Raw genomic sequence first — 72089 nt, 5'->3', positions numbered from 1 at the left:
CTTGGTACACATCCGGTGGATAGAGAGCCGTTTATTATGTTCAACATAGGAGGGCCAAGCACAGGAAGCAGCTCTTTCAGTAGTTTAGTTGGAATAGGGTCCAGTATGCAGCTTGAGGGTTTGGAGGCCATGATTATTTTCATCATTGCGTCAAGGGATATAGTACTAAAACACTTTAGTATCTCCCTTGATCCTAGGTCCTGGCAGAGTTGTGCCACACGAGGAAGCCACACGGCCAAAATCAACGAAACAAACCAACCTAGAAAAAAGAACATAGAACGCCCACCCAATGTAACACCCTGGCCTAAGCAAAATAACGAACAAAAAAAAACCTTTCTATGGCCAGGGCGTTACACTAATAGAAATCCTCATGATTTTGTTTAATGATTTTGAATTTGAGCATCATTATATCTATAGCCTTCACTTTCTCGTTCTGAACTTGTAACACGAGTAGGACGGGTGTAGCTTCATGACAATAATCAAGAGCTGCTGATTACTGATTTGACAGATCCAACTCAGTTACCCCTCAGACACCACCAAAACATCAGCTATGCGGCTGTTGGCTCTCGCCGGTTAACACTTGATCTGATTGGATCTAGGCCTTACACTCATTCAGTCTGTTTATTTGTATGATTATTGTCAGTTAAGAAAATTGTGCCTCTCTCTTTTAGATCTGCCACCCCCAGCATTTCAGCTGCAGGCACAGCAGTCCTCTGCTGTGGTATTTAATTTACCGGCTGCACCAGTTCCTACTACACTGGCGTGAACGGAGAAACTTTTGAGGATTCCCAGATGGATACAGGTAATTCAGAATTATATTACATACGCTCACTCACTCACTCACTCACTCTCACCAACAGATGTACACACACAAACATGTTGTTGAGCTGTATAGTTACTGCCACTATGTGCATCACTCCTTCAGATCTGCCATGCACTCCACCATTGCCCAACAGCCTCACCCAGAAGTGCATACACTGGGCCTATCAAGACTGATAAAGCAGAGATGGTTGGCTGACAAGGAAAAATTAAACACAACATGCACACGCTCTCTCTCTGTCGCACACACACACATTATCCCCCAATGTAAAGAAATTGTAATTACTTGTTTATTTTATGTATGCTCGAGTTTATTTTAGGATATCTATGCCTATCTATCCATTGTCAATATTTACATAGTTACTCTAAATATCTATCAAATCAAAATGTGATTTATAATATGTACAGTTTGAGGAAATTCTGTGTGCTTTTCTCGGAGTTGAAAAACATGCCTCACTCTTACACACACACACACACACACACACACACACACACACACACACACACACACACACACACACACAATTATACCCAATGTAAATACATTGATTATTTTATTTATGCTCCATTTAATTTGAGGATTGTGTGCAATGAAGTACATTGACAGTTAAAACAGTTCGGTTTATAGGATATTTCTCTAATTAAAATGAATGACTGCAGACCTGCAACCCGCTTGTGTCATCTGGAGCTGAAACGGCCCCAAACGCCCTCACATATGTACATGGTTCCCGGAAGTTGTGCTGCAAAAATATTTTTTATGTACCAAGGCAACCCACCCTGGCTACCCATCCACATCGCTCTGGCCAAACGGATGTTTGTTCTCCACAATGAATGAATGTAGTGCTTAAAAACCAGGCAACCAAGGCCAAGGAATGGAGAGAGCGATGACCTGGAGGGAGTTCCAGACCTCAGCTTTTTATAAAGCAGAAAAGCAAAGATGGTTGGCTGACAAAGAAAAATTAAGACAACATGCATATACACATTCTCCCCGTTCTCTCTCCTGGGTCTCGACCCCGCCCTGTGCAACTGGGTCCTGGACTTCCTGACGGGCCGCCCCCAGGTGGTGAGGGTAGGAAACAACATCTCCACCCCGCTGATCCTCAACACTGGGTCCCCACAAGGGTGCGTTCTCAGCCCTCTCCTGTACTCCCTGTTCACCCACAACTGCGTGGCCATCCACGCCTCCAACTCAATCATCAAGTTTGCGGACGACACTACAGTGGTAGGCTTGATTACCAACAATGACGAGACGGCCTACAGGGAGGAGGTGAGGGCCCTCGGAGTGTGGTGTCAGGAAAATAACCTCACACTCAATATCAACAAAACAAAGGAGATTATCGTGGACTTCAGGAAACAGCAGAGGGAGCAGCCCCTATCCACATCGATGGGACAGTAGTGGAGAGGGTGGAAAGTTTTAAGTTCCTCGGCGTACACATCATGGACAAACTGAAAAGGTCCACACACACAGACAGCGTGGTGAAGAAGGCGCAATAGCGCCTCTTCAACCTCAGGAGGCTGAAGAAATTCGGCTTGTCACCAAAAACACTCACAAACTTTTACAGATGCACAATCGAGAGCATCCTGTCGGGCTGTATCACCGCCTGGTACGGCAGCTGCTCCGCCCATAACCGTAAGGCTCTCCAGAGGGTAGTGAGGTCTGCACAACGCATCACCGGGTGCAAACTACCTGCCCTCCAGGACACCTACACCATGCGATGTCACAGGAAGGCCAAAAAGATCATCAAGGACAACAACCACCTGAGCCACTGCCTGTTCACCCCGCTATCATCCAGAAGGCGAGGTCAGTACAGGTGCATCAAAGCTGGGACCGAGAGACTGAAAAACAGCTTCTATCTCAAGGCCATCAGACTGTTAAACAGCCATCACTAACATTGAGTGGCTGCTGCCAACATACTGACTCAACTCTAGCCATTTTAATAATGGAAAAATTTATGTAATCAATTTATCACTAGCCACTTTATATAATGCTTACATACCCTACATTACTCCTCTCATATGTATATACTGTACGCAATACCATCTACTGCATCTTGCCATCTTGATGTAATTAAATGTATCACTAGCCACTTTAAACAATGTCACTTTATGTAATGTTTTCATACCCTACTTTACTCATCTCATATGTATATACTGTACTCTACACCATCTACTGCATCTTGCCTATGCCGTTCGGGCATCACTTATTCATATATTTTTATGTACATATTCGTATTCATTCCTTTACACTTGTGTGTATAAGGTGTTGTGAAATTGTTAGGTTAAATTACTTGTTAGCTATTACTGCATGGTCGGAACTAGAAGCACAAGCATTTCGCTACACTCGCATTAACATCTGCTAACCATGTGTATGTGACAAATAAATTTGATTTGATAATAGTTACTGTATTGTGATTGTTAAGTGTTTTAATTACTCAACAAGTAGTGCCCCAAGGTGGGATTGAACCGTGTCTCAAAAGCAGCAGAAAAGGTCAAATAAGGTAACAAAAATGTCCGTTACGGCTATACACGTCACGTCTGGCCCAGCACGGATAGCTGCAAAGAAAAAATGCTAAACTAGTTGAAATTAGCTAACATTAGCTGGTTAGCTGGCTAGCTAGTAGAGGTAGCTAGCTAAATGCCACAGGGTTCAATTCTTGGGCCGACTCTTTTCTCTGTATACATCAATGATGTCGCTCTTGCTGCTGGTGAGTCTCTGATCCACCTCTACGCAGACGACACCATTCTGTATACTTCTGGCCCTTCTTTGGACATTGTGTTAACTACCCTCCAGAGGAGCTTCAATGCCATACAACTCTCCTTCCGTGGCCTCCGACTGCTCTTAAATACAAGTAAAACTAAATGCATGCTCTTCAACCGATCGCTGCCTGCACCTGTCCGCCCATCCAGCATCACTACTCTGGACGGTTCTGACTTAGAATATGTGGACAACTACAAATACCGAGGTGTCTGGTTAGACTGTAAACTCTCCTTCCAGACTCACATCAAACATCTCCAATCCAAAGTTAAATCTAGAATTGGCTTCCTATTTCGCAACAAAGCATCTTTCACTCATGCTGCTAAACATACCCTCGTAAAACTGACCATCCTACCGATCCCCGACTTCGGCGATGTCATTTACAAAATAGCCTCCAATACCCTACTCAATAAATTGGATGCAGTCTATCACAGTGCCATGCGTTTTGTCACCAAAGCCCCATATAGTACCCACCACTGCGACCTGTACGCTCTCGTTGGCTGGCCCTCGCTTCATACTCGTCGTCAAACCCACTGGCTTCAGGTCATCTACAAGACCCTGCTAGGTAAAGTTCCCCCTTATCTCAGCTCGCTGGTCACCATAGCAGCACCCACCTATAGCACGCACTCCAGCCGGTATATCTCTCTGGTCACCCCCAAAGCCAATTCCTCCTTCGGCCGCCTCTCCTTCCAGTTCTCTGCTGCCAATGACTGGAACGAACTACAAAAATCTCTAAAACCGGAAACACTTATCTCCCTTACTAGCTTTAAGCACCAGCTGTCAGACCAGCTCATAGATTACTGCACCTGTACATAGCCCATCTATAATTTAGCCCAAACAACTACCTCTTCCCCTACTGTATTTATTTATTTATTTTGCTCCTTTGCACCCCATTATTTCTATTTCTACTTTGCACTTTCTTCCACTGCCAATCTACCATTCCAGTGTTTTACTTGCTATATTGTATTTACTTCACCACCATGGCCTTTTTTGCCTTTATCTCCCTAATCTCACCTCATTTCTCACTTTGTATATAGACTTATTTTTCTACTATATTATTGACTGTATGTTTGTTTTAATCCATGTGTAACTCTGTGTTGTTGTATGTGTCAAACTGCTTGCTTTATCTTGGCCAGGTCGCAGTTGTAAATGAGAACTTGTTCTCAACTTGCCTACCTGGTTAAATAAAGGTGAAATAATTATTTTTTTGAAATGCTTGCACAATCGCTGGCTAGCTAACTATCAACGTTGTTGGATAGCTGAAAAAAACATGCTAAACTAAGCGACATTATGCAACAGAATATTTACACATTAACTCAATTTAAAACTGCTTATAACTCACCTGAGCGCTGTTGACACTTATCTAGGCAGACAGGTCAGGACAGGTGTCTGTTTTCTCTTTAAAAAATGTTGCTTGCTTTACAACAGCACACAGAACCAAGTATTGCGTGAGCGTTGGCCAGCTACTTAATCGATTTCCATAGACAGAGTAGAGTCAACAACTCACTACGAAATGGTACACATGTTTGCATTTCTGATTAAATTGCAAAGAGGTGGGACGGACAGTAGGTGAAAGTTATGATAAAAGTCTAGCTCCTTTTCTTATTATAAAGTCATAATTGTAGGCCAGGCCCTCATGCAGTCTTTATTTATTTTAATTTCAAAAAGCCCAAGAGCAATACAAATTCGAATAATAGAATATGCAGCAGGAAATATTACACACTGAGAGAAAATAATTCCTTCCTTCCTGATAAACTTGACCCAAATTCGTGAGCTCTTGACCATAATATAATTGTCTTAAGATAAATAATCAAAATACATGCTGTAGGACTATGGCATTCAGGTTTCTTCATATATTATACTGTAATCAGACACTGAAACACACTGGGCAAGAAAAGCATACAGAGCAGCTTATTTAGACCGTACCGTTAAGGTTGTCATGTTCCTTTTCTTGGACTTGTGATGCAAACTGCCAGTATCATCCCCACCAGACCCAGTCCAACTGCAGCTCAAATCAAAATCAAATCAAATTGTATTGGTCACATACACATGGTTAGTAGATGTTAATGCGAGTGTAGCGAAATGCTTGTGCTTCTAGTTCCGACAGTGCAGCAATATCTAACAAGTAATCTAACAATTCCACAACAACTACCTAATACACAAAAATCTAAAGGGATGGAATAAGAATATGTACATATAAATATATGGATGAGCGATGACCAAGCGGCATAGGCAAGATGCAATAGATGGTATAAAATACAGTATATAGATATGAGATGAGTAATGTAAGATATGTAATCATTATTAAAGTGGCATTATTTCAATCAATCAAATCAAATCAATCAAATTTATTTTTATATAGCCCTTCGTACATCAGCTGATATTCTCAAAATGCTGTACAGAAACCCAGCCTAAAACCCCAAACAGCAAGCAAAGCATGTGAAAGAAGCACGGTGGCTAGGAAAAACTCCCTAGGAAAAACTCCCTAGAAAGGCCAAAAACCTAGGAAGAAACCTAGAGAGGAACCAGGCTATGAGGGGTGGCCAGTCCTCTTCTGGCTGTGCAGGGTGGATATTATAACAGAACATGGTCAAAATGTTAAAATGTTAAAGTGTTCATAAATGACCAGCATGGTCAAATAATAATAATCATAGTAGTTGTCGAGGGTGCAACAAGCACGTCCGGTGAACAGGTCAGGGTTCCATAGCTGCAGGCAGAACAGTTGAAACTGGAGCAGCAGCACGGCCAGGTGGACTGGGGACAGCAAGGAGTCATCATACCAGGTAGTCCTGAGGCATGGTCCTAGGGCTCAGGTCCTCCGAGAGAAAGACAGAAAGAGAGAATTAGAGAGAGCATATTTAAATACACACAGGACACCGGATAAGACAAGAGAAATACTCCAGATGTAACAGACTGACCCTAGCCCCCCGACACATAAACTACTGCAGCATAAATACTGGAGGCTGAGACAGGAGGGATCAGAAGACACTGTGGCCCCATCCGATGATATCCCCGGACAGGGCCAAACAGGCAGGATATAACCCCACCCACTTTGCCAAAGCACAGCTCCCACACCACTAGAGGGATGTCTCCAACCACCAACTTACCGTCCTAAGACAAGGCCGAGTATAGCCCACAACGATCTCCGCCATGGCACAACCCAAGGGGGGGCGCCAACCCAGACAGGAAGACCACGTCAGTGACTCAACCCACTCAAGTGACGCACCCCTCCCATGGACGGCATGGAAGAACACCAGTAGGCCAGTGACTCAGCCCCTGTAAAAGGGTTAGAGGCAGAGAATCCCAGTGGAAAGAGGGGAACCGGCAAGGCAGAGACAGCAAGGGCGGTTCGTTGCTCCAGCCTTTCCGTTCCTCTTCACACTCCTGGGCCAGACTATACTTAATCATAGGACCTACTGAAGAGATAAGTCTTCAGTAAAGACTTAAAGGTTGAGACTGAGTCTGCGTCTCTCACATTGGTAGGCAGACCATTCCATAAAAATGGAGCTCTATAGGAGAAAGCCCTACCTCCAGCCGTTTGCTTAGAAATTCTAGGGACAATTAGGAGGCCTGCGTCTTGTGACCGTAGCGTACGTGTAGGTATGTACGGCAGGACCAAATCGGAAAGATAGGTAGGAGCAAGCCCATGTAATGCTTTGTAGGTTAGCAGTAAAACCTTGAAATCAGCCCTTGCCTTAACAGGAAGCCAGTGTAGGGAGGCTAGCACTGGAGTAATATGATCAAATTTTTTGGTTCTAGTCAGGATTCTAGCAGCCGTATTTAGCACTAACTGAAGTTTATTTAGTGCTTTATCCGGGTAGCCGGAAAGTAGAGCATTGCAGTAGTCCAGCCTAGAAGTAACAAAAGCATGGATTAATTTTTCTGCGTCATTTTTGGACAGAAAATTTCTGATTTTTGCAATGTTACGTAGATGGAAAAAAGCTGTCCTTGAAACAGTCTTGATATGTTCTTCAAAAGAGAGATCAGGGTCCAGAGTAACGCCGAGGTCCTTCACAGTTTTATTTGAGACGACTGTACAACCATCCAGATTAATTGTCAGATTCAACAGAAGATCTCTTTGTTTCTTGGGACCTAGAACAAGCATCTCTGTTTTGTCCGAGTTTAAAAGTAGAAAGTTTGCAGCCATCCACTTCTTTATGTCTGAAACACAGGCTTCTAGCGAGGGCAATTTTGGGGCTTCACCATGTTTCATTGAAATGTACAGCTGTGTGTCGTCCGCATAGCAGTGAAATTTAACATTATGTTTTCGAATGACATCCCCAAGAGGTAAAATATATAGTGAAAACAATAGTGGTCCTAAAACGGAACCTTGAGGAACACCGAAATTTACAATTGATTTGTCAGAGGACAAACCATTCACAGAGACAAACTGATATCTTTCCGACAGATAAGATCTAAACCAGGCAAGAACTTGTCCATGTAGACCAATTTGGGTTTCCAATCTCTCCAAAAGAATGTGGTGATCGATGGTATCAAAAGCGGCACTAAGATCTAGGAGCACGAGGACAGATGCAGAGCCTCGGTCTGACGTCATTAAAAGGTCATTTACCACCTTCACAAGTGCAGTCTCAGTGCTATGATGGGGTCTAAAACCAGACTGAAGCGTTTTGTATACATTGTTTGTCTTCAGGAAGGCAGTGAGTTGCTGTGCAACAGCTTTTTCTAAAAAAAAATTTGAGAGGAATGGAAGATTCGATATAGGCCGATAGTTTTTTATAATTTCTGGATCAAGATTCGGCTTTTTCAAGAGAGGCTTTATTACTGCCACTTTTAGTGAGCTTGGTACACATCCGGTGGATAGAGAGCCGTTTATTATGTTCAACATAGGAGGGCCAAGCACAGGAAGCAGCTCTTTCAGTAGTTTAGTTGGAATAGGGTCCAGTATGCAGCTTGAGGGTTTGGAGGCCATGATTATTTTCATCATTGCGTCAAGGGATATAGTACTAAAACACTTTAGTATCTCCCTTGATCCTAGGTCCTGGCAGAGTTGTGCAGACTCAGGACAATGGAGCTTTGGAGGAATACCCAGATTTAAAGAGGAGTCTGTAATTTGCTTTCTAATGATCATGATCTTTTCCTCAAAGAAGTTCATAAATTTATTACTGCTGAAGTGAAAGCCATCCTCCATTTGCGAAGGCTGCTTTTTAGTTAGCTTTGCGACAGTATCAAAAAGAAATTTCGGATTGTTCTTATTTTCCTCAATTAAGTTGGAAAAATAGGATGATCGAGCAGCAGTAAGGGCTCTTCGATACTGCACGGTACTGTCTTTCCAAGCTAGTCGGAAGACTTCCAGTTTGGTGTGGCGCCATTTCCGTTCCAATTTTCTGGAAGTTTGCTTCAGAGCTCGTGTATTTTCTGTATACCAGGGAGCTAGTTTCTTATGAAAGATGTTTTTAGTTTTTAGGGGTGCAACTGCATCTAGGGTATTGCGCAAGGTTAAATTGAGTTCCTCGGTTAGGTGGTTAACTGATTTTTGTCCTCTGACGTCCTTGGGTAGGCAGAGGCAGTCTGAAAGGGCATCAAGGAATCTTTGGGTTGTCTGAGAATTTATAGCACGACTTTTAATGCTCCTTGGTTGGGGTCTGAGCAGATTATTTGTTGCAATTGCAAACGTAATAAAATGGTGGTCCGATAGTCCAGGATTATGAGGAAAAACATTTAGATCCACAACATTTATTCCATGGGACAAAACTAGGTCCAGAGTATGACTGTGGCAGTGAGTAGGTCCAGAGACATGTTGGACAAAACCCACTGAGTCGATGATGGCTCCGAAAGCCTTTTGGAGTGGGTCTGTGGACTTTTCCATGTGAATGTTAAAGTCACCAAAAATTAGAATATTATCTGCTATGACTACAAGATCCGATAGGAATTCAGGGAACTCAGTGAGGAACACTGCATATGGCCCAGGAGGCCTATAAACAGTAGCTATAAAAAGTGAGTGAGTAGGCTGCATAGATTTCATGACTAGAAGCTCAAAAGACGAAAACGTCATTGTTGGGTTTTTTTTTGTAAATTGAAATTTGCTATCGAAAATGTTAGCAACACCTCCGCCTTTGCCGGATGCACGGGGGGTATGGTCACTAATGTAACCAGGGGGTGAGGCCTCATTTAACACAGTAAATTCATCAGGCTTAAGCCATGTTTCAGTCAGGCCAATCACATCAAGATTATTATCAGTGATTAGTTCATTGACTATAACTGCCTTGGAAGTGAGGGATCTAACATTAAGTAACCCAATTTTGAGATGTGAGGTATCACAATCTCTTTCAATAATGGCAGGAATGGAGGAGGTCTTTATTCCAGTGAGATTGTTAAAGCGAACACCGCCATGTTTAGTTTTGCTCAACCTAGATCGAGGCACAGACACGGTCTCAATGGGGAAAGCTGAGCTGACTACGCTGACTGTGCTAGTGGCAGACTCCACTAAGCTGGCAGGCTGGCTAACAGCCTGCTGCCTGGCCTGCACCCTATTTCATTGTGGAGCTAGAGGAGTTAGAGCCCTGTCTATGTTCGTAGATAAGATGAGAGCACCCCTCCAGCTAGGATGGAGTCCGTCACTCCTCAACAGGCCAGGCTTGGTCCTGTTTGTGGGTGAGTCCCAGAAAGAGGGCCAATTATCTACAAATTCTATCTTTTGGGAGGGGCAGAAAACAGTTTTCAACCAGCGATTGAGTTGTGAGACTCTGCTGTAGAGCTCATCACTCCCCCTAACTGGGAGGGGGCCAGAGACAATTAATCGATGCCGACACATCTTTCTAGCTGATTTACACGCTGAAGCTATGTTGCGCTTGGTGACCTCTGACTGTTTCATCCTAACATCGTTGGTGCCGACGTGGATAACAATATCTCTATACTCTCTACACTCGCCAGTTTTAGCTTTAGCCAGCACCGTCTTTAGATTAGCCTTAACGTCGGTAGCCCTGCCCCCTGGTAAACAGTGTATGATCGCTGGATGATTAGTTTTAAGTCTAATACTGCGGGTAATGGAGTCGCCAATGACTAGGGTTTTCAATTTGTCAGAGCTAATGGTGGGAGCCGTCGGCGTCTCAGACCCCACAGCGGGAGGAGTAGAGACCAGAGAAGTCTCGGCCTCCGACTCCGACTCGCTTAATGGGGAGAACCGGTTGAAAGTTTCTGTCGGCTGAATAAGCGACACCGGTTGAGCATTCCTACAGCGTTTCCCTCCAGAAGCCATGAGAAAGTTGTCCGGCTGCGGGGACCGTGCGAGGGGGTTTATACTAACGTTACTATCTGTACTTACTGGTGGCACAGACGCTGTTTCATCCTTTCCTACACTGAAATTACCCTTGCCTAACGATCACGTCTGAAGCTGGGCTTGCAGCACAGCTATCCTTGCCGTAAGGCGATCGTTCTCCTGTATATTATAAGTACAACGACTGCAATTAGAAGGCATCATGTTAATGTTACTTAGCTTCGGCTGTTTGAAGTCCTGACGAACCATGTCCAGATAAAACCTCCGGGGTGAAAAAGTTGAATGAAAAAAGTTGAGTGAGGGAAAAAGTAAAAATATACGGTAATGAAAAAGTAAAAAACCGTCAGGTATCAAAGTAAGATCGGCAACAAAAAAACGCACAGCAGCGTAAACAAGTCTGCAAGTTGTGACCGGAAACAGGAAACAGGAGGTAGTCACCTGGAATTGTGATTGTGACAAGTGATCCATGTATTAAAGTGGCCAATGATTTGAGTCTGTATGTTGGCAGCAGCCTCTCTATGTTAGTGATGGCTGTTTAACAGTCTGATGGCCTTGAGATAGAAGCTGTTTTTCAGTCTCTCGGTCCCAGCTTTGATGCACCTGTACTGACCTCGCCTTCTGGATGATAGCGGGGTGAACATGCAGTGGCTCAGGTGGTTGTTGTCCTTGATGATCTTTTTGGCCTTCATGTGACATCGGGCGCTATAGGTGTCCTGGAGGGCAGGTAGTTTGCCCCCGGTGATGCGTTGTGCAGACCTCACTACCCTCTGGAGAGCCTTGCGTTTGAGGGTGGTGCAGTTGCCATACCAGGCGGTGATACAGCCCGACAGGATGCTCTCAATTGTGCATCTGTTAAGGTTGTGAGGGTTTTTGGTGCCAAGCCAAATTTTTTCAGCCTCCTGAGGTTGAAGAGGCGCTGTTGCGCCTTCTTCACCACACTGTCTGTGTGGGTGGACCATTTCAGTATGTCCGTGATCTGTACGCCGAGGAACTTAACTTAAAAACTGCATGCAGATGAAAGAAGGAGAGACCGTTAGTACCAATAGACATTGCAGGTGAAGCTAAAAGGAGAAGTATAGGAGGGAGGCGGGGTTAGCTTTACCTGCTGAAATTATGCTACATTAGGAAAATTGCATGGCTCATTTTTGTTTGTGTTAAATGCAGTATGACATAGTATTTAAGCTGTAATATAATTTAGTATATATATTTATGTTACCTTGTACACAAGTGGTAGATGATTCATTTATAGTTCATTTTTACATTTTAGTCATTTAGCAGACGCTTTTATCCAGAGCAACTTACAGTAGTGAATGCATACATTTCATACATTTTTTTTTTTTTCTTCTCCCCATACTAGTCCCCCATGGGAATCGAACCCACAACCCTGGCGTTGCAAACACCATGCTCTACCAACTGAGCCACACGGGACCAGGCCCGAGTGGGCCTCTGAGGCAGAACGTAAAGCCTCTGAGGCAGAACGTTTTAGATGTGAGAATAACATTCCTAGGCCAGACACTGAACAATAGTGACATAAATTACTAATGAGATCGGTTGATGATTAGGTGTACCACCAGTGATGATAAATAGGTTTGTAAAGGTCACAGTTGGAGAGACTGAACATAAAGCCTCTGAGGCAGAACGTTTTAGATGTGAGAATAACATTTTGTGACAGATTTAACAATTAAAATGGAATGTTCTAAATTGAGGAGCATGGTATTTTGTGAAAAATACACATATGTTTTTGATGATCAAAAATCTCCTCTTACCATGAAGTCTGCTTTCTCCCCCAAGCATCATCATTTTTCCAACCTTTCCAATTCAGTAATACAATCCAAGATCTACATCCTCAACAGTCTTGATTTTCAATGCCAATGACCTGTTGGCAATCTGTGCCTCGAAACAAAGATTGTGTTGGTGCCCATAGATTACAGTTCCATCATTTAGACTCACAAACAGCAAAACGGCAGGAGTCTGCTCAGGATTGTGCTTCAACCAGGTTATCTCGTAATGGTAAGAGATATCGCAGGGACAAATGACGATATCTCCAAGCTGGACCTCTCAAAACACAGACTCCTCCACAGACTGCCGTGGCCTGACGATGAACACGGTTTGATAGATAGACACATTAGTCAATTTTTTATTACAATCAAATAAAAAAACATGTGTATAATCAAATCAGGCTATTCATCAAGAAGACCCTCTGAAAATCCAATACATTGTACTCACAAATCATCAAGATAAACCAAAGAGATGACATTCTCTGTGTGCTGTTACTAGCAGAATTACAGGTCACAGGTTACAAGTTACAGTCTGACAATGGACAGTTTCATGTTCACTGGTAAAACCTCTAGTTCCGTGAAAGTTCCACTTCCTTTCAGATGTAGACCACTTTTATGAAAAAAAAGTGTTATCAACTACACTTAGGTTTACCATTTGCAAACCTTCAGTGTCATACTTTAAAACATGATTTGTATTTAATAAATGCCTCTAAGCCTCCTAAAATACAACAAAAAGCTTTGTCATACGTGGTAGCATGCATAGTGTGATGGTTTGGTGTTGGTTAGGTGTTGTACTCTCATTGGTGAAACAACAGTTGCTTCTGAGCTGGTGTGTTACGGACTGGTCTTGCAGGAAGTTGCAGCCACAGAGGTGTGTAGGTTGTAGGCCTAAGTGACCTTTCTCTCTCTCACTTCTGTTAACCCTGGAAACAAAACCACCAAAAGAGATACTGCCTTTGATTGAAACAGACAAAGCCAGAGACAACGACGAAATCAAAGATTGCTTGTAACTTTCCAAATAGGCTAGGTAACGCATCTGTTGGAGTGTTTTTTTCTCTCTTAGGGTTTGTTGCTTTTTTATCAGTTTGATAAAACAGTTGAATTGTCTCCAAAGTCTCAATAGATGTAAATATCATTGTCATCCTTATAATAACAAAAACCTGGCATTCTATTCCCTGTATAGTGCACTCCTTTTGACCAGAGCCCTATGGGGAGCTCTACAATAGGGTGTCAGGGCCGCATACACAATGTCCATAACCTCGTTACTGAAACTGGGATAAAGCCAGTTGGTGGAGAGACCACAATGTCCCTGACCCCTGAACAGCTTATGTAGAGCTGGAATGCAATTTTTTCCCCAATGGGAATTGCCTTTCTGACACATGTCTGCACTTGTCAAAATGCCCATGTCCACTTTTATATAAACTTTTTTTCATGTATGTCTCTTGCTGTATTTGTGATTTTACATTGTATATTGTTTGTTCTGTTCTGTTTTTGTTTATAAGAACATTTAAAAAAGCACTGCCATAAATTGATCTACCGCCATAAAATAAAATAGCAGCCAATCGCATGTCTTTTACTGATGACGTAGCTAAAAAAGGTCAAAGTTCAATCACACTTGCCAAGAGAAACAAACAACGGAACATCAACAAAGACCAGAGCGGGGTGACAGAAAATCCAAATTCTTATTTACGACTACAGTTTAGGTCCAACACAGCAAGAAAAGTGGAATCAGCCACTTATAAGCTCACTGACTCAGTGGTTACGACGAATGCAGCTGAGAGTGAAGGTATGAGGCGAGGTGAAATGCTTTGGGTAGCTAACGAACGGTAACTTATCACCTGCGAGTCATCGTAATCAGCTAACTAGCTAGCTAACGTTAGTTGTCAAACCAGCTCTCAAACAGATGGGATCACGAACCGTTCGTTATATATTACATTGATACAGTCAGTTCAGTCATTTAACTAGCATAAGTGACACAACAAACTTAATTCTCTCTTTTTTCTTTCAACATTCCCAGAGTCTGAGTTTAGTTTCACATGAGCTGGCTAGCTTTCTGACTCTGGTTCTCTCGAATCTAGCCGATATAACTCAACTCTTGAGATTTAAGATGGAGGTGTGCGGCGACTCGTGTGGCCGTGGGCGGACTGGAGCCCAGACATCACATAAAATTAAGTTTATTTTTTATCAACAACTACTGCTTTCAGTAGGACTATTCTTTACCAGGGTGCGGAAATCAGTAGCTAGTTTTTGATAACGTCGTTGTATGTGACGTCGGCGCTCCAGTCACCGCTCAACTCTATCGTAAATCGTTGAGTTTAGTCGGCTATCTCCAACCATGCCTGTTGACGACGCTAGCTAGCATACATTGCCTTCCCTGCCAGCAGGCCCAGTAAGAAATGTTCCTTTTTACGTAAACTTCACCCATGAGTCCGATTAGCCTGCCTAGATCCCATCTAGGTTAACGTTAGATAACGCCAGCTTCTTGTCCAGCTTTGACACTGTAACTTAGCTGCTTGGTATTTGCACCTGTCAGTGGTAGCTAACTAGATAGTAACAACAATAAATGCGTGTTTCACATTGCTAGCTCTCGGGCCGTTGTGTTTTTAATTACATCACACATAACTAAGCTGTAACTGTAATTTCTTCAGCAGGATGGCAGGTGTTTTCGATATTGACCTGGAGTCGGACGACCTTAGCGATGCAGAGGTGGGGTTTGAGGACACTTTTTTGGGGGGGTTAAATTAGGGTACCTAACTAACTTATTGTTAGTGTCAGATCAAGGCTGTGTTCAATGTAGTGAAGAAAAAGCCCAGACAATTGCAGCTAGTATAAACACAGCATATAAACTACAAAGAATGTTCCCCAAAATAAAAGATGAATGCATGTTCTGTGATATTAAATAATGCCATCTTCAGTCTATCAGCAGTGACCCTTCTTCACGTGTCTACGGTGCATTAACTTTGACATCCTCTCTTCTATCCCTCTTGTGCTCTGTAGGATGACATTTGTGACTTCACCGTAGCAGAGACAGACCTGTAAGTGGAACAATGAACTTAGTCACTTGTCCAGCATTCTTGCTTGAGCCTATATTTTTTACTGAATCATATAAACTCACCCTCACTCATTCCCCTCTTCCTAACTCTCTCTTATCCCCTCTCTTAGTGTTCAGACAGAAGAGATAGAGCTGACCAGTGCCATTGTCAACAGAGACAGTGAGAGGATTGGACCAGACAGCTTTGAGCTGCTAAGTGTGCTGGGCAAGGGGGGCTATGGCAAGGTGTGTGTGTGTGTGTGTGTGTGTGTGTGTGTGTGTGTGTGTGTGTGTGTGTGTGTGTGTGTGTGTGTGTGTGTGTGTGGGGTGTTTTGTTTTTCGTGCGCGTCAGTCAATCAGTGCGTTTCTAAGAATTTCAGTTCCACAATGTACTTGGATATACACCAAGCTCTTGATCAGAAACTCAATCCATTTGTCATCAATCCTATTTAACAATTGTATTTCTACTTGCAGGTTTTCCAGGTACGGAAAGTGCAGGGTACACAGACGGGGAAGATATTCGCCATGAAGGTTTTAAAGAAGGTACGTACGATTCCTCTTAATAATTTTTCGCAACCAAAAGTATGTTCTAAACATTGCCACGGTACCAGGGCAAAATGTAATATATCTAAATACACAACTTTCTCCACCTCCTTCCACCCATCCTTCCTTTCACTCATCCCTCTCTTTTTCTCCCTGCCAGGCGAAGATAGTGTGTAACGCCAAGGACACAGCCCACACGCGTGCAGAGCGGGAGATTCTAGAGACGGTGCGGCACCCCTTCATTGTGGACCTGCTGTACGCCTTCCAGACCGGGGGTAAACTCTACCTCATCCTGGAGTGTCTCAGTGGTGAGAGAGGGATGGGAGGGAGGGAGGGGGACCTGTTGTACGCTTTCGACCTCATCCTGGAGGGAGGGGATCTGGGTAGGACAACCGTGTCTCTCTCTGAACCCTTGCACTTCAACTTCGACACTTCTATCGCGTTATCTCCCTAATCTTGTTGTTTTTGTTTCTTTATCAGGTGGAGAACTGTTCATGCAGCTGGAGAAAGAAGGAATCTTCATGGAGGACACTGCCTGGTAAGAGGGAGAGATGCTCAGCTTCAGGTTATCATTGGGAAAGGATACAAGTGTGAGGCTGATGCCATAAACAGCAGTTAATTTCCATGTGAACATTTGTAGAAGAGGAGGAGAAGATGAGAATAATAGCTTGACCGTATGTCTTGTGCATGCTTACGAGGAGGAGTGTTAATACATGTTTTTCCTTCTTTGACAAATAGTTTTTATCTGGGTGAGATTGTGCTTGCTTTGGGACACCTCCACTCAAACGGAATCATCTACCGAGACCTGAAACCAGAGAATATCATGCTGAACCACCAAGGTGTGTCTGTCTGTTACATAAACTCAGCAAAAAAAGAAACGTCCTCTCACTGTCAACTGCATTTATTTTCAGCAAACTTAACATCTGTAAATATTTGTATGAACTTAACAAGATTCAACAACTGAAACATACACTGAACAAGTTCCACAGACATGTGACTAACAGAAATGGACTAATGTGTCCCTGAACAAAGGGGGGGGTCAAAATCAAAAGTAACAGTCTGTATCTGGTGTGGCCACCAGCACTGCAGTACTTAATGCAGCATCTCCTCATGGACTGCACCAGATTTGCCAGTTATTGCTGTGAGATGTTACCCCACTCTTCCACCAAAGCACCTGCAAGTTCCCGGACATTTCTGGGGGGGAATGGCCCTAGCCCTCACCCTCCGATCCAACAGGTCCCAGACGTGCTCAATGGGATTGAGATTCGGGCTCTTCGCTGGCCCTGGCAGAACACTGACATTCCTGTCTTGCAGGAAATCATGCACAGAACGAGCAGTATGGCTGGTGTCATTGTCATGCTGGAGGGTCATGTCAGGATGAGCCTGCAGGAAGGGTACCATATGAGGGAGGAGGATGTCTTCCTTGTAACGCACAGCGTTGAGATTGCCTGCAATGACAACAAGCTCAGTCTGATGATGCTGTGACACACCGCCCCAGACCATGATGGACCCTACGCCTCCAAATCGATCCCACTCCAGAGTACAGGCCTCGGTGTAACACTCATTCCTTCGATGATAATCGGGAATCCGACCATCACCCCTGTTGAGACAAAACCGTTACTTGTCAGTGAAGAGCACTTTTTGCCAGTCCTGTCTGGTCCAGCGACGGTGAGTTTGTGCCCATAGGCGACGTTGTTGCTGGTGATGTTTGGTAAGGACCTGCCCTACAACATGCTTATAAGCCCTCAGTCCAGCCCCTCTCAGTCTATTGCGGACAGTCAGAGCACTGATGGAGGGATTGTGCGTTCCTGGTGTAACTCGGGCAGTTGTTGTTGCCATCCTGTACCTGTCCCGCACGTGTGATGTTCGGATGTACCGATCCTGTGCTGGTGTTTCTCGTGGTCTGCCACTGCGAGGATGATCAGGTGTCAGTCCTGTCTACCTGTAGCGCTGTCTGAAGCGTCTCACAGTACGGACATTGCAATTTATTGCCCTGGCCACATACCTTCTTGCAGCATGCCTAAGGCATGTTCACGCAGATGAGAAGGGACCCTGGGCATCTTTCTTTTGGTGTTTTTCAGTCAGTAGAAAGGCCTCTTTAGTGTCCTAAATTTTCATAACTGTGACCTTAATTGCCTACTGTCTGTAAGCTGTTAGTGTCTTAACGACCGTTCCACAGGTGCATGTTCATTAATTGTTTATGGTTCATTGAACAACCATGGGAAACAGTGTTTAATAAACCCTTTACGATGAAGATCTGTAAAGGTATTTGGATTTTTACGAATTATCTTTGAAAGACAGGGTCCTGTAAAAGGGACATTTATTTTTTTGAGTTTAGAAATCAATGTGACTGAGATGAAAATATGATATTTTTGGGGGATAATTGATCTGCTATGGATTGGCTTATTGTTATCATTTACAATTGACAGATATTGTATCTCTGTCTCCCAGGACACATCAAGCTGACTGACTTTGGCCTGTGTAAGGAGTCCATTCATGACGGCGCTGTCACGCACACCTTCTGTGGGACCATAGAGTACATGTGAGTAGTGTCATACTGATGTGAGATAAGGATGCTGTCTCTGAGTCAGCTGTCACTCTGAGACTGCACTTTCTTTGAATGACAGTAGGGGTCGCTGTAGTAATCATAGTTCAGATAGGTCTGGGTTCACCTAACTAGTTATAGTACAATTCTCCCCCTCCTCCCTGAAGTTAACTGTGCATTTAAAAACATTACATTTGTCCATGGGCTGCATGGTCTTCCACAATTATCCTTACACTAACTAAACAGGGCTCCCGAGTGGAGAAGCAGTCTAAGGCACTGCATCTAATGTGCAAGAGGTATCACTACAGTCCCTGGTTCAAATCCAGGCTGTATCACATCCGGTCGTGATTGGGAGTCCCATAGGGCGGCGCACAATTGGCCCAGCGTCGTCCGGGTTTGGTCGGGGTAGGCTGTCATTGTAAATAAGAATTTGTTCTTAACTGACTTGCCCAGTCAATTAAATAAATCCATGTTTTTTTTTTTCAAACTTTTTATGTGAGTGAAGTCATACCGTATCAACAAAAAAAAATCACGACAGCTATGATGGTACAACTTTATAAATGCTGACAGATATTTTGTTCAATTGACGTGATCTTTTTGTGTCGGTAAAATGAATCATACGAGACATGGCGGTGGAAACGCTTTTAAGAGCAAATATTGCTATAATAACCATCATATTAAAGTAAACTTCGGAGTCACGAGATGATATGGTGTGTGTGTGGTCCTCCCACTACGACTCAGAAAAAACATGCAGTTTATTAGGCTACAGATGAAATGACTTATGATGAACATCCCAGGGTGGTGAAAGTTCACATTGATGTTGATGCTTCTAAAGAGTCTGATTCTGGTGACATGATGGTCGATGCTTGACTGCTGTTTGACAAATAAAACTATTTGTCGCTCTATCCATAATATAGTTTCATCATGTAGACTAGCCTACCTGCTCTGTAGGCCGACTGTATCGGAGTTCACGTGCCAAGACCAGAGTAGGCACATTTGCTATTTAACGCAACAGTTTTTGTGACACAACTGGAGTTGAAAATGCTATGGAAACACATTGAACTTTTAGATTTTGATTTCGTACATGAAAACTTAAACGGAAACCTTTTTATGTGCACTACGTCATCACACACTGATTTTTATCCGCACCAAGTCCGTTTGGTGGAAACACCACTGGTGGGAAAATATGCTTATTTTCTTTATTCGGATTTTCAGAATATTCGCATATAAATCTGTCGCATATTGAATTCTCTTTCAATCCATGAAGGGGAGTGAAAAGTTCACACTTCTAGAAGGTTGATCATTGAATCACAGCCAATACTGTGATTCTTCTACTGAAGTGTCTCTTGCCTGCGCTCTCTATCCCCTCACTCTCTTTCTCAGGGCTCCAGAGATTCTGACCCGTACAGGACACAACCGGGCGGTGGATTGGTGGAGTCTTGGAGCCCTAATGTATGACATGATGACGGGCTCGGTGAGAGACGGGGAGGGGGGGTGTAAAGAGGGATGGGTTGTACCATTTGAAAGACTTTTTTGACTCAAACCTCTGTGGTCTTCTCGCCTGTTCCTGTCACTCCCCCATAGCCTCCGTTCACTGCTGAGAACAGGAAAAAGACCATTGATAAGATCTTGAAGTGTAAAGTCAACCTACCGCCCTACCTCACACTGGACGCCCGAGATATGATCAAAAAGGTAAAGACGCCCACCCCTCCCCATCTCTCGTTATGTTTAAGAACATTTATCATCCTCAGAATAGAGGTCATGTCTTTCTCTCTCTCTCTCTAACCCACTGTACTACTCTCATTATACCTCTCTCTGTCTCTCTGTCTCTCTCACACACTCTCTCTCACACACTCTCTCTCACACACTCTCTCTCACACACTCTCACTCACTCATATATTTCAATTTAAGGGATTTATTGGCATGGGAAACATGTTTACATTGCCAATGCAAGTGAAATGGATAATAAACAAAAGTTCCCCAAAAAATGTCACATGTGCAAATGGTTAAAGTACAAAAGGGAAAATAAATCAACATAAATATAGGATGTATTTACAATGGTGTTTGTTTTTCACTGCTTGCCCTTTTCTTGTGGCAATAGGTCACACATCTTGCTGCTATGATGGCACACTGTGGTATTTCACCCAATAGATATGGGAGTTTATCAAAATTGGGTTTGTTTTAAAATTCTCTTTGGGTCTGTGTAATCTGAGGGAAATATGTCTCTCTAATTTGGTCATACATTTGGCAGGTTAGGAAGTGCAGCTCAATTTCCACCTCATTTTGTGGGCAGTGTGCACATAGCCTGTCTTCGCTTGGAGAGACAGGCTGCCGTAGGCAAACCTTTCTCAATAGCAAGGCTATGCTCACTGAGTCTGTACATAGTCAAAGCTTTCCTTAAGTTTGTGTCAGTCACAGTGGTCAGGGCCAAATACTATTCTAGTTTGCTCTGTTTTTGTTGTTGATTCTTTCCAATGTGTCAAGTAATTCTCTTTTTGGTTTCCTTATGGTTTGGTTGGGTGAAATTGTGTTGCTGTCCTGGGGGTCTATTTGTGTTTGTGAACAGAGCCCCAGGACCAGCTTTCTTTAGGGGACTCTTCTCCAGGTTCATCTCTCTGTAGGTGATGGCTTTATTATGGAAGGTTTGGGAATCACTTCCTTTCAGGTGGTTGTAGAATTGAACGGCTCTTTTCAGGATTTTGATCATTAACGGGTATCGGCCTAATTCTGACTCTGCATTATTTGATGTTTTACGTTGTAAAAGGGAGGATATTTTTGCAGAATTCTGCATGCAGTGTCTCAATTTGGTGTTTGTCCCATTTTGTGAATTCTTGGTTGGTGAGTGGACACCAGACCTCACAACTATAAAGGGCAATGGGTTCTATAACTGATTCAAGTATTTTTACCCAGATCCTAATTTGTATGTCGATTTTATTTTTTGTTATTTATTTTTTAAATTTAAAATTATAATTTTTTTTAATATGTTCCTTTTGATAGCATAGAAGGCCCTTCTTGCCTTCTCTCTCAGATCGTTCACAGCTTTGTGGAAGTTACCTGTGGCGCTGATGTTTAGGCAGAGGTGTGTGTGTGTGTGTATATAGTTTTTTTTGTGTGCTCTGGGGCAACGGTGTCTAGATGGTATTTGTGGTCCTGGCAACTGGACTTTTTTTGGAACACCATTATTTTTGTCTTACTGAGATGTATTGTCACGGTCCAGGTCTGACAGAATCTGTGCAGAAGATCTAGTTGCTGCTGTAGGCCCTCCTTGGTTGGGGACAGATGCACCAGATCATCAGTAGACATTTGACTTCAGATTCTAGTAGTGTGAGGCCGGGTGCTGCAGACTGTTCTAGTGCCCTCGCCAATTTGTTGATATATATGTTGAAGAGGGTGGGGCTTAAGCTGCATCCTGTCTCAACCCACGGCCCTGTGGAAAGAGATTTGTTTTTTTCTAATTTTAACTGCACACTTGTTGTTTGTGTACATGGATGTTATAATATTGTTTGTTTTTCCCCCAACGCCACTTTCCATCAATTTGTATAGCAGACCTTCATGCCAAATTAAGTCAAAAGCTTTTTGAAATCAACTAAGCATGAGAAGACTTTGTCCTTTTTTTGTTGGTTTGTTTCTTTGTCAATTAGGGTGTGCAGGGTCAATACGTGGTCTGTTGGTGATTTGGTAAAAAGCCAATTTGACATTTACTCAGTATATTGTTTTGACTGAGGAAATGTATGAGTCTGCTGCTAATGATAATGTAGAAAATTTCCCCAAGGTTGCTGTTGATGCATATCCCACGGTAGTTTTTGGGGTCAAATTTGTCTCCACTTTTGTGGATTGGGGTGATCAGACCTTGGTTCCAAATATTGGGGAAGATGCCAGATCTAAGGATGATGTTTAAGTATAGCCAATTGGAATTTGTGGTCTGTTTAACCTGTTAGGGCTAGGGGGCAGTATTTACACCGCCGGATAAAAAAACGTACCCGATTTAATCTGGTTACCACTCCTACCCAGTAACTAGAATATGCATATACTTATTACATATGGATAGAAAACACCCTAAAGTTTCTAAAACTGTTTGAATGGTGTCTGTGAGTATAACAGAACTCATTTAGCAGGCAAAAACCTGAGAAGGTTTCATGCAGGAAGTGGCCTGTCTGACAAGGTGTTGTTGTTCTTGCTTCTGTTTATTGAAGAGTCAGGATCTTAGCTGTAACGTGACATTTCCTACGGCTCCAATAGGCTCTCAGAGCTCGGGAAAAACCTGAACGATGACGAGGCAGCCTCAGGCTGAAACACATAATCGCCTTTGCCAAGTGGCCCATCAGAGGACAATGGAATTAGGCGCGTGCCCGATTCGACCCAGTGATATATTTTCCTTCGGCTGTTTATCTAATTGCAGATTCCCGGTCGGAATATTATCGCTTTTTTTATGAGAAAAATGGCATAAAAATGGATTTTAAACAGCGGTTGACATGCTTCGAAGTACGGTAATGAAATCTTTTGTCACGAAATGCGCCGTGCGCACGACCGTTATTTACCATTGGGATAGTGTCTAGAACGCACAAACAAAACGTCGCTGTTGGAACATAACTATGGATTATTTTGGACCAAACCTACATTTGTTATTGAAGTAGAAGTCCTGGGAGTGCATTCTGACGAAGAACAGGAAAGGTAAGACCATTTTTCTTATAGTAAATCTGATATTGGTGAGTGCTAAACCTGCTGGGTGTCTAAATAGCTAGCCCTGTGATGCCGGGCTATGTACTTAGAATATTGCAAAATGTGCTTTCACCGAAAAGCTATTTTAAAATCGGACATATCGAGTGCATAGAGGAGTAATGTATCTATAATTCTTAAAATAATTGTTATGCTTTTTGTGAACGTTTATCGTGAGTAATTTAGTAAATTGTTAGTAAATTTGCCGGAAGTTTGCGGGGGGTATGCTAGTTCTGAACGTCACATGCTAATGTAAAAAGCTGTTTTTTGATATAAATATGAACTTGATTGAACAAAACATGCATGTATTGTATAACATAATGTCCTAGGTGTGTCATCTGATGAAGGTCATCAAAGGTTAGTGCTGCATTTAGCTGTCTTCTGGGTTTTTGTGACATTATATGCTAGCTTGAAAAATGGGTGTCTGATTATTTCTGGCTTGGTACTCTGCTGACATAATCTAATGTTTTGCTTTCGTTGTAAAGCCTTTTTGAAATCGGACAGTGTGGTTAGATTAACGAGAGTCTTGTCTTTAAATAGCTGTAAAATAGTCATATGTTTGAGAAATTGAAGTAATAGCATTTTTAAGGTATTTGAAAATCGCGCCACAGGATTCAACTGGCTGTTACGTAGGTAGGACGAATTCGTCCCGCCTGCCCCATAGAGGATATTTTATAATCTCTATATTTTTGGTTTCGGATTGTTAGGTTCTAATTTTCAGAGTAAAAAACTCGCTTTCATAATGTCCATTGAGTTTTTTACTCTGAAAATTAGAACCTAACAATCCTAAACCAAAAATATACAGATTATAAAATATCCTCTATGGGGCACTGCTCCTTCTCTCCAATCCTTACATCTATTATGATTCGACAGGAAGACAAAGTAATAGGGTAATAAACCATAATTTCTCCCTTAAGGGGACCTGACCAAATTTTTTTTACATTTTAGTCATTTAGCAGACACTCTTATTCAGAGCGATTTACAGTAGTGAATACATTTCATACCATTTAAAAAAAAAAAAAATTGTACTGGCCCCCCGTGGGAATCAAACCCACAACCCTGGCGTTGCAAACACCATGCTCTACCAACTGAGCCACAGGGAACTCCTGCAGCTCTGTTGCACGCTGGGTATGTACAGTCAATGGTAGGCTTTGAGGGGACTCTAAATAGTACTGTAGACTACTTTATCACTGACCTCAACCCAGTCTCTCAGAGCATTCATTCAACCCCTCATTTGCCTAATCCACAGATGTCTGTACGTATCCCCTATAGCAATCCTGACTTCCTCCCGTCCACCCAGCACATTCTAAAGCCATCTGGTTCCTACAGATAACCATTAACTTCTGATGTAAAAACCACTCTAGGATAGCAATGTTCCAAGTTTAACCCAGAATCCAACAGGATACCGTCAACACCAGAGGCATTTTTGGGTTGGAGAGTTTGTATTTTGTCCTGTAGTTCATTCAATGTAATTGAAAAATCCAGTGGCTTCTGGTAGTTTTTAATAGTTGATTCTAAGATTTGTATTTGATCAATTATATGTTTTTGCTGTTTGTTCTTTGTTATAGGGACAAAAATATTGGAGAGTGGTTTTTCCATACATCTCTGTTTTGGATAGATAACTATGTGTTTTAGTGTTTTCCAATTTTCACAGAAGTGGTTAGTCTATGGCTTCTTCAATTTCATTGAGCTGATTTCTGGCGTGCTGTTCCTTTTTCTGTATTGTTTTAGTGATTCACCATAGTGAAGGCGTAGGCTCAGGTTTTCTGGGTCTCTGTTTTTGGTTGGATTGGTTTCTCAATTTCTTTCTCAGGTTTTTGCATTCTTCATCAAACCATTTGTCATTGTTGTTCATTTTCTTCGGTTTTCTTTTTGAAATGTGTAGATTTGATAGGGAAGCTGAGAGGTCAAATATACTGTTTAGATTTTCTACTGCCAAGTTTACACCTTCACTATTACAGTGGAACGTTTTGTCCAGGAAGGTGTCTAAAAGTGAAATGAATTTGTGGTTGTCTAATTGTTTTTTGGTAGCATTTCTTCATAATATTTAGTTCCTTTGGCTTTGATGCCTCATGACTTAAGTATTGCTCTGTTCAAGTAGACTGATTTTGCTTTGATCTGATAGGGGTGTCAGTGGGCTGACTGTGAACGCCCTGAGAGACTCTGGGTTGAGGTCAGTGATAAAGTAGTCTACAGTACTATTTAGAGTCCCCTCAAAGCCTACCATTGACTGTACATACCCAGCGTGCGACAGAGCTGCAGGAGTTGTGACCCGTTTTTGTTGGTTATGTTGTCATAGTTGTGCCTAGGGGGGCATATGGGGGAGGGAATGCTGTGAACCGAAAGGCAGGTGTTTGTCCCCCTGTGTGCTTAGGGGGTCAGATTATTGTCCAGTTCTGGCATTTTGGTCACCACAGACTGTTACATGTCCCAGGAAATTATTGATTTCCCCCTCCAGGATGGAGAAGCTGTCTTCATTAAAGTATGGGGATTCTAGTGGGGGGGGGGGGGGGTGTATAGGTAGCACACCGGAGGACATTTTTCTGTGGAGATCATTTCCTTCAGAATTTCTAGCCAAATGTAATGTTCCTGATTTTAATTTAACACAGTGAGTTAGGTCTGCTGTATACGAAATTAGCATACTGAGTCCCTTCCATGTTAACACCTGGTAGTTTGGTAGATGGGACTACCAGCTCTCTGTGACCTAGAGGGCAACCAGTGGGTCCATCTCCTCTATACCATGTTTCTTGTAGGATGACAATGTCTATATTTCTGATTTATTCGGTCCAGGTCCCTGCTCTTTAGGCCAATGACCTCAGGCCTTGGATATTCCAGGATGAGAGAGTGAAGGCTTTGTGTTCCATAGTGTCCAATGTTGTTAGTCGTATGGTTTGGCCTCAGACCATTAAGTGTGATTATCTGGTACATGCCATTGGCTTGGGCTAGTGTAAGAATGGGGGGTTGGGCCTGTTTGCCTACTCAAGGTGTCTCTTTACCTCTCTGTCTCTCTCTCTCTTTACCTCTGTCTCAATTTAATTTGCTTTATTGGCATGATGTAACAATGTACATATTGCCGAAGCTTACTTTGGATATTTACAATATGAAACAAATAATCAAAATTGTCAACGAGACAACAGTAACAACAATAACCATGCATTTAACAATAAGCATTCAGTAGAGGATATGTGCAGGTTGATTGGTCTGTCAGACACTCTCCCTCATCTTATGGCAGGCAGCAATGTAGTGCGCTGCCAACCCACAGCTCTCTGCGTCCTCTCCCAACAGGACGGGTAGCTTATTCTCATCAGAGAGGTCTTTGAAACCTTGAATAAGGGTTTCAAATTTGGGGAAATGTTTTATATTTTTGACATTTTGTCAGGACATGCAGCTCTGTCTCAGGTTCTACTGTTGTGCAGTGGTTGCACAGCCTTTCCTCTACAGGGAGCCAGGTCTTCCTGTGTCTACCCTTCTCAATGGCAAGGCTGTGCTCACTGAGTCTGTACTTTGAATGTTTTTCTAAGGTTTTGATCAGTAATCATGGTCAAATACTTTGCCATGGTGTACTTCAGTGTGTTAGTAGAACAGGTTTGTGAACTCAGCCCCAGGACCAGCTGGATGAGGGGACTTTTTTCTTTGCTCAGCGCTTGGCATTGCAGGGCTTGATAATGATATGAGAGAGAGTCACTGTATTTCAGATGTTTCCAAAACTGAATTGTTCTTTTTTGAGTTATTATTAGTGGATATTGGCCTAGTTCTTCCCTGCATGCATTGTTTGTAGTTTTCCTCTGGACATGTAGTAGAATCTTACAGAACTCTGCATGCAGGGTTTTAATGGGGTGTTTGTCCCATTTGGTTAAATCTTGTTTTGCAAGTGGACCCCACACCTCGCTGCCATGAAGTGCAATTGGTTCAATGATACATTCAATTAGTTTTAGACAAATTTTAATGGGGATTTCAATTTTAATTTGTTTTTTAATGGCGTAGAATGCCCTGCGTGCTTTCTCTCAGTTCATTCACTGCATCATTAAGGTGTCCAGTTGAGCTTATTTTTAAACCTAAGTAATTGTAGTGTGTGCAGTACTCTATATTTTGTACCAATTGAGAACATTGGTCTAATTCCCTGAGATCTGGATCTTCTCTGGAAAATCATTATTTTAGTATTTTGGGGTTTACTGCCAGGGCCCAGGTCTGGCAGTACTGCTCTAGCAGGTCCAGGCTCTGCTGTGGGTGACAGCAGGCATAGGTCATCTGCAAAGAGTAGGCATTTAACCTCTGAATTGTGGGGACTAACACTGGGGGCTGAGGATTTTTCTAGAATAGTGGCCAATTCGTTGATGTAAATATTGAAGAGTGCAGGGCTCCGATTGCAACCCTGGCGAAGGCCCCGCCCCTGATTAAAGAATTCTGTCCTTGCCAATTTTAATGCTGCACGTATTGCCAGTATACATTGATTTAATTATGTCATATGTTTTACCCCCTACACCACTTTCAATAACTTTGTAGAACAGTCCTGTATGCCAAATAGAATCAAATGCTTTTTGGAAGTCGACAAAGCAAGCGCATATTTTGGTATTATTTTGGTGGACATGTGGGTGTGTCAGGGTGTGTAGGGCTTAAATATGATCAGTCGTGTGATGTTTTGGTATAAATCCAAGTTGGCTTTTACTCGATATTGTGCTTTATTAAGGAAGTTTAGAACTGTTACATTTATAATACTACAGAAAACCTTCCCCAGGTTACTGTTCACACAAATGCCTCTAATTGTTAGGGTCAAATGTGTCTCCGTTCTTAAAGATTGGTGTTGAGTCCTTCATTCCAGATTGTTTAGGGAAATAACCTACACTCAGGATCAAATGAAACAGTTGTAATATAGCCAATTGAAATTTTGCACTAGTCAGTTTGAGTATCTCATTTAGGATGCCATCAGGTCCGCATGCTTTTTTTTTAAATTTGAGGGCCTGAAGTTTCTTTATGGGCAGTAGTTGGGGAGTCCAATGGATTTTGAATGTTCATTATAGCTTTTTCTAATCCATTCAACATCTCAAATTTAGCAATTTTGCCAGAAGTTGTTTGTGTTTATGGACTCCTCAATTAGTCTCAGCTGCTTGCTGTTGTACTGTGCTTTTTTTGGTTCTGAGTGTACATTTATAGAGTTTAAGTCTCTCACAGTAATGAAGGTGTAATTCACCATTTAATTTGGTCTCTGTGCTTTTGGTTGGATAGTGTTCTAAGTTTTTTTTTTTTTTTCCTTATAATTTTACAATCTGCATCAAACCAGTTGTCATTTGGTCTTTTTTGTTTAAAAAAAATAGAAAAAAATTCAGTTGTGCTTCTTTTGACGTTTGCCTGAAAATACATGTATGTATGTATGTATGTATGTATGTATAGAGTTGAAGTCGGAAGTTTACATACACATAGGTTGGAGTCATTAAAACTCGTTTTTCAACCACTCCACAAATTTCTTGTTAACAAACTATAGTTTTGGCAAGTTGGTTAGGACATCTACTTTGTGCATGACAGAAGTCATTTTTCCAACAATTGTTTATAGACAGATTATTTCACTTACAATTCAATGTATCACAATTCCAGTGGGTCAGAAGTTTACATACATTAAGTTGACTGTGCCTTTAAACAGCTTGGAAAACACCTGAAAATTATGTCATGGCTTTAGAAGCTTCTGATCATCATTTGAGTCAATTGGAGGTGTACCTGTGGATGTATTTCAAAGCCTACTTTCAAACTAAGTGCCACTTTGCTTGACATCATGGGAGAATCAAAAGAAATCAGTCAAGACTCCAGAAAAAAAATTGTAGACCTCCACAAGTCTGGTTCATCCTTGAGAGCAATTTCCAAATGCCTGAAGGTACAACGTTCATCTGTACAAGCAATAGTATGCAAGTATAAACACCATGGGACCACGCAGCCGTCATACCGCTCAGGAAGGAGACGCGTTCTGTCTCCTAGACATGAACGTACTTTGGTGCGAAAAGTGCAAATCAATTCCAGAACAACAGCAAAGGACCTTGTGAAGATGCTGGGGGAAACAGGTACAAAAGTGTCTATATCCACAGTAAAACGAGTCCTATATTGACATTACCTGAAAGGCAGCTCAGCAAGGAAGAAGCCACTGCTCCAAAACCGCAACAAAAAAGCCTGACTACGGTTTGCAACTGCACATGGGGACAGAGATTGTAAGCTTGCAAGCCGAAGAACACCATCCCAACCGTGAAGCACATGGGTGGCAGCACCATGTTTTGGGGGTGCTTTGCTGCAGGAGGGACTGGTGCACTTCACAAAATAGATGGCATCATGAGGGAGGAAAATTATGCGGCTATATTGAAGCAACATCTCAAGACATCAGTCAGGAAGTTAAAGCTTGGTTGCAAATGGGTCTTCCAAATGGACAATGTAATGTAAAATGTTGAGGCAAAATGGCTTAAGGACAACAAAGTCAAGGTATTGGAGTGGCCATCACAAAGCCCTGACCTCAAGCCTATAGAAAATGTGTGGGCAGAACTGAAAAGGTGTGTGTGTGTGTGTGTGTGTGTGTGAGCGAGCAAGGAGGCCTACAAACCTGACTCAGTTACACCAGCTCTGTCAGGAGGAATGGGCCAAAATTCACCCAACTTATTGTGTGAAGCTTAAGGAAGGCTAACCAAAATGTTTGACCCAAGTTAAACAATTTAAAAGCTATGCTACCAAATACTAATTGAGTGTATGTAAACTTCTGACCCACTGGGAATGTGATGAAAGAAATAAAAGTTTTCACATTCTTAAAATAAAGTGTTGATCCTAACTGACCTAAGACAGGGAATATTTACTAGGATTAAATGTCAGGAGTTGTGAAAAACTGAGTTTAAATGTATTTGGCTAAGGTGTATGTAAACTTCCGACTTCAACTGTATATATATTTAGTTAGTTGATGTTTTTTACTGCTAGATTGATGCCTTCTTTACTGTGAGTGAATGTGGTATCCAGAAATGTATCTAAGAGTGTTGGATATTTTGGTTACAGGTTGCTTTCTGGTATTCTGTGCTGTTTTGGGCCCATCTGTATGAATTTCTGATGTTGCATAGCTTACTGGGCTGTGAATGTGTGGTTGTTTCCATGTCTGTTCTTTTGAGGAACAACGTCATTTGGCTGTGATCAGACAGAGGTGTTAGTGGCTTGACAGTGAATGAGCTGAGAAAGAAAGGGTCAATGTCTGTAATCATATAGTGTACAGTGCTGTGGCCAAGATGTGAGCAATAGGTGCTCTGGAACATCACTACTCTGGACGGTTCTGATTTAGAATATGTGGACAACTATAAATACCTAGGTGTCTGGTTAGACTGTAAACTCTCCTTCCAGACTCATATTAAGCATCTCCAATCCAAAATTAAATCTAGAATTGGCTTCCTATTTCGCAACAAAGCCTCCTTCACTCATGCTGCCAAACATACCCTCGTAAAACTGACTGTCCTGCCGATCCTTGACTTCGTCGATGTAATTTACAAAATAGCCTCCAACACTCAAACAAATTGGATGCAGTCTATCACAGTGCCATCCGTTTTGTCACCAAAGCCCCATATTACCCACCATTGCGACCTGCGGTCTTTGCTAGGTAAAGCTCCGCCTTATCTCAGCTCAATGGTCACCATAGCAACACCCACCCACCCGAGCTCCAGCAGGTATATTTCACTGGTCATCCCCAAAGCCAACACCACTTTGGCCACCTTTCCTTCCAGTTCTCTGCTGCCAATGACTGGAACGAATTGTAAAAATCACTGAAGTTGGAGACTTATATCATCCTCACTAACTTCAAGCATCGGCTGTCAGAGCAGCTTACCGATCGCTGCAGCTGTACACAGCCCATCTGTAAATAGCCCATCCAACCAACTATCTACCTCATCCCCATATTTATTTATTTATTCTGCTGTTTTGCACACCAGTATTTCTACTTGCACATCTATCACTCCAGTGTCAATTGCTAAATTGTAATTATTTCGTCACTATGGCTTATTTATTGCCTTACCTCCTTACTCCATTTGCACACACTGTATACAGATTTTCTATTGTGTTATTGACTGTACGCTTGTTTATTCCATGTATAACTCTGTGTTGTTTTTGTCACACTGCTTTGCTTTATCTTGGCCAGGTCGCAGTTGTAAATGAGAACTTGTTCTCAACTGGCCTACCTGGTTAAATAAAATGCATTTAAAAAAAAAAAAGTTTCAAAAAAAAGGTGAATCTCCCCAAAGAGTCCCCGTAACCTACCTACCTTCTCTGTTTTTGATTTCTGCTGGAAATTCAAAAAGGGGGGGGGGTCTCTCTGTCTCTGGTGGTGGTGCTGCTAGCGCTGCCTCGGTGGCCATGTTGCTATGGTTACCACCAGTAAACAGTTGGAGTTAGATGGTAAGCTAGCTGGCAAATTTGAATTTGGCTAGCTAGCACGATTTAAGATTGAGAGGGAGTTAAAAGACCAATCTTTTCCTCCTGTGTTGATCTTCAGTTGTACAATTTGATTACGTATAAATATTTTGCTAATTTAATCATTTAACAACCAGAGAGTTAAGTCAGGAGCTATTCTTCTGCATGACTTAACTTTCTTTTCGCTCTCTCTGCCCCGCGCTCTCTCTGCCCCGCGCTCTCTCTCTCCTTTCTGTAGCTGCTGAAGAAGAGTCCTTCTCAGAGGCTAGGCTCCAGTGCGGCAGACTGTAAAGACATACAGGTGATACACACACACATCTCCCGTTCACTCCACTACTCCCTTTGTTTTCTATTGACATCATAAAGCTTTGTACTAGGCTTGGGGTCAATTCAGGAAGTGAACAGAAATGTCTACCTCTTTGAATTGACTGGAATGAAATTGCCTCCAACCCTGCTTTATGATCAGTGCTTATACTGATGCTAATTGAACAAAATCCAATAGCGCATAAGCCTAGACCTACACTGTACAGGGATGGATTCTAAGTGCAGCGTTTTTCTGCTGGTTTTACAGAAGCATCCCTTCTTCAGACACATCAACTGGGACGACCTGCTGAATAAGAGGTGTGAGCCGCCCTACAAGCCATGCCTGGTACGACCACTATTCTACTGTCACTGTCTCAATCGCTAAAATGTCAAATCTTAGCTGGGTCTTTTAAATAATTGAGGAGGTACCTTTTTAAGGTTCAAACTGTGGCATACCACTCTGAGCACGGTTTCTCCATCCTGCTATCTGAGCATGGATACATGCACACAATAATATGATTTATTGTGGATAGTCAGATGTAATATAGTTCGTTTTAAAACGTTTAAATGCTTTGCAAGAAACTATTTCCCTAATAATCCTGGCTAACTGATGGGACAAATGCAGAAAATCGCCTATCAAAATAAACATTCTACAGAAGTCTATTATATTCTGAGTTCAGACATATAACATTTATAAAAACTATAAGATGCAAAGTATTCAGACCACTTTACTTTTTCCACATTTTGTTACATTACATTACATTTTTTTTTCTCCTCATCTACACACAATACCCCATAATGACAAAGCAAAAAACTGTTTTTTTTTACAATTTAAAAATTTTTAAAATGGAAATATTACGTTTACATAAGTATTCAGACTCAAGGCTGTAATCACTGCGTTCCGTGCTTCAACAAAGTACTGGGAAGAGTCTTGGTAGTTCCAAACTTTTTCCATTTAAGTATGATCGAGGCCACTGTGTTCTTGGGGACCTTCAATGTTAGAGAAATGTTTTGATACCCTTCCCCAGATCTGTGCCTCAACACGATCCTGTCTCTGAGCTCTACGACAATTCCTTCGATCTCATGGCTTGATTTTTCTCTGACGTGCCTTTCCAAATCATGTCCAATCAATTGAATTTACCACATCTCAAGGATGATCAATGGAAACAGGATGGACCTGAGCTAAATTTCGAGTTTCATAGCAAATGGTCTGAATACTTATGTAAGGTATCTGTTTTTTGTTTTTAATACATTTGCAAAATCTTCTAAAAACCTGATTTTAGCTTTGTCATTATGGGGTATTGTATGTAGATTGAGGATTAACATAATTTTTTTTTGAATTAAGTTATAAAATGTGGAAAAAGTCAACGGGTCTGAATACTTTCCAAATGCACTGTGCATTGTTTTTCCAAACTCACTTCACTTGCGCATTAAACAGAGGCTTGCGCTGCTGGTACATGCACAGATCAAATACACTGCTGGAACACCAATTAAGCTGTTTACGTGTCCTAATAACTTAAATGATTGCTCAGAAAACCAGGTGTTTTATTCGGCGTATACTTTGGTTTTGACCGTATGCTGATTTAAGTTAAGCAGAGTAAAATGTTTACACGAGTATTGCCATACTACGTAATCAGTTCAACATCAAATGATTCGTGTGCGTGTAAATGTACACTCACCGGCGTTTTATTTATCTTCTCCCACCATTTCTCTCTCTCTCCATTCAACCTGTTTCTCCTCTTTCTCCTCTCTCTCACTTCACCCCCTGTAGCAGTCGGATGAGGACGTGAGTCAGTTTGACACGAGGTTCACCAAGCAGACTCCGGTGGACAGTCCCGACGACTCCACAATCAGCCACCAGCACGAACACGCCTTCGCTGTAAGACGATTTACATTTTAGTCATTTAGCAGACGCTCTTATTCATAGCTACTTAGAGTAGTGGGTGCATACATTTTCCGTACTGGTCACACATGGAATTTGAACCCAGAACCCTGGCAAGTATTATTGAACACGACCCTGTTCTCACCTGGAACAAAACACCTCTTATTCAGGTATTTCCCCAAACAAAATAGATTAGTGGAAGTGTTGCTAGAATTGCTTGTCATCCTACATAATTAATGAATGGATGTTGTCTGTCAGGGTTTTACCTATGTGGCTCCCTCTGTGTTGGAGAGTTTGAAGGAGGGCTTCTCCTTTGAGCCACGGACACGTCCTGTACGCAGACACAACAGCAGCCCACGCACCCCCATCAGGTGACACACACATATGCATGGGCTTACACTCGCCTACATATTTATTCTGACTGAAGCTGAATATTTGAATTTGGCTCTATACTCCAGCATTTCGGTTTTGAGATCAAATGTTTCTTATAAGGCGACAGTACAGAATGCCACCTTTTTATGAGGGTATTTTCACATATCTGTTTTACCGTTTTAGTCCCCCCTTTTGAACATGTCATAAGTATTTGGACAAGTTCACTTCGTGTATTACAGTAGTTGACATTTTAGTATTTGGTTCTATATCTCTAGCACAAATCATACAGTGCCTTCAGAAAGTATTCATACCCCTAGACTTATTACACATTTTTGTTATTACAGCCTGAGTTAAATTATTCTTTAAAAAAAAAATTCAAGCACGGTCACGTTGGTTGTTTATCATTACTACACAGCCATTTTCCAGTCCTGCCATAGATTTTCAAGTAGATTTAAGTCAAAACTGTAACTAGGCCACTCAGGAACATTCACGGTCTTCTTGGTAAGCAACTCCAGTATAGATTTGGCCTTGTTTTAGGTTTATTGTTCTGCTGAAAGGTGAATTTGTCTCCGTCTGTAAAATCAAACTGAACCAGGTTTTCCTCTAGGATTTTGCCTCTGCCTAGCTTTATTCTGCTTCTTTTTATCCTAAAAAAACTCCCTAGTCCTTGCAGATGACGAACATACCCATAAGAAAGGTTTAATCTGAAATCCAAAATGCTGGAGTACAGAGCCAAATTAAAAGATTTAGCTTCTCTGTCCAAATACATACTTAGGGGAGTGTATATGCGTACACACATTTATACATGCACGCTGTACACACACACACACACACACACACACACACACACACACACACACAACCCTACCCCATGATTGATATATTGATATGCATTTCCCTTATCTAATGTCTCTCTCCCCTTTTCTTTCTATTATTGTTCATATTCTCGCTCCTCAGTCCTCTCAAGTTCTCTCTCCCCGGGTCATTCGCCAAGTCCACAGGAGGATCAGGGGGAGGAGAGAGCGAGTCGGACCTTCTCTCCCAGACCTCGTTCCGTCTCCCGCCAACAACCCCGCCCACCGACAACGGTGCCACGCAGCCAATCAGCACACCAGGCCGGAACAAGAAGCAGAAGGGTAACCGGAGATGAACTGGAGTAAGCCGCGTCAGGAGGAGTCTGACCTTTTGGCCGCGTTCCAGGCCGACTACTTTGCAGACGTGCCTCACGCATCCGCCAATGGCTGATTGCCACGTCATCGACAGTTGGGTGCAGGTTGCTATATCATACGATGTGGTTAGCTGATATGTTTAACACCTATCCAGGCGTTGTGACGTCTGGCAGACGACTGCTAGTCCGTCTGGAACGCGGCCGTTCTCAGGGGGCCTTGTGTTTCTCACAGGCTGGGTCCCAAACCCCATACTGCACACTCGCTCCCTTCCCCCCTATTGACTCATTCCTTTGAGGTCTGAATGGGGGGTGAGCTTAGTTGAAGAGCTACAGGGTGTGCAGCTTTTTGTTCCAGTCAAGCACTAACACCTGATTCAGCTCCTGGTCTTGATGATTAGTTTAGTAGAATCAGGTGTGTTGGTGCTGGGCTGGTGCCCACCTACCAGGGTTGTGACTAGAGAGAGAACAGCTGCAACCGGACGTTACTTTTCGTCGCAGGTTAGGAGAGCATTTTAGCTAATCCTAGCCCTTTTCCTAACCTGCCACGTTAATGATCCTAACCTGCTGCATAAATGTCACTTTCGGTCGTAGCTGTACTCCCTCTAGTCAGAATCACCTACCAGGGGTGGGGTCAATATCTGTTTACTTCCTGAATTGACTTGAAATGGAATTGACCCCAACCTTTCCTACGCTACCAGAGGACCAGCCACTGCTTTTACATGTCCAGTTGCCACAGAGCCACAAAGGGAAGTCAACAAGGGTTTAGGTAACAGGTTATCAGTTTGGGATCCAGCCACTTCACTTGACATTTTTCTCAACCTGCCACATAAGCAAAGAGAACACCAACTACTGCCAAAGCATTTGACATTGCCATTATCAAAATGTTAACAGCTTTAAACTGTATAACTGATCAATGTGCCATCATATCAGGTTATTTAATGCTTTAAAAAAACAAAACAATTTTATGAATAAGATATTTGACTATAGATGTGCCATTTCTTGCTGATCTCTACAGTTTCCGGCTAAAATCAAATCATGTGAAATGATTTCCACATGTACTGGAGGAGTTACTGGCTAGCGTAGCTAATGAACTAGCAAGGTTGGTTGCGGCACGCCTGACCACAATAACACAGTGAACCACCAAAGGCACGGCCCATTTCTATTTGAAAATTGAGAAATAGGCAGAGTTGGACCGTATTTCGTGCCCGAAGTCGACCTTTAAATGGTTGATTTTAGACTAGTGATCGTTTTCATAACGCAGGAATGAAAGTATTGAATGACGCACAGTTCTAGAAACACTGTATAAAATACTCCGCTTAAGATAATCTTTAAAATACTAAAAAGATGAGTATTTTTGATTATGAAAATGACCGCATTTATACATAAGCTCGTAGTACAGCTGTAAAGCAATCTGACTCATTTGAGTCCTGTGTGTCTGAAGCGATGTCGAATAAGCCTTTTATTTTTTAACAAGCACTCATACCATAACATTACTCATATCATGTAGAACCATAGATCTACAGAGTTCTAGCAAACTATTGTACATGTGGGCAGACCTGGGTCCAAATAGTATTTTGTTTTCTTCCTTGAGCTAAGGTTTCACTTGATTGAGCATGTCTGGCGCAATGGGACCAATGGAATAGTCCAAACGCCATCCATCTGGCTCTCCAGTCAGGCTCAATCAAATGATCAAAGAAAATTGATACCGTTTGATTTTGAACCCAGGTCTGGTGCCAACATGGCACCCATTCACATTCTTCAACTGAAACAGTTTGCTGGACTCTGTTTATCCGTGGCTCTTTCATCAACCATCCTGTCATACTATTGTGAGAACTAGCTTTGGCAGACAAGACCTCTATCATTGAAAGTCGTATTTGCGTCTGGGGAGGGAAATAATATTTACATGCATTTCATTTAAAAATAGTATTATTTAATGGACTGATGACATGTTCTGGATCTAAGTGGAATGTTTTTATCAGGTTTTTATTTCCTGCGGCTAATGTGGTTGTGAGGAAGATGGGGTTGCAGAATCCTGAAGAATAAAGACATTGAATGTCTGGAATCTGTGGTATGAATGTGCTATTAATTGTGGTTTAATGCAATGTCTGTCTGTCACAGGAATTGAACAACAGCCTCCATAGTCCAGTTGTAATGTAGGATATATTTCCCTAACTGGGTGCAGTTGACCTGTGGGTCAGTCCTAATAATTAGTTCATTTTAACACAATGATAAACAATCTCTGAAAACCTTCGCTCTCTCTCTCACTCACTCACTCACTCACTCACTCACTCACTCTCACACACGCACACAAACGGTTGCGGCCAAATACACTGAGTATACCGAACGTTAGGAACACCTTCCTAATATTGAGTTGCACCCCTCCACCCCCCCTTTTGCCCACAGAACAGCATCATTTCGTCGAGGCATGGACTCTACAAGGTGTTGAAAGCGTTCCACAGGAATGCTGGCCCATGTCGACTCCAATGCTTCCCACAATTGTCAGGTTGGCTGAATGTCCTTTAGGTGGTGGACCGTTTTTGATACACATGGAAAAAACCCAGCAGCGTTACAGTTCTTGGGACAAACCATTCACCTTCTGAATGGCACACATACACAAAGTATCAATTGTCTCCAGGCTTAAAAATCCTTTAACTGGTCTCCTCCCCTTCATCTACGCTAATTGATGTGGATTTAACAAGTGACATCAATATGGGATCATAGCTTTCACCTGGTGAGTCTCATGGAAAGCACAGGTGTTCTTAATGTTTTGTATACTCGGTGTATTTTGGCGCCCTTGCACTTTTTCCATGGAGCAGAATGTAATGTTCTCTTTACTAAACTGATTTGAATGGATATTTTAAACCAGTAGGCACCAGCAACTTACCACAGGTGAGAAATTACACAAACAAGAATCACTTACCTCCACCCAAATTTAGAATAGTTACGTCCAGGACATGTTTTACTTTGAAGTGCATATCTGTTTTTTTTAGGTGCAGTTGTAAATCAAACAAATACACGTGAACAAAGTTTTCTCAATGTCAACTTATTTTAAAAGAAATGGTGAATTGTGCAAAAGGTGACAATATTTGACCTCACCTGTAATCTATTAGGGGGTCCGTCAGTTAATTAAAACACAGATGTAACATAGATTACCAAAACCTATATTTGGCTGAAATTAACATTGACACGCTTATGAAAAATATACTCCAATAGTAAGAGTGAATTGTGTCAAATGATCTGTAACACTTCATATTGTATCCCACCCTCACATCACCAGTTTAACCCCTTCCTCTCTCTTTCCTTAGAGTGCTGTGAGGTCACAAGTATCTCCCTCACTTTTCTCTTCACTGGGGATTTCCCCTGTTCGCTCTTCTTCACCACCCTCCTTCCATCAGTCCTCTCCTTTCATGTTATCCTGGCCTCCCTCGCTCCCACTCTTCACTACCTTTTTCCTCCTCATCCTCTAGGTTCTTGGCTCTCGTTGAGGTCAGTACCTTCTTAACTGGAGTAGTCATCTGAGGAATCTCCTTCATCCTCCTCCCTCTATCCCCCTCTCTCACACTAGACAGAGCGTGCTCAGAGCTAGGGTGATAAAATAGGTTACAACTTATTTGCTACTTTAAGTGTACAATAAAAGGGACTTAATATTATTTTAACTATGTTCCGATTTATTTAATGCATCGGAAACACAAAGGTGTGCTAGCACGCACGCACCGACACACACAGGAAATGGCGGTGTGCCTCAGAAGCTGCTGTGACTCACCCGTATTAACAGGAACTAAAGACTACTTGTGGCAGAGCCACCTGTCGTGCATCCTTCCTCATTTTGCGAACTGAACCACTAGTAGAATGGCATGAGAGGAAAAAGAATACCCAGTCTAAACATTCACATTACTATCACAGATTCAAAACTGGCTGAATTTGCCCTTATAAGAAAGCAGAAACACTAAATAACCTAAGATTTAGACCACTGCAAAGCTTTCCAACGTTCTCTACATTCCTGAACAACAGCACACACAGAAGAGGTCAATAACCACTGTATGGCCAATTCACTTTATTTCTCATCAACTCAAGTCATAAAGCAGAACTATAGACTATATAACCCCGTCAGTTGTCTGTCTAATCTCTAGTGCTTCAGTGGCTGAGTTGTGTGGTCGCCAGGCCCAGCCCACAGAGAACTATTAGAAACCAACATTCATTTCTAAAAACTGATAACTGATTGTGTCTGTTTGTTTCATCAGTTGGAACAATATACAAAGTTGGAATGGATTGGAATGACTATGTCCATCCTCAGGAGTCTGAATCCTCTTGAACAAACTTCTGAACAAAACCAAAATGATGAAGATAACCGTTTGCTTGGTCAATTCTCAATAGTGAAAAAACAGGAAGCAAGATCATCAATGGAAATACACTGCTCAAAAAAATAAAGGGAACACTTAAACAACACAATGTAACTCCAAGTCAATCACACTTCTGTGAAATCAAACTGTCCACTTAGGAAGCAACACTGATTGACAATAAATGTCACATGCTGTTGTGCAAATGGAAGAGACAACAGGTGGAAATTATAGGCAATTAGCAAGACACCCCCAATAAAAGAGTGGTTCTGCAGGTGGGGACCACACACCACTTCTCAGTTCCTATGCTTCCTGGCTGATGTTTTGGTCACTTTTGAATGCTGGCGGTGCTTTCACTCTAGTAGTAGCATGAGACGGAGTCTACAACCCACACAAGTGGCTCAGGTAGTGCAACTCATCCAGGATGGCACATCAATGCGAGCTGTGGCAAGAAGGTTTGCTGTGTCTGTCAGCGTAGTGTCCAGAGCATGGAGGCGCTACCAGGAGACAGGCCAGTACATCAGGAGACGTGGAGGAGGCCGTAGGAGGGCAACAACCCAGCAGCAGGACCGCTACCACCGCCTTTGTGCAAGGAGGAGCAGGAGAAGCACTGCCAGAGCCCTGCAAAATGACCTCCAGCAGGCCACAAATGTGCATGTGTCTGCTCAAACGGTCAGAAACAGACTCCATGAGGGTGCTATGAGGGCCCGACGTCCACAGGTGGGGGTTGTGCTTACAGCCCAACACCGTGCTGAACGTTTGGCATTTGCCAGAGAACACCAAGATTGGCAAATTCGCCACTGGCGCCCTGTGCTCTTCACAGATGAAAGCAGGTTCACACTGAGCACGTGACAGACGTGACAGAGTCTGGAGACGCCGTGGAGAATGTTCTGCTGCCTGCAACATCCTCCAGCATGACCGGTTTGGCGGTGGGTCAGTCATGGTGTGGGGTGGCATTTCTTTGGGGGGCCGCACAGCCCTCCATGTGCTCGCCAGAGGTAGCCTGACTGCCATTAGGTACCGAGATGAGATCCTCAGACCCCTTGTGAGACCATATGCTGGTGCGGTTGGCCCTGGGTTCCTCCTAATGCAAGACAATGCTAGACCTCATGTGGCTGGAGTGTGTCTGCAGTTCCTGCAAGAGGAAGGCATTGACGCTATGGACTGGCCCGCCCGTTCCCCAGACCTGAATCCAATTGAGCACATCTGGGACATCATGTCTCGCTCCATCCACCAACGCCACATTACACCACAGACTGTCCAGGAGTTGGCGGATGCTTTAGTCCAGGTCTGGGAGGAGATCCCTCAGGAGACCATCCGCCACCTCACCAGGCGTTGTAGGGAGGTCATACAGGCACGTGGAGGCCACACACACTACTGAGCCTCATTTTGACTTGTTTTGATGACATTACATTAAAGTTGGATCAGCCTGTAGTGTGGTTTTCCACTTTAATTTTGAGTGTGACTCCAAATCCAGACCTCCGTGGGTTGATAAATTGGATTTCCATTGATTATTTTTGTGTGATTTTGTTGTCAGCACATTCAACTATGTAAAGAAAAAAGTATTTAATAAGATTATTTCTTTCATTCAGATCTAGGATGTGTTGTTTGTGTTCCCTTTATTTTTTTGAGCAGTATATTTAGTCCCGCTTAAAGAGGAAGTGGAATGCAGAATGAGAAAAGAAGAAATCAAGTGTGGTCACGTAATGTTTTGAAGCGGTTGGGCCGAGAGGGGAGGGGGCGAAAGGTGTGGACATCGGGAGGAGCTGTAGAGATGGACAGCAGACGAGAAGGATGGAGAGATTGGGGGAAAGGATCAAAAACAAAGGCACAGAAAAAGACAGGTCAGAGTGAGACGAAATCATCAAACATGAATTACAATGAATTATCAAATTAATAAACATGATATAAAATCAAAGCTTTCAATTCACCTGATCAATGTGATTGATCAATTCTGAATCTGACAGGGAAATAAAACTGAATGAATGAGACGGAAAGAAAAGAATGAAAGAGCAAGATTGGGCTCTTGCAGATGTGTACGAAAATCAGTTGGAGAAAAAAAAGAACAGAACGAGAAGGGAAGGACGGTGGGTGGGTGGGGTAAGACACAATGAGACAGAAGTGTGAGTGTGAAACTGCAGAGAGAGAAAGATAGGGAGAGATGGGTCAGATAAGTAATTCAAAAAAAGTGATACGGGACTAAGATCGAATCATACTACACCGGCTCCGACTCTCGTTGGATGTGGCAGGGCTTGCAAACTATTACAGACTACAAAGGGAAGCACAGCCGAGAGCTACCCAGTGGCACGAGCCTACCAGACGAGCTAAATAACTTCTATACTCGCTTCCAGGCAAGTAACACTGAAACAGGCATGAGAGCATCAGCTGTTCCGGATGATGTGAGTAAGACCTTTAAACAAGTCAACATTCACAAGGCCGCAGGGCCAGACGGATTACCAGGATATGCACTCCAAGCACACGCTGACCAACTGGCAAGTGTCTTCACTGACATTTTCAACCTCTCCCTGTCTGAGTCTGTAATACCAACATGTTTCAAACAGACCACCATAGGCCCTGTGCCCAAGAACACTAAGGTAACCTGCTTAAATGACTACCGACCCGTAGTACTCACGTCTGTAACCATGAAGTGCTTTGAAAGGCTGGTCATGGCTCACATCAACACCATTATCCCAGAAACCCTAGACCCACTCCAACTTGCATACCACCCCAACAGATCGGCAGATGATGCAATCTCTATTGCATTCCACCCTGCCCCTTCACCCCTGGACAAAAGGAACAGCTACAGTTGAAGTCGGAAGTTTACATACACTTAGGTTGGAGTCATTAAAACTCGTTTTTCAACCATTCCATACATTTCTTGTTAACAAACTATTGTTTTGGCAAGTCGGTTAGGACATCTACAGTTGAAGTCGGAAGTTTACATACACCTTAGCCAAATACATTTAAACTCAGTTTTCACAATTCCTGACATTTAGTCCTCGTAAAAATTCCCTGTCTTGGCAAACCCTAGAAACCGCTGCACTTCCTTTACCGTGGTGGGAGTCGGCCAATTACGCACGGCTGAAATGTGGTTACTCTCCATCTCCACCCCTGAAGTGGAAATGCGGTACCCTAGGAAGGAGACGGACTGTTGGAAGAACAGACATTTCTCAGCCTTGACGTACAGGTCATGCTCCAACAGTCGACCAAGCACATGCTCGGCGCCGTGCAGGTCCCGGAAAATCTCATCAACAAAGGCCTGGAAGACTGATGGAGCATTCATCAACCCGTACGTCATGACGAGGTACTCATAGTGCCCTGAGGTGGTACTAAATGCCGTCTTCCACTCGTCCCCCTGCCGATTACGCACCAGGTTGTAAGCGCTCCTGAGATCCAATTTTGTGAAGAAGCGTGCCCCGTGCATAGACTCGATCGCACTGGCAATGAGAGGCAGCGGGTAGCTGTACCTCACTGTAATCTGATTGATACCCCGATAGTCAATACACGGGCGCAGACCTCCATCCTTCTCTTCACAAAAAATAAACTCGAGGAGGCAGGTGAAGTGGAGGGCCAAATGTATCCCTGCCCCAGGGATTCGGAGACATATGTTTCCATAGCCGCCGTCTCCTCCTGTGACAGAGGATACACGTGACTCCTGGGAAGTGCTGCGTCTACCAGGAGATTTATCGCACAATCCCCCCCGTCGATAGGGTGGTAATTGAGTCGCAAGAAGGCGAGAGCCAAATAGGCATATTCTGAGGGGATGCACACGGTGGAGACCTGGTCTGGACTTTCCACCATAGTCGCACCGATGGAAACTCCCACACACCTCCCTGAGCACTCTCGTGACCACCCCTTGAGAGCCCTCCGTTGCCACGAAATAGTGGGGTCATGACAGGCCAACCAGGGTAGGCCCAGCACCACGGGAAACGCAGGAGAATCAATAAGGAAGAGACTGATTCTCTCCTTGTGACCCTCCTGCGTAACCATGCTTAGTGGAGCGGTGGCATCCCTAATCAGCCCTGACCCTAATGGTTGACTATCTAGGGCGTGCACAGGGAAGGGCATACAGGAACAAGGGGGATCCCTAAACTATGAGCAAATATAACAGTCAATAAAATTCCCAGCTGCGCCTGAATCTACGAGCGCCTTATGCTGGGAATGCGGGAAAAACTCAGGAAATTTGATAAACACATACATGTGAGCAACAGGGGCCTCTGGGTGAGCCTGGTGCTGACTCACCTGGGGTAACACGATAGTGCCCTGCCTGCTGCCTTGACTCCCTGAGGAATCCCCCCAGCACCGACCAGCAGTGTGCCCTCTGCGGCCACAGATGGTGCAGGGAATGACCCCTCCTGCGGTCGCACTAAATGCAACACCTCCTAGCTCCATGGGCGTCGGGTCGGAGGTGCTGGGGGATGGAACTGACGGGCCCCGATCCGGATGTCCGCGGGTGGCCAGCAGGTTGTCCAGCCGGATGGACAGTTCCACCAGCTGGTCCAACGTGAAGGTGGTGTCTCGGCAGGCCAACTCCCGACGGACGTCCTCGCGCAGACTGCACCGGTAGTGATCGATCAGGGCCCTGTCGTTCCATCCCACGCTGGCGGCCAGGGTCCTGAAGTCCAAAGTGAAATCCTGCGCACTCCTCGTCCCCTGCCTCAGGTGGAACAGACCTTCACCTGCCATTCGACCCTCAGGCGGGTGGTCAAAAACTGCCCGAAAGCGGCAGGGGAACTCTGTGTAATGGTCCAACGCAGCGTCTCCCTCACTCCATATGGTGTGGGCCCATTCCAGGGCTTTGCCTGAGAGGCAGGAGACGAGAGCGGACATGCTCTCACATCCCGAAGGAGCCGGGTGGACGGTCGCCAGGTAGAGCTCCAGCTGGAGTAGGAACCCCTGACATCCGGCAGCCGTCCCATCATACTCCCTCGGGAGTGCGAGCCGAATCCCGCTGGGACCGGGTGAAGGAGGGGTGGACAGTGGAGCCTGCTGTGGTGGAGGCGTTGGAGGACCTCCTCTCTCCCATCTATCCATCGTCTGCAGCACGTGATCCATGGTGTTGCCCAGACGTTGTAACATGGCCGCGTGCTGCTGGACGCACTCTTCGACCGCAAAAGGGGGGTTGTCTGCTCCTGCTGACTCCATTTCAGGTGAGTAATTCTGTAATAAAGTCTGTGTGAGCTGGTGTGGAGGAGTCAGGCGCAGGACAGCAGATATGAGTCAAAAATGTATTTACTCAAAATACAAACAAATACAACGCAATAATGCGAGCCCACAATAACAGACCGTATTACATACAAACAATTACTCACAAACAAACATGGGGGAACAAGAGGTTTAAATAATGAACAAGTAATTGGGGAATTGAAACCAGGTGTGTAAGACAAAGACAAAACAAATGGAAAATGAAAAGTGGATCGGCGATGGCTAGAAGGCCGGTGACGTCGACCGCCGAACGCCGCCCGAACAAGGAGAGGGACCGACTTCGGCGGAAGTCGTGACAGCCGGATGTCCCCCACCACTGTTTTAGATGGTTGAAAGCAATAGTGGACTGGCCACCGGGAGAATTCCACCATTTGTCACTATGTTGACGGTCCCTAACTGCTGTTGGTGGACGTGAAGAAAACTACAGTCGAATATCCGTTGAATATCCAACCTGAATGTGTCTTTACCTCGTTATCACATTGTAGTTGTAAGTTTCGATTAGTAGAGCTAGCCTAAAACATTATTATACAGAGCATTTTAGGCTACTGGGCTAGGTACAACAAGAGGTTTGCATTCGACCACAAACTGTAAACATGGTTATATTCTTTCACAGGTGATAAAAAATCAAGACATCGGATAACATGACTAACCTTACATTATTGCAAGAAATACATGTGATTCTCATAAATGGTTTCCATTCTCAATGTCTGGTTAGGCCTATTCATAATTAAGGCTTTAGATTAGGTGACGGTGGACATAAAGAAATCATTTTTTTTTAACCTTTATTTAACTAGGCAAGTCAGTTGGGGCTAGGGGGCAGTATTTTCACGGCTGGATAAAAAAACGTACCCGATTTAATCTGGTTACTAATCCTACCCAGTAACTAGAATATGCATATACGTATTATATATGGATAGAAAACACCCTAAAGTTTCTAAAACTGTTTGAATGGTGTCTGTGAGTGTAACAGAACTCATTTGGCAGGCAAAACCCTGAGACATTTTCTGACAGGAAGTGGATACCTGATGTGTTGAATTACCTTTAAGCCTATGCCATTGAAACACACAGGGGCTGATTAATGTTTTGGCACTTCCTATTGCTTCCACTAGATGTCACCAGCCTTTACAAAGTGTTTTGAATCTTCTACTATGAGATCTGACCGAACAAGAGCCTTGGAACGGTGATGGCCGATTAGACTCTGGCGCGCGAGGTCATGTTGGGTACCCTCGTTCCAAAACGTTTTAAAAGAGAATGCATTCGTCCACCTTGAATATTATTCATGTTCTGGTTAAAAAAGTCCCTAATGATTTATGCTATACAACGTTTGACATGTTTGAACGAACGTAAATATATTTTTTCCCCTCGTTCATGACGAGAAGTCCGGCTGGCTTAGATCATGTACTAACAACACGGATCTTTTTGGATATAAATGATGAGCTTTTTTGAACAAAACTACATTCGTTATGGACCTGGGATTCCGGGAAGTGACATCTGATGAAGAGAATCAAAGGTAATGGATTATTTACATAGTATTTTCGATTTTAGATCTCTCCAACATGGCCGTTTGTCTGTATAACAAAGCATATTTTTCTGGGCGCAGTGCTCAGATTATTGCAAAGTGTGATTTCCCAGTAAGGTTATTTTTAAATCTGGCAAGTTGATTGCGTTCAAGAGATGTAAATCTATAATTCTTTAAATGACAATATAATATTTTACCAATGTTTTCTCATTTTAATTATTTAATTTGTGGTGCTGACTTGACTGCCGGTTATTGGAGGGAAACGATTTCCTCAACATCAATGCCATAGTAAAACGCTGTTTTTGGATATAAATATGAACTTGATAGAACTAAAAATGCATGCATTGTCTAACATAATGTCCTAGGAGTGTCATCTGATGGAGATTGTAAAAGGTTAGTGCATCATTTTAGCTGGTTTTATGGTTTTGGTGACCCTGTCTTTGAATTGACAAAACATTACACACAGCTATTGTCAATGTACTCTCCTAACATAATCTAACTTTATGCTTTCGCCGTAAAACCTTTTTGAAATCGGACAACGTGGTTAGATTAAGGAGATGTTTATCTTTCAAAGGGTGTAAAATAGTTGTATGTTTGAAAAATTTGAATTTTGACATTTATTTGGTTTCAAATTTGCCGCTCTTGAAATGCACCTGCTGTTGATAGGGTGCACCACGGGTGGCACGCTAGCGTCCCACATAGCCCCAAGAGGTTTTAAGAACAAATTCTAATTTTCAATGACGGCCTACACTGGCCAAACCCGGACGACGCTGGGCCAATTGTGTGCCGCCCTATGGTACTCCCAATCACAGACAGTTGTGATACAGGCTGTATCAAACCAGGGTGTCTGTAGTGACGCCTCTAGCACTGAGATGCAGTGCCTTAGACTTCTGCGCCACTCGGGAGCCCTAACAAAGGGGTTGAACATTCATAGAGTTACAACATTCATTGAACATTCATCAATTACAAAAAAATCTAATTCCATTTCAATCCCACTTTGTAACAGAACAAAATGTGAAAAAGTCCAAGGGGTGTGAATATGATAGGCACTGTGTAATGCTTTGTGTCACACAAATGACTAAGGTATGGGCATTGGGCCCCACATGAAACACTGTTAGAATGTATGTACACTTCCGTGCAAAAGTTTAGGGTCACTTAGAAATGTCTTTGTTTTCGATAGAAAAGCAATTTTTTTTGTCCATTTTAAAATAACATCACATTGATCAGAAATACAGTGTAGACATTGTTAATGTTGTAAATGACTATTGTAGCTGGAAACGGCTGATTTTTTTATGGAATATCTTCAGAAGCGTACAGAGGCCCATTATCAGCAACCATCATTCCTGTGTTCCAATGGCACGTTGTGTAAACTAATCCAAGTTTATCATTTTAAAAGGCTAATTGATCATTAGAAAACCCCTTTTGCAATTATGTTACCACAGCTGAAAACTGTTGTTCTGATTAAAGAAGCAATACAACTGGCCTAGTCTTTAGACTAGTTGAGTATCTGGAGCATCAGCATTTGTGGGTTCGATTACAGGCTCAAAATGTCCAGAAACAAAGACCTTTCTTCTGAAACTCGTCAGTCTATTCTTGTTCTGAGAAATGAAGGCTATTCCATGCGAGAAATTGCCAAGAAACTGAAGATCTCGTACAACGCTGTGTACTACTCCCTTCACAGAACAGCGCAAACTGGTTCTAACCAGAATAGAAAGAGGAGTGGGAGGCCCCGGTGTACAACTGAGCAAGAGGACAAGTACATTAGCATGTCTAGTTTGAGAAACAGATGCCTCACAAGTCCGCAACTGGTAGCTTCATTAAATAGTACCCGCAAAACACCAGTCTCATAGTCAACAGTGAAGAGGCGACTCCGGGATGCTGGCCTTCTAGGCAGAGTTCCTCTGTCCAGTGTCTGTGTTCTTTTGCCCAGTCTGAGATATGGCTTTTTCTTTGCAACTCTGCCTAGAAGGCCAGCATCCTTTCAACAACAAGGATATTTCTAAGTGACCCCAAACTTTTGAACTGTAGTGTATGCGTATATATATATGTGTGTGTGTGTGTGTGTGTGTATGTATATATATCTATAGATATATATCTATATATATATATATATATATGATATATCTCTATAGATATATCTCTATAGATATATATATAGATATATATATATATATATATATATATATATATATATATAGATAGATAGATATAGATATAGATATATGATATATAGATATAGATATATATATATATATATATATATATCTCTATAGATATATCTCTATAGATATATATATAGATATATATAGATATATCTATATATATATATAGATATATCTCTATAGATATATCTCTATAGATATATCTCTATAGATATATATCTATATATATATATCTATATATATATATATATATATATATATATAGATAGATATAGATAGATATAGATAGATATATAGATATATCTCTATAGATATATCTCTATAGATATATCTCTATAGATATATCTCTATAGATATATATATAGATATATATATATATATATATCTCTATAGATATATCTCTATAGATATATATATAGATATATATAGATATATCTATATATATATATAGATATATCTCTATAGATATATCTCTATAGATATATCTCTATAGATATATATATAGATATATATAGATATATCTATATATATATATAGATATATCTCTATAGATATATCTCTATAGATATATCTCTATAGATATATATCTATATATATATATCTATATATATATAGATATATATATATAGATATATATATATAGATAGATAGATATATAGATAGATATATAGATAGATATAGATAGATATATCTCTATAGATATATCTCTATAGATATATCTCTATAGATATATCTCTATAGATATATCTCTATATTATAGTATATATATATAGATATATATATATAGATAGATAGATAGATAGATATAGATATATATGATATAGATATAGATATATATATATATAGATATAGATATAGATATAGATATATATATTAGATATATAAAACCAACACTCATAGACAGACAGTTCGATTGAATCTATGAGATGTTTTGTGTGTATTGAAAATGTCTAGCTGATAAACTCCAGAGTTGTTGAGGGTGAGATCTCTGATGGTGAGAGATCCAGTTTCTCTGTCCAGCTGCAGTCTGTCTCGGAATCTTCCTTTGAATTCTGGGATGATCTCTCCTTTGATGAAATGATTCTCAACTATTGAGGTGTTTGGAATGACTGACTAGTTTTTATTTAGTTTAAGTTTTATAAAAACATTTCTTTATTTGTATATTATTTAGTTTCAGTTTTAGTGTTAGGGAACAGAAAGACATTTATTTATGTGATAGTTTTTGTGTTTTCAGGGATGTCACTTCTTGCCTTTGTGGGGCTATAATGCATAAGGATATGGGGCAGGTCACAGGTTAAGTTAAGTTTAAAGGTAGACTCAGCCAGATGAAGTAGACACACAAAGTACACTATAGTAGTGGGTTAATTTCAACAACAGCCAGGGCCCGGTTTCCCAAAAGCATCTCCAGTTCATTGTTTGACCCTTAGTCGGAGCATCGTTAGATCTCCGAGCTGTTTCCCAAAACCATGTCTCCAACCCCCATATCACACATTGTAAATATATGTGTGTACATGTAGCTGGAGCAGTTTTCACCTGTATGTATTTGTATGAAGTTCTTCAAAATATGATATTCTCATTTTAAAGGGAATAAGTTCCAAGATGTTGTCTCTATTCAAGGCTTTTATGCACCGTTGCCGCCATATTTGAGTTACCTTTCATTTATGACTATGGCGAAGACGGTATGTAGAAAGTTGAGCTCAGCTCCTTTTTGTGATATAACGTCATAATCCTCATAGAAGTCTAACTGCCTTCTAAATGCATATGGATCAAACTGTGTGAAAATCAGACTCCAATATTTTTATATCTCAGTATCTTAATGTATTTTGTATCATAATGCTGGCTACCTACTTGGCGCTAAACGTTCTGAATGTTTACTTTGATAGCTAATGAGGCGTGAAATGGCTAACGTTACCATGAGCAGTCAAAACAAAGTTGTGACTATTATATTTTCATGTAGAGGAGCTGGAGGAATGTACATTTATAATAGATTCTAACTTGAACACCTACACTGTGTGCTTTATTGCCTATGTTTTAGTTGATTAACTGTGTTGAAAAAGTATTTTTATAACGCTATCTCTGAAGCAGTGGAATACGGTTCATAATGAATGAAACGGAGTCAATGGAATGGCATCGATCAAACACATGAAAACCATTCCACAAATTCCGCTCCAGCCATTACCACGAGCCCGTCTTTCCCAAATAAGGTGCCGCCAACAACCGTGTGTACTGAAACTATTCTATGTTAAACTATAAGATCACATTGTGTTATTATAACCATTATTTGCCCCTTTCAGTTATGATTAGGGTGAAGACAGAGCTGGAGGATGTAGAAATGTGGTGGATTTTAAACAGCTAAATAACAATATTCAGTAACGTTGTAAGAGTTGTCCTTGAATCTTCCTTGAACGTGCACAAGTACTTGCCTTGCTGGTACTGTACGTTACCAGAAACTGCATTTTGTAGGGTTCTCAATGTACTTTCTGACATTTAGCAACGTTATGAGGTTGACCTAAAAAATGTTTTTATATAACGTCTCCTAGGTGTACCTGTGGTGTGAGTTGACACAAGTTACGTCCCAAGTCACTTCAGGAAGTTGAAATGAAGGGGCCCCTGAATATCTAATGACATTATAAGATAGGTCATTTACTCTACCCTGAACATATACACAAGTATCCTGTCAGTAGGTGTCCACTGACGAAATATGTAAAAATCCAGAAAATAAGTTATCTTTTCTTTTTGTCTTTTTTTTTACTTAAAGTGTATCACAATAGATTCGGAATCAAAATCACAGCAATTAGCTCACAAAATAACAAGTCAGTAAAAACATGAACACTGCACTCCAATCAAGAACTGTAAATCTGCTTTAAGCTAAAAGTTAATAACTATGTTATGTTTATTCAGGTGCTGCTGCTCTATCCTCATCCACTGTCGCTTCCTCAACCCACTCCTTGAAGTCACAATAACACAAATTGGTCATTATTTTCAGTAAACAAATGATCAAAATGCTGGTTTAACGTCGACTCCCTTCTACATTCCATTTGTACAAGCACAATAATTTAGCTATACTGACCGACTGGATTAAGGTGAAGTAAAATTTAAAAAAAAATATATATATATATATATATAATAGTGTTCTTTTTAATCATACATTTCTCTTACTCTTGAGCCGAGCTGGTGCATGTTTGAGAGTGTCTGCTATGTTGTCATCTACCTTTTGGTAGGTAGCCTTGGCATGTGCTTTCAGGGACTCTCCTATGTTGTGAAAAGAAATTGAAATGGTACATTCCATGTCATATTATTACTTTTCCACCAATGCTGGCTCATAGAGGTTGGGTATTGTCCCTCTCTTCCCTCTTAGACAGTTTTGGCCATGAGACCTCTCTCCTTCACCTTTCCTTCATCCTCTCTCAGATCATAACAGGTGGTCGGATTTCACATTTAGTTTGTAACTGCCTTGTTACTGATTTAATTCATTTGACATTTTTATAAATACACAATTGACTTACCATCACTTGACCAATAACACTATCTACTTAATAATAAATAACGATCTAAACTTGTGCATTTGCTTACTTGTGACAGCATCATAGATTGATAGCTCATTAAAGGCCCCTCTTCCCTTTCCTGCCCTTCAAGGAGTAGCCAGTCCACAGCTCCTCTGTTCCAATTTTTCTCATCATTCAAGTCCTCGGCATCTGCAACTTCAGAGAATATCACAGATGTCAAACCATTACCACATTTACAGTACACGCTTAACATATTTTCCTGTCCATCCCATACAGTTGGTGGGAACAGAACTTTGAGAAAGTAGGCTTGTTTATCAGATTTCAAACATTTAAAACATCATGTACCTATTGCAGACAGTCTGAGCACTAATGGAGGGATTGTACGCTCCTGGTGTAACTCGGGCAGTTGTTGTTGCCATCCTGTACCTGTCCCACAGGTGTGATGTTCAGATGTACCGATCCTGTGCAGGTGTTGTTACACGTGGTCTGCCACTGCGAGGACGATCAGCTTTCCGTCCTGTCTCCCTGTAGCGCTGTCTTAGGTGTCTCACAGTACGAACATTGCAATGTATTGCCCTGGCCACATCTGCAGTCCTCATGCCTCCTTGCAGCATGCCTAAGGCACATTCATGCAGATGAGCAGGGACCCTGGGCAACTTTCTTTTGGTGTTTTTCAGAGTCAGTAGAAAGGCATCTTTAGTGTCCTAAGTTTTCATAACTGTGACCTTAATTGCCTACCATCTGTAAGCTGTTTAATGTCTTAATGACCGTTCCACAGGTGCATGTTCATTAATTGTTTATGGTTCATTGAACAAGCATGGGAAACAGACCTCTTAAGCATTGGCCCCTTTAAAAAGAAATTGCCTAAAATTACATAGCCAAATCTAACTGCCTGTAGCTCAGGACCTGAAGCAAGGATATGCTTATTCTTGGTACCATTTGAAAGGAAACACTTTGAAGTTTGTGGAAATGTTAAAGGAATGTTGGAGAATATAAAGCATTAGATCTGGTAAAAGATAATACAAAGAAATGTATTTTTTTGTACTATGATCTTTGAAATGCAAGAGAAAGGCCATAATGCATTATGCCTGCCCAGGTGCAATTTAGATTTTGGCCACTAGATGGCAGCAGTGTATGTGCAAAGTTTTAGACTGATCCAAGGATCTATTGCATTTCTGTTCAAAAGTTTGTATCAAGACTGCCCAAATGAGCCTAATTTGTTTATTTTAGAACTTTTCATGTTCAAGACTGTGCACTCTCTTCAAACAATAGCATGGTATTCTTTCATTGTAATAGCTACTGTAAATTGGACAGTGCAGTTGGATTAACAGGAATTTAAGCTTTCTGCCAATATCAGATATGTCCATGTCCTGGGAAGTTTCTTGTTACTTGCAACCTCATGCTAATCACATTAGCCTACATTAGCTCAACCGTCCCGCAGGGGACCCACCAATCCTGAAGTTTAAACCCTTTACAATGAAGATCTGTGAAGTTATTTGGATTTTTACAAATTATCTTTGAAAGACAGGGTCCTGAAAAAGGAACGTTTCTTTTTTTTGCTGAATTTATTTTGTCAGACCGGTTTCCTCTCTTAATCATTGTTGCGCTGGCAAGATATGAGACACTGTTTAAAGTGAACTATTTATCCATCTCTTTGGCTGAAAAGGGTAAACCATTTAACTGATCAACTCACCCCGTCTCTCTTCTCCACCCACTGCTCTGGTACAACTTCAACAGTGTTCTCTTTTACAAAATGCACAACATAGTAACGCTGTGTGCCCTGTGCAGAAAAATAAAACACCAATTCCACACTGTTCAGTCTCTTGATTTACCAGCCAAGATAGTTTGCAAAACTAATACAGCTTGTGAACTTGGCTGTAGCTAAATGGGGCTTGCTACAGGCTGTGCAAGATGGTAAGCACAACACGAGTGCCATGGTCCTCCTCAAGTACAATAGCTCGCTTAACAAGACTGTTCTTTGCACTGAGATGCATTCATGCGCTCCTCGTAGTGGTGCGGAAAGTCCAATACAGTCTTGAGTCACAACGACTCAGCGTGTAAGATTCCAGATGCTGAAACACCCTGCAGAGGCATCTTCTTGACACACTTTGCACAAGTCGCCTCCTCCATGAACAGACCATCTTCTTTAGTTGTTGCAAGTAGTTCTCAAACTTGATAGCTCTACAGTTGTCAAGGCAGCCGTGTTCGTCCGCATCAGCAGTGTGTTGCCAGGACAACAACCTCTCCCTCAACGTGACCAAGACAAAGGAGATGGTCATGCGCTACAGGAAAATGAGGGCCGAGCACGTCCCCATTCTCATCGATGGGGCTGTAGTAGAGCAGGTTGAGAGGTTCAACTTCCTTGGTGTCCACATCACCAAAAAGCTATCATGGTCGAAACACATCAAGACAGGAAGAGGGCACGACAATACCTATTCCCCCTCAGGAGACTGAAAAGGTTTGGCATGGGACCTTAGATCCACAAAAAGTTATACAGCTGCACCATCGTTATTGTTATTTTGTTGCTCTTTTATTTTATTTTGTAACTATTTTCTTAACCAACTCTTGTTTGTTAAGGGCTTGTAAGTTAGCATTTCACTGTAAGGTCCACACCTGTTGTATTCGGTGCATTTGACAAATACAATTTCTCTCAGCCAGTCATCAGTCATTTGTGTGAGTGCCGTGCTTGTTGAATGTCATTCCCTATAAGCATGCTGAAAGTCTGTTGTTAATTTATTTACAGTAAAATAGCATTGTATCTGGTCAAACACCATTTTTGCTAAAGTTTTACTAAGGGTTGGTAACAGGCTGATTGGTCAGCTCTGAGCCAGTAAAGGGGGCTTTACTATTCTTGGGTAGCGGAAAGACTTTTGCTTCCCTCCAGGCCTGAGGGCATACACTTTCTAGTAGGCTTAGATTTGAAGAAATGACAAATGGGAGTGGTAATATCGTCCGCTATTATTCTCAGTAATTTTTCATCCAAGTTGTCAGACCCCGGTGGCTTGTCATTGTTGATAGACAACAATATTTCTTTTCACTTCTTCCACACTCACTTCCCGGAATTCAAAATTACAACGCTTGTCTTTCATAATTTGATCAGTTATACTTGGATGTGTAGTTTCAGGGTTTGTTGCTGGCATTTCATGGCTAATCTTGTCAGTGAAAAAATTATTTCACTAATTAGCAATATATATGTGGGTTTTGTGATGAATGAATGGAGTGAATTCAATGAATTATGGTGCTGAGTTTGCCTTTTTGCACAACATTTCTCAACTTGCAGTATGTTGGCCAATCGGTTATGCAGCCATTCTTATTTGCCATTCCTTTTGCCTCATCCCTCTCAACCATAATATTTTATTTTTCTATCATCAATCCATTGGGATTTAACAGTTTTTAAAGTAATTTTCTTAATTGGTTAATTTCATAAATCTGTCAAGTGCAGCATCTGGTTGCTCCTCATTACACACCACAGACCAACAAATATTTACTACAAAACTTCTTGCAGGACCTCTTATACACTATATTAGGCCCAACCATTGGAACTTTGTTTTTCCTAGATATGGCTGCTATATTGTGATCACTACATCCGATTGATTTGGATACTGTTTTAAAGTAAAAGAGTGTCAAACTATTACTCAAAACCACATCAATAACCTTGGTTCATAGGCACATGATTACTGCACACAATAGCTGTAGAATCAGCAGAGGCATTCAGGGCAGTTAGACGGACATACAATAGTTTACTACCATCATGGGACTTTTGTTAATTGTTTTATTCTATGTTGATACAGCATTCAACCTACATAATGCATGGTGCATTTACAGTGTATTCGGAAAGTATTCAGACCCCTTGACTTTTTCCACATTTTGTCACGTTACAGCCTTATTCTAAAATGTATTTTTTTTTGAAATTCCTCATCAATCTACACACAATACTCCAATGACAAAGCAAAAACAGGTTTCTAATAATTTTTGCACATTTATTAAAAATGAAAAATCACATTTACATAAGTATTCAGACCCTTTACTCAGGACTTTGTTAAAGCACCTTTGGCAGCGATTACAGCCTCGAGTCTTCTTGGGTGGGACGCTACAAGCTTGGCACACCTGTATTTGGGGAGTTTCTCCCATTCTTCTCTGCAGATCCTCTCAAGCTCTGTCAGGTTGGATGGGGAGAGTTGCTGCACAGCTATTTTCAGGTCTCTTCAGAGATGTTTGATCGGTTTCAAGTCCGGGCTCTGGCCGGGCCACTCAAGGAAATTCAGTGACTTGTCCCGGCTGTGTGCTTAGGGTCATTGTCCTGTTGGAAGGTGAACCTTTGCCCCAGTCTGAAGTCCTGAGCTCTTTAAAGCAGGTTTTAATCAAGGATCACTTTTTGCTCCATTCATCTTTTCCTCGATCCTGACTAGTCTCCCAGTCCATGCCGCTGAACAACATCCCCACAGCATGTTGCTGCCTCCACCATGCTTCATTGTAGGGATGGTGCCAGGTTTCCTCCAAACTTGGCATTCAGGCCAAAGAGAATCTTGGTTTCATCAGATCAGAGAATCTTGTTTCTCATGGTCTGAGTCCTTTAGGTGCCTTTTGGCAAACTCCAAGCGGGCTGTCATGTGCCTTTTACTGAGGAGTGGCTTTCATCTGGCCACTCTACAATAAAGGCCTGATTGGTGGAGTGCTGCAGAGATCGTTGTCCTTCTGGAAGGTTCTCTCATCTCCACAGAGGAACTCTGGACTTCTTTCAGTGACCATCTGGGATTCTTTCAGAGTGTCACCTCCCTGACCAAGGCCCTTCTCCCCCGATTACTCAGTTTGGCTGAGCGGCCAGCTCTAGGAAGAGTCTTGGTGGTTCCAAACTTCTTCCATTTAAGAATGATGTTCTTGGGGACCATCAATGCTGCAGAATTTTTTTGGTACCCTTCCCCAGATCTGCGCCTCAACACAATCCTGTCTCGGAGCTCTACGGACAATTCCTTCAACCTCATGGCTTGGTTTTTGCTCTGACATGCACTGTCAACTGTGAGACCTTATATAGACCGGTGTGTGCCTTTCCTAATCATGTCCAATCAATAGAATTTACCACAGGGGGACTCTAATCAAGTTGTAGAAACATCACAAGGATGATCAATGGAAACAGGATGCACCTGAGCTAAATTTCGAGTCACATAGCAAAGTGTCTGAATACTTATGTAAATAAGGTATTACTGTTTTTTATTTTTAATACATTTGCAAAAATGTCTAAACCTGTTTTCGCTTTGTCATTATTGGGTATTGTGTGTAGATTGATGAGGGGAAAAATTATTTAATACATTTTAGAATACGGCTGTAAGGTAAACAAAATGTGGAAAAGTCAAGGGGTCTGAATACTTCCCAAATGCACTGTAATGTTTAAACAAATTATCAAAACCAAATTCGAAAATCATGATTTGTTTTATTCATCGAACTGAAACCGAACCGACCTCAAAAAGCACTGATCGCTTAGCACTTACTTTTGTATTTTTTTTGTTTCTCTATTTTCTATGAATTTTAAATAATTTTGTCAATTTCTTTTTTTTAAACGTCAATACCTTCCACACTATATGACTTACATGAATGCAACCAACTGTCATTGTTTCATGGCTCCTCCCTCCAATCCACAGCAATTTCTTCTGTAGATTTTGACTTTGTCTATTTAAAAAAAATATATTGACTACATTAAAAATACTTCTTTAAAACTTCAGTAGCTTCCACCCCATATCATTTGCATGAATACAACCAACTATTGTTGGTTCATGGACTTGAAATTACTTGTTATAAAAAATAAAAAAAATAGTGTTAGACTGGTTCTGCCCTTCGTACGCTGTGTTTGGCAGCCCAATTCGGATATTTCTTCCACAAATTGGTCTTTTGACCAATTACATTAGACCTTTTCACATCATATCTTTTTCAGAGGAGATCTGATTGGTCAAAAAGGGGGCTAGGGGCAGGGCTAGGGACCTTGTTGACCAGTGCCCCTTTCAGGATTCTTTAAAGGTCCTGTTAAGTCATCTTGTTTTCCATGTAAGATAGTCTTTGGGCATCAAAAACATGAACCACAATAAGAATATTCAAATAAAATGTTTAGAATTTGAGAAATTGTTGGTTTCTCTCATGCATGTCATATGGAGTAGTTTTAAGTAAGTAGTGGAATTCTAGTGGAAAATGCTAGTGAATAGGATCCAAAACCATTTTAGATGAAAATTTGGTGTGTGGGTGAGACATAAACACAGAAACATATTAGGTTTATACCATATGCATACTTTATTATCAAGTGCCTGGTGTATGTACACTGGAGGCTTCCTTCTGTTGAAGAACAGGCAGAACACGTTTTCTAAGCAAATTAGTATGCAAATCGGTGATGATGAACGTTATGTTCCTCTTTACCGATTTGCATACCTCATTCGGTGAGAAAATATGAAAACAATGTTTTAGAAAAGCACTGTACAGTTACACTCTCAGGCCTACCCACCCATGCAAAATAACCCTCCCTTTTTCCAGTGTGATAGGCTGACATGGATCCGACAACTGCAACAGTTATGAGTACACCTTTAGTATTATTGAGAACTATACTATTCGCTGCGGTGGAACGTATTCATTGCAGTGGTATTTCACCACATAGGCCTGTGTGTGAAAGAAGGACTCCTGTACGCAGAGAAGACTGTTTAGGGCCGCTTCTCAGTGGGGTCAAACCACTAGTAACATCTGACAGAGAAGACTGTTTAGGGCCGCTTCTCAGTGGGGTCAAACCGCTAGTAACATCTGACAGAGAAGACTGTTCAGGGCCGCTTCTCAGTGGGGTCAAACCGCTAGTAACATCTGACAGAGAAGACTGTTTAGGGCCGCTTCTCAGTGGGGTCAAACCGCTAGTAACATCTGACAGAGAAGACTGTTCAGGGCCGCTTCTCAGTGGGGTCAAACCGCTAGTAACATCTGACAGAGAAGACTGTTTAGGGCCGCTTCTCAGTGGGGTCAAACCGCTAGTAACATCTGACAGAGAAGACTGTTTAGGGCCGCTTCTCAGTGGGGTCAAACCGCTAGTAACATCTGACAGAGAAGACTGTTTAGGGCCGCTTCTCAGTGGGGTCAAACCGCTAGTAACATCTGACAGAGAAGACTGTTTAGGGCCGCTTCTCAGTGGGGTCAAACCGCTAGTAACATCTGACAGAGAAGACTGTTTAGGGCCGCTTCTCAGTGGGGTCAAACCGCTAGTAACATCTGACAGAGAAGACTGTTCAGGGCCGCTTCTCAGTGGGGTCAAACCGCTAGTAACATCTGACAGAGAAGACTGTTCAGGGCCGCTTCTCAGTGGGGTCAAACCGCTAGTAACATCTGACAGAGAAGACTGTTTAGGGCCGCTTCTCAGTGGGGTCGAACCGCTAGTAACATCTGACAGAGAAGACTGTTCAGGGCCGCTTCTCAGTGGGGTCAAACCGCTAGTAACATCTGACAGAGAAGCGCTGACCACACAATGTGACAGACTGATGGGAAAGGAAAGGAGTCTGTGTTCACAGTCACATATGTACGGTGGGATTCGGGAATTATTGGATGCCTTGATAAAGATTAGCAAAAAAGACTGTATGAAAGAAATAATACACACCACTGGTGTGCGTGGCCAAAGACCTCTATTTTCATGGCATCTGACTGTAGTGCTGCCTGGAGTTTGTTAAACGGAATTGGCACTTGGATTGAAACCGGTGCTACGGTTCATACGCCATGAAAATAGAACTCTTTCGCCATGCACACCAGCGCTGGGTTTGGCTTTTGAAAGAACAATGCATATGTAGACATTTCCTCATCCCTACTGTAAAATATGGTTGTGGATCTTTGATGTTGACCTGACCTCTTGACCTGAAATCCAATCCGATCCTATTTCACCTTTGATTCCTATCCTTGTGATTGAATACCGACTGGTATTCAAACTCGTTACAAATGATTTCTCTCTTATTCAGTTTTGCTTCCACTTGTCCTGGGTCCTTGTTAAGGTCCTTGTTAAGCATCATGAACTTTACCAAGTACCAGGACGTTTTAGCCAAAAACCTGGTTGTCTCTGCCAGGAGGCTTGAACTTGGCCCCAAGTGAATCCTCCAGCAAGCCAATAACCACAAGCACACATCAAAATCATCCCCAAAGAAATGGTTAATTGACCACAAAATCAACATTTTGCAATGGCCATCTCTGTCTCAGGACTTGAACCCCATTGAAAACCTATGGTTTGAATTAAAAATGGCAGTCCATAAGAGCAGACGAAGGGTATCAAGGATCTGGAAAGATTCTGTATTGAGGAATGGTCTAAGATCTTTCCTATTGTGTTCTCCAATCTCATAAAACATTTTATAGAAAGGCTCAGTGTCGTTATCCTCGCAAGGGGAGGGTACAGGAGTATTGAAAACAGAAGATCCAATTATCGTGACCCCCATCTATTTAAGATTTTTTGTATTACTTGTTAAACAAAATCTCTTACTCTGAACAATTGTGTTAGTATTAAAATAATACATTGTTACATTTTTGGAGCATAAAATATAGTCATCTTTATCAAGGGATCCAATAATTCCCGACCACACTATATACCATTTTTACAGTTTTACACTATAGAAGGACAAATACATTATGTACATTAAGCTAATAACTTGGGTAAACTAATTGCTTATTGAGCCCACATGCCACATACAGTAAGCATATGTCTCTTCAAAGGATGTGACAATAAAACTAGTGCTTAATTTGAGAACAGGATCCGGTACCTCTCAGTTTCTGACTTTATCGTTCTGAAACCTACAGAATTTTACAGGATCCGGTATCTCTCGTGGCATGAACAGTGGCTACCCATCATTCAGGACAGGTGGGGCACAGCTTTGAGCCTCACCTATTTAGCTAGTGGAACTTGTTCAATATCCCTCTGTCATGTGCTTTTCAGTGATCCTTGATTTATTTTGATTTTGGAAAGAAAATAAAACAGTCATTTGGTGGAAGATTTTCCCTTGCTCAGAGAATTTATTTCCATGTGAACTCAATTTCAGACAGCATATTCAACTACCAGTCCTAAAACCTTGTTTCCTGATTTTCACCAACACATCAGGCCTGTTATTATCTAAGAAGAACTGTGATACTCAAGTCAATAGTGTTGTTCTAGGCAACTACATTGTAGAAGTGCTGCACAAATCAACTCATGATTGAATGTCATTGTGAATTGCAGTCCGGCATCAGATTGCAATATCATATATGTACCTCAAGGTTCCGTTTTAGGACCACTATTGTTTTCACTATATATTTTACCTCTTGGGGATGTCATTCGAAAACATAATGTTAAATTTCACTGCTATGCGGATGACACACAGCTGTACATTTCAATGAAACATGGTGAAGCCCTAAAATTGCCCTCGCTAGAAGCCTGTGTTTCAGACATAAGGAAGTGGATGGCTGCAAACGTTCTACTTTTAAACTCGGACAAAACAGAGATGCTTGTTCTAGGTCCCAAGAAACAAAGAGATCTTCTGTTAAATCGGACAATTAATCTTGATGGTTGTACAGTCGTCTCAAATAAAACCGTGAAGGACCTCAGCGTTACTCTGGACCCTGATCTCTCTTTTGAAAAACATATCAAGACTGTTTCAAAGGCAGCTTTTTTCCATCTACGTAACATTGATGCAGAAAGATTAATCAATGCTTTTGTTACTTCTAGGTTGGACTACTGCAATGCTGTACTTTCCGGCTACCCGGATAAAGCACTAAATAAACTTCAGTTAGTGCTAAATACGGCTGCTAGAATCCTGACTAGAACCCCAAAATTTTATCATATTACTCCAGTGTTAGCCTCCCTACACTGGCTTCCTGTTAAGGCAAGGGCTGATTTCAAGGTTTTACTGCTAACCTACAAAGCATTACATGGGTTTGCTCCTACCTATCTTTCCGATTTGGTCCTGCTGTACATACCTACACGTACGCTACGGTCACAAGACGCAGGCCTCCTAATTGTCCCTAGAATTTCTAAGCAAACAGCTGGAGCAGGGCTTTCTCCTATAGAGCTCCATTTTTATGGAATAGTCTGCCTACCCATGTGAGAGATGCAGACTCGGTCTCAACCTTTGTCTTTACTGAAGACTCATCTCTTCAGCGGGTCCTATGATTGAGTATAGTCTGGCCCAGGAGTGTGAAGGTGAACAGAAAGGCTCTGGAGCAACGAACCACCCTTGCTGTCTCTGCCTTGCCGGTTCCCCTCTCTCCACTGGGATTCTCTGCCTCTAACCCTATTACAGGGGCTGAGTCACTGACTTATTGGTGTTCTTCCATGCCGTCCCCAGGAGGGGTGCGTCACTTGAGTGGGTTGAGTCACTGACGTGGTCTTCCTGTCTGGGTTGGCGCCCCCCCTTGGGTTGTGCCGTGGCGGAGATCTTTGTGGGCTATACTCGGCCTTGTCTCAGGATGGTAAGTTGGTGGTTGAAGATATCCCTCTAGTGGTGTGGGGGCTGTGCTTTGGCAAAGTGGGTTATATCCTTCCTGTTTGGCCCTGTCCGGGGGTATCGTCGGATGGGGCCACAGTGTCTCCTGACCCCTCCTGTCTCAGCCTCCAGTATTTATGCTGCAGTAGTTTATGTGTCGGGGGGCTAGGGTCAGTCTGTTATATCTGGAGTATTTCTCCTGTCTTATCCGGTGTCCTGTGTGAATTTAAGTATGCTCTCTCTAATTCTCTCTTTCTCTCTTTCTTTCTTTCTCTCTCTCGGAGGACCTGAGCCCTAGGACCATGCCTCAGGACTACCTGACATGATGACTCCTTGCTGTCCCCAGTCCACCTGGCTGTGCTGCTGCTCCAGTTTCAACTGTTCTGCCTGCGGCTATGGAACCCTGACCTGTTCACCGGACGTGCTACCTGTCCCAGACCTTGTGTTTTCAACTCTCTAGAGACAGTAGGAGCAGTAGAGATACTCTCAATGATCGGCTATGAAAAGCCAACTGACATTTACTCTTGAGGTGCTGACTTGTTGCACCCTCGACAACTGTGATTATTATTATTTGACCATGCTGGTCATTTATGAACATTTGAACATCTTGGCCATGTTCTGTTATAATCTCCACCCGGCACAGCCAGAAGAGGACTGGCCACCCCTCATAGCCTGGTTCCTCTCTAGGTTTCTTCCTAGGTTTTGGCCTTTCCAGGGAGTTTTTCCTAGCCACCGTGCTTCTACACCTGCATTGCTTGCTGTTTGGGGTTTTTGGCTGGGTTTCTGTACAGCACTTTGAGATATCAGCTGATGTACGAAGGGCTATATAAATACATTTGATTTGATTTGATATGGATGTGGATGTGGTTACTGACATGTTGAACACTTATCCAGGTGTTGTGAGATTTAGTGTGCGACTGTTTTGCAGACCTCCTGGAATACTGCTATTGTGTTGATATTGAGTGTCTCTCTGTCCACAGTACTCTATGCTTCCCAACACAGTCAAGTCTGAGACTCAGCGGGTGAATGGCATCGTGGGACAGTCGTTATCTTTTCCAGAGAGAGTGTTTAAAACTGGATATTTAAGGTATGGAGAAGACACTAATACATTTGTGCTCAATGGACAAAGCCAAATAGATCCAGAAGAGAGATTTTAAAAAATCGTCAGGATTATTCGGTCTGTGGAGAATAAAGATGGAAAGAAGAGGGCACCTAAATTCAACCTCACTCTTTACTGTGTGTGTGTGTGCGTGTGTGCGTGCGTGCGTGTGTGCGTGCGTACGTGATGTTTCCAAACCTCAAGTGACAGAGTGTGACAATGGCTCAGGTAGTGTGCTGTGACTTTGACCTTGTACAGGGGAGAAGAAGAACTAAACCAGACCAGCAGTCCTGATCTCACCACCGATCTACCTCTCCATTTGGAGGGAAAGAACTACAACACCACCTACAGCTGTGTGGCTCCTATTAGCAATTGGACAGTCCCAAAATGTTGCAGTGAAGATGGTCATCCTAATGATGCAGGTAAAGTATCAATTCTGGGGGGGGGGGGGTTGGCAAGGGGGTGGAGCATCGCAACTTTAAGACCATGTTTAGCCATTGTTCTCTCTCTTATGTCTGGTCTTAACAAGAGATGGTCACGGTTGTTTTATACAGGTATCCTTGATTTATTTGGCGTGGGCTACGGCCAAACAGTAGCCTTTGTTGAGTTAGGTTTAATAAACCGGGAATTCGTAAACTCAAGCCTCTGTCTGGACAACTGTTCATGTATGATCTAGCCTGATAATTACAGTATTATTATCATCTCAGACCTGTTTGATACACTTCTCTAAATGTTTCAAAAGCAGAAGGCACACACGCAAACACACTCACTACAATCATTACGTTATAGATTGGCTTCTATGGTGCCAGAAAGACCGTTCGCAGAGAGACCGGTAGCCATCTTAACAGTAGTCCTGAGTGTTTACAGAACCTGTCCGGGAGATGAGCATCTGTATGTATCTGTCGGTTAGTCACACCCCCACCTTATATTTACTTAACTTTATTTGTCTTCTTAGATTCATCCGAAAGAGTGCAAGTTGACACTGAGTATGCAAACGATTACTTAGAAAAACAAACAGATAACCAGGTTAGTAATAATGCAACAGGCTGATAGACAATAAACCAGTTTTGGCAGCCTTCATGGCTACAACTGTAAGCTTTAGCGCTATGCAAGCATCTTCTATCTGTAGGTCTGACAGACTGAATAATCCCGTCACATTGTCCAAGTGAAGGCAAAAAAAAATGTTCAAGTCTTGATTTGCATAGACCACCTGAGTTTGATACCCGGCCTGATGTCATTGCAACCATATGATATGGTTGGGTTGCACAATGAGAAGCCACACCACACATATGGTATATAGTAATGCCTTTGATCTTCACATTGTCTTTTAGAGCATTTTCAAAGTCTGTGAACTTTTTAAAGTTAGGCTTCGTGTTTCCTCCCACTAGCTTTAGGAATGGTCCTAGGTGTGTTGTGTTGACTGTTGAGCTACCTACTGCAGAACAATGAGAGTAGACAAGAGAGCATCAGGCTTGTCCTGTTTCCTTCCTCTGGCACAAAGTTTATAATAAAGAAGCATAAGATCTTTTTTCTTATTCCTTTTTGTTGCTTTCCCACCCTTTTTCTCTCCCCTCTCTCTTCGCCTTTTTCCCTGTCCTTCTTTCCTGTACCTCTCTTTCTCTCTAGGAATGGTTCTAGATGTGTGTTGTGTTGACTGTTGAGTTACCTACTGCAGAACAATGAGAGTAGACAAGAGAGCGTCTCTTTCCTCTGGCATAAAGTATCTAATAATGAAACTATTATCCATATTATCCTTTTTTTTTGGTGCTTCCCTACCCATTTTCTCTGCCCCTCTTTCCCTATCTGTCACGTGTGCTCCCTCTCCGGCCTCTAGGTCACCAGGCTGCTTGTTATGGCGCGTACCTGTCACCATCGTTACGCGCACCTGCGCATCGTCAGACTCCATTACTTCCTTGATTACCTGCCCTATATATGTCACTCCCTTCGGTTCTTTCCCCAGGCGTCGTTGTGTCTGTTCCAGTGTCATGTCTGTGCGTTGTTCGTGGTTGGTATTATGTTACGTTTATTTATTAAAACACTCACTCCCTGAAATTGCTTCCCGACTCTCAGCACACACGTTACAATATCCCTTTTTCCCTGTACCTCTCCTTCCTTCCCTATCTTCCTCCCTCTCCCTGCCTAGGAGGAGCGAAGAGGTATACCAGAACTGGAGTCACATAGAGGCAACCCTGAACTGGCATCAGTTTATGATACACTCCAGTTACATCGCAAGGCTGCCAGCGGGGATGTTGACACGGCATGAAGGAGCGAAATGGGAAGTCACTGAGAGGCTGGAGAGGACGGTGTATCAATTAAACAAAATTTTATTAAAAAAATATTCACCCAGAAAACATTTTAGAGGCACACTTGTTATGGGAGAACATTCCCCTGGAACTGTTGAGCTAATGTTATATTTTCAGGCTTTTTTTGTAGGTCATTCTCACAGACCTGCCAAATAAAGGCCTCGATGACATCCACTGATACAGACCAATTCAATAACTATGCATTGAGTTATTAGCAGGATCAGGATAATCCTTTTTTTAAATGCCTTTTGTACCAAATCCCAATTTATATGTTGAAACAAATGGAACCCATATTTTAATACAATTCACCAGTGTGTTTGCTCGGGGTGCAACTTTGGTTTTAGAAGTGGGGGGGGCATGACTTTTTATTTTATTTTATGATTTTTTTCAAATCCAGTCAGATAAACACTCCAAACAGCCTACCCAGCAGCTTGGAGGCGTCCTCATGGTCCTAAAGCACAAAAATGCTATTTCAGAATGTGGGGGGAACCCCCGTCCCCAGTGAAAGATGTGTCCCTGGTGTTTACTATGCTACTGCTGGGCTAAAGCTTCTTTTCTGTACTGACTGTTCTGTTGTTTAATTGTAGGTCCCTCCCCTGCGTCTTTTTATAGCTGGTAATTGTTTAGCTTGCCAGTGTATAGCAGCTGTTTACATAAAAGGGCAGGCGTTTGAGATAAAGACACCTTCTCCTTAGCAGCAAAGGCTGTTATGGCTCGTGTTCACGAGCATGAGCTAAATTGCCGTGAGCCGCTTAGGCCGCCCAGAGTGGCTCGCTTGTGGGCGTGCTGGCAGCATTACATTTTACATTTTAGTCATTTAGCAGACGCTCTTATCCAGAGCGACTTACAGTAGTGAATGCATACATTTCATACATTTTTACTCTGTACTGGTCCCCCATGGGAATCAAACCCACAACCCTGGCATTGCAAACACCATACTCTACCAACTGAGCCACACGGGAACAGCATATAGCAGCGCGTTCGATTGTGCATCAAGAATTCATCATAGCGAGTTTGTATGAAGGTCTGGTTATGAAATGGTTAAGTAGTTTAATCCGTTATCCATTTTATGAATTTATTCACCGATAAACAGTGTTTAAAATCAGAAAATGTATTTCATTGTTTATTTGCATATACTAGGCACATTTTCTAAAAGACAACATTATTGACACCTTGACACTGAACTAAGAGAATTTGCCTATAAACAGTGATTTCGTCCTCATATCTATTTCCGTCATGAAATTACAAACTGAGGAAACTCTTCGCTATTGCGGCGATCTATCAACGTTGGAACCTGTAGCGACGGAGCTCCATGTGGGTTCACCCTATCCTGATGTCCCACAGCCGGTATATAGAGTACCACCATCTGGTGCAGGAGCTGCGGTTTGACGATGCGATGTTCCACGGCTATTTCAGGCTTGATAAAGCCCAGTTCGATGACCTGCTGTGCAGGATGGGACCTTGCATTGCAAGGGAAGACACAACATTTCAGTGAGCTACTTGTCCTGCTGAATGTCTCGCCATTTGTCTAAGGCAGTGGTTGCCAAACTTTTTGTAGTCCAGTACCCCTTCGAACATTCAACCTCAGCACCAGGGTCAGCACACTCTACAATGTTGTTTTTTGCCATCATTGTAAGCCTGCCACACACACACACTATATGATACATGTATTAAACATAAGAATGAGTGTGAATTTTTGTCACAACCCAGCTCATGGGAAGTGACAAAGGGCTCTTATAGGACCAGGGCACAAATAATATAATAATCAATAATTTTGTTATTTGTTCATCATAAATTGTTAATAACTCACAACAGGTTAATGAGAAGGATGTGCTTGAAAGGATGCACATAACTCTGCAATGTTGGGCTGTATTAGAGAGAGTCTCAGTCTTAAATCATTTTCCACACACAGTCTGTGCCTGTATTTAGTTTTCATGCTAGTGAGGGCCTGTAATGCTTAGGCGTAGTGGAGGAGGAATCAGACGCAGGAAGCAGCGATACGGGTGATGGCTTTTAATGAGCGACACAGTGAAACACCTGCCACCCCAAATAGCGAACACAGCGCACACAAAAATCTAAGTGCCCCAAACACAGGGGACAAAACACAGTGAGCGTAAACCCACGCACTAGTGCTAAATACAATACAGCGCGTAACAAAGCAACCAACAGAGAAACAATCCCACACAAAGAGCAGGCGGGCCAACTAGCTAATATAGCCCTGCTAATCAACCCAACTAAGGACAGGTGCAAACAATAACAAAAAGGGGGGAAACAAAAGGAATCAGTGGCAGCTAGTAGGCTGGTGACGACGAATCCACTCTCACTTAGATACGTGGTTGCAAAGTGTCTTAGCGCGATTTGCCAAGGCAAGAAACTCTGAGCGCAGCGCTATCCAGAAATCTAGCAGTGGCTTCTGATTAAATTACATTTTCACAGAACAGCTTGTTGCAATTTTGATGAGGCTCTCTTGTTCAGATATCAGTAAGTGGACTGGAGGCAGGGCATGAAAGGGATAACGAATCCAGTTGTTTGTGTGGTCCGTTTTGGGAAAGTACCTGCCTAATTGCGCACCCAGCTCACTCAGGTACTTTGCTATATCCCATTTGACATTGTCCGTAAGCTTGAGTTAATTTGCACACAAAAAAATCATACAATGTGTCACGTCCTGACCAGCAGATGGAGCTGTTGAAGTAGTTTGGGGGTCAGGACGTGGCAGTCTTGTGTGTGTGTGTTTGATTGTTCTGTGTGTCTTGTGACTCCTGATCAGGAACAGCTGGGGATCGTTGTTCCTGATTGGGAGTCATATATGTAGGAGTTGTTTGTCACTGGGGTTTGTGGGTGGTCGTTTTTACACTGCGTTTATAGCCTGTAAAACTGTTACTGTTGTCACCTTCATTGTTTTTTCAAGTGGATGCTTTACTCTTTTTTGGTAATAAATAACCATGAGTATTCACATACCTGCTGCGCCTTGGTCCATTTATGAAGACAACCGTTACAGAACCACCCACCAAAGGACCAAGCAGCAGAGGAACGAGGAGGAAGGATGGACATGGGCCGAGTTAAGGAGGAGCGTTTCCAGGGCGATGGAAGACTTTAGGAAATTCGAGAGGCAGCCCCAAGAATGTTTTTTGGGGGGGGGGGCACAAGGGCAGTTTTGCGGGGCAAGAATGGAGCCCCAGGCCAGCTCCCCGCACTAGCCTGGAGGTGCGTGTTCCCAATCTGGTACGCCCAGTACCAGCACCACGCACCAGGCTTCAAGTGCGTAAACCCAGCCTCGCCAGTCAACAGTCGCCAGAGCTGCCCGCCAGTCAACAGTCGCCAGAGCTGCCCGCCAGTCAACAGTCGCCAGAGCTGCCCGCCAGTCAACAGTCGCCAGAGCTGCCCGCCAGTCAACAGTCGCCAGAGCTGCCCGCCAGTCAACAGTCGCCAGAGCTGCCCGCCAGTCAACAGTCGCCAGAGCTGCCCGCCAGTCAACAGTCGCCAGAGCTGCCCGCCAGTCAACAGTCGTCAGAGCTGCCCGCCAGTCAACAGTCGCCAGAGTGGCCAGACTGCCCTGAACGGCCAGAGTGGCCAGACTGCCCTGAACGGCCAGAGTGGCCAGACTGCCCTGAACGGCCAGAGTGGCCAGACTGCCCTGAACGGCCAGAGTGGCCCTCCTGCCCCCCGGCCCAGCCCGAGTGGCCCTCCTGCCCCCCGGCCCAGCCCGAGTGGCCCTCCTGCCCCCCGGCCCAGCCCGAGTGGTCCGTCTGCCAGGGTCAGCCCGAGTGGCCCGTCTGCCCGGCGCAGCTATCGGCGCCATCAAAGTGGGGGACGCCGAAGGTGGAGCGAGGTCCACGGCCTGCACCTGAGCCACCTCCAGGATAGGTGGGTTGGGGAGGGAGGGTGTAGCACAGTGCCGTCGGTGACGGCAGCCACCCTCCCTTCCCTCCCTTATTGTTTAGGGTTAGTGTTTATGGGTTTTGTTGGGGATTTTGTTTGTTGGTGTTTTTTTTGTGGTTAGGTGCATTCGGGGTCTGCACCTTGAGGGGGGGGGGGTACTGTCAGGTCCTGACCAGCAGATGGAGCTGTTGTAGTAGTTTGGGGGTCAGGACGTGGCAGTCTTGTGTGTGTGTTTGATTGTTCTGTGTGTCTTGTGACTCCTGATCAGGAACAGCTGGGGATCGTTGTTCCTGATTGGGAGTCATATATGTAGGAGTTGTTTGTCACTGGGGTTTGTGGGTGGTTGTTTTTACACTGCGTTTATAGCCTGTAAAACTGTTACTGTTGTCACCTTCATTGTTTTTTCAAGTGGATGCTTTACTCTTTTTTTGGTCATAAATAACCATGAGTATTCACATACCTGCTGCGCCTTGGTCCATTTATGAAGACAACCGTTACACAATGATGGAAAGACCTGTGTGTTGTCCTTGTTAATGCAGACAGAAAAGAGCTCCAACTTCTTAATCATAGCCTAAATTTTGTCCTGCACATTGAATATAGTTGCAGAGAGTCCCTGTAATCCTAGATTCAGATCATTCAGGCGAGAAAAAACATCACCCAGATTAGCCAGTGGTGTGAGAAACTCGTCATCATGCAAGCGGTCAGAGAAGTGAAAATGATGGTCAGTAAAGAAAACTTTAAGCTCGTCTCTCAATTAAAAAAACGTGTCAATACTTTGCCCCTTGATAACCAGCACACTTCTGTATGTTGTAAAAGCGTTACATGGTCGCTGCCCATATCATTGCAAAATGCAGAAAATACACAAGAGTTCAGAGGCCTTGCTTTAACAAAGTTAAACATTTTCACTGTAGTGTCAAAATGTCTTTCAAGCTGTCAGGCATTCCCTTGGCAGCAAGAGCCTCTCAGTGGATGCTGCAGTGTACCCAAGTGGCGTCAGGAGCAACTGCTTGCACGCGCGTTACCACTCCACTGTCTCCCTGTCATGGCATTTGCGTCATCAGTACAGATACCAACACATTTTGACCACCAAAGTCCATTTGATGTCACAAAGCTGTCCAGTACTTTAAAAATATGCTGTCTTGGTTTCCAGTGGTTTGCCGAAGAGGATGTCTTCCTTAATTGACCCCCATAAACATAACGGACATATACCAGGAGCTGTGCGTGGCCCGCCACGTCTGTTGACTCATCCAGCTGTAACGAGATGTTTCAAAACATCTCCAGCCATGTCTCTGATGCATCATGAAACAGTGTTGTTTGATGAAGTCATTGTCTGTATAGTTTTTTGGGCCTTTTCCCCCAGCATTGTCCCAGCCATATCCGCAGCAGCAGGAAGAATTAAGTCCTCCACAATAGTATGGGGCTTGCCTGTCCTAGCCACTCGGTAGCTCAACATATAAGACACTTCTAGCCCCTTCTTATTAATGGTATATGTTGCTTTTATACATGTCTTACTACACGAAAGTCATCTTTATTCTCGCTCAAAATACTCCCGTGGCTTATTTTTCAAATTGTCATGTTTCGTTTCTAAATGTCTGCGCAAGAGTGAAGGTTTCCCGCGAGAGAGTAACGGTTAATGTGAATAGATGTTAATTATTTGACAAGGCTACTTGTATTTGACATTGTGGTGTTATTTCGCTGAACACTAGATGGTTTCATTTTATTTTTGCCAGTGAAACGAGCTACTCAGGCGAGAAAAAAACCTCACCCAAATGTATAGCCCCGTTGAAAAATATAAATGTACTGTAAGAAAATGCGAAGAGAATTTTTTGTTAAAAAAAGTAACTCTTATTTGTATGTATTTTTTTCTGTGAATTTTATTTTTATTTGGCGTACCCCCGACGGCATTGCGCGTACCTCTGGGGGTAATACCTGGTCTAAGGTAAATATTGTCAAGCAATTTTAGAATCCTGACATGTTATTATCAATCGATAAATATATAATGAGTGAGTCAATAGCATCTATGAATAGATCAGAACAAAAACAAATAACATTGTAACACTAAATGTTTCATAGGCT

At 42.5% G+C, this 72089-nt stretch overlaps 1 protein-coding gene and 1 long non-coding RNA gene across 5 annotated transcripts; both read left to right on the top strand.

Moving 5' to 3' along the window:
• Positions 1-14195: 14195 nt before the first annotated feature.
• LOC106609967 (ribosomal protein S6 kinase beta-2) lies at positions 14196-37801 on the top strand. 4 transcript variants are annotated; one of them, XM_014209042.2, is made up of 16 exons: positions 14200-14372; positions 15238-15292; positions 15584-15621; positions 15749-15863; positions 16092-16160; positions 16321-16468; positions 16641-16698; positions 16899-16999; positions 18612-18702; positions 20089-20179; positions 20290-20397; positions 32069-32131; positions 32402-32479; positions 33905-34012; positions 34274-34386; positions 35345-37801. In XM_014209042.2, exons 2-16 carry the CDS (start codon positions 15239-15241, stop codon positions 35535-35537), a joined length of 1428 nt encoding a protein of 475 aa, XP_014064517.1. In that variant the 5' UTR covers positions 14200-14372; position 15238; the 3' UTR covers positions 35538-37801. The 4 variants fall into 4 exon arrangements, with proteins under 4 accessions (XP_014064518.1, XP_014064517.1, XP_014064516.1 ...); XM_014209041.2 differs by having other exon boundaries at positions 14201-14372; positions 15235-15292; XM_045722659.1 differs by lacking the exon at positions 14200-14372 and adding an exon at positions 14764-14975 and having other exon boundaries at positions 15235-15292.
• A 25994-nt stretch (positions 37802-63795) lies between these two features.
• On the top strand, positions 63796-66921 carry LOC106609969 (uncharacterized). The gene is made up of 3 exons (XR_001329809.2): positions 63796-63819; positions 64090-64253; positions 65975-66921. It is a non-coding gene; the product is annotated as an uncharacterized lncRNA (long non-coding RNA).
• The last annotated feature ends 5168 nt before the right edge of the window (positions 66922-72089 follow it).

Source organism: Salmo salar, chromosome ssa08 (assembly GCF_905237065.1).
Source record: "Salmo salar chromosome ssa08, Ssal_v3.1, whole genome shotgun sequence".
In the NCBI taxonomy this organism is placed as follows: domain Eukaryota; kingdom Metazoa; phylum Chordata; class Actinopteri; order Salmoniformes; family Salmonidae; genus Salmo; species Salmo salar.
Note: the sequence above shows the minus strand (reverse complement) of the source record. Positions and strands in the feature narration are given on the sequence as shown.

What these genes read in the sequence shown, in the direction of transcription:
- LOC106609967 (XM_014209042.2), top strand. Translation starts at nt 15,239, where the DNA reads ATGGCAGGTGTTTTCGATATTGACCTGGAGTCGGACGACCTTAGCGAT. An exon ending in TTCATGGAGGACACTGCCTG is followed by an intron (nt 16,699 to 16,898) that starts GTAAGAGGGAGA and finishes TTTGACAAATAG; the next exon opens with TTTTTATCTGGGTGAGATTG. An exon ending in CAGACTGTAAAGACATACAG is followed by an intron (nt 32,132 to 32,401) that starts GTGATACACACA and finishes CTGGTTTTACAG; the next exon opens with AAGCATCCCTTCTTCAGACA.